The sequence below is a fragment of the Leptosomus discolor genome, chromosome 5 (genome assembly GCF_034619465.1).
Source record: "Leptosomus discolor isolate bLepDis1 chromosome 5, bLepDis1.hap2, whole genome shotgun sequence".
In the NCBI taxonomy this organism is placed as follows: Eukaryota; Metazoa; Chordata; class Aves; order Leptosomiformes; family Leptosomidae; genus Leptosomus; species Leptosomus discolor.
The window spans coordinates 69,631,861-69,694,659 of NC_141395.1; the positions used below are offsets into that span (position 1 = coordinate 69,631,861).

The 62,799-nt window shown below is 55.4% G+C and overlaps 2 protein-coding genes across 9 annotated transcripts; both read right to left on the minus strand.

The window, feature by feature from the left end:
* Positions 1 to 813: 813 nt before the first annotated feature.
* PUF60 (poly(U) binding splicing factor 60) lies at positions 814 to 27,933 on the minus strand. Of its 6 annotated transcripts, none has more exons than XM_086465066.1 (11): positions 27,874 to 27,933; positions 17,257 to 17,352; positions 15,416 to 15,505; positions 14,338 to 14,388; positions 10,100 to 10,261; positions 9,555 to 9,647; positions 8,411 to 8,624; positions 7,830 to 8,020; positions 3,833 to 3,968; positions 3,151 to 3,386; positions 814 to 1,248 (listed from the first exon to the last, which is right to left on the minus strand). In XM_086465066.1, the coding sequence occupies exons 1-11, from the start codon at positions 27,898 to 27,900 to the stop codon at positions 949 to 951; spliced, it is 1,596 nt and encodes a 531-aa protein (XP_086321192.1). In that variant the 5' UTR covers positions 27,901 to 27,933; the 3' UTR covers positions 814 to 948. The 6 variants fall into 6 exon arrangements, with proteins under 6 accessions (XP_086321192.1, XP_086321196.1, XP_086321191.1 ...); XM_086465070.1 differs by lacking the exon at positions 27,874 to 27,933 and adding an exon at positions 19,752 to 19,769; XM_086465065.1 differs by lacking the exon at positions 27,874 to 27,933 and adding an exon at positions 16,261 to 16,345 and having other exon boundaries at positions 17,257 to 17,347.
* Positions 27,934 to 30,796: 2,863 nt separating this feature from the next.
* On the minus strand, positions 30,797 to 57,668 carry NRBP2 (nuclear receptor binding protein 2). Of its 3 annotated transcripts, none has more exons than XM_086466182.1 (19): positions 57,552 to 57,668; positions 45,188 to 45,310; positions 44,780 to 44,881; positions 44,496 to 44,585; positions 43,606 to 43,646; positions 43,419 to 43,513; positions 43,137 to 43,160; positions 42,701 to 42,784; positions 42,001 to 42,056; positions 41,199 to 41,294; positions 39,385 to 39,517; positions 39,102 to 39,204; positions 38,897 to 38,947; positions 38,400 to 38,535; positions 35,293 to 35,346; positions 34,786 to 34,849; positions 33,815 to 33,870; positions 31,976 to 32,040; positions 30,797 to 31,462 (listed from the first exon to the last, which is right to left on the minus strand). In XM_086466182.1, exons 1-19 carry the CDS (start codon positions 57,666 to 57,668, stop codon positions 31,405 to 31,407), a joined length of 1,548 nt encoding a protein of 515 aa, XP_086322308.1. In that variant the 3' UTR covers positions 30,797 to 31,404. The 3 variants fall into 3 exon arrangements, with proteins under 3 accessions (XP_086322308.1, XP_086322307.1, XP_086322309.1); XM_086466181.1 differs by lacking the exon at positions 30,797 to 31,462 and adding an exon at positions 33,561 to 33,626 and having other exon boundaries at positions 31,941 to 32,040; XM_086466183.1 differs by lacking the exon at positions 30,797 to 31,462 and having other exon boundaries at positions 31,941 to 32,040.
* Positions 57,669 to 62,799: the final 5,131 nt, after the last annotated feature.

Sequence of the window (62,799 nt, forward strand, 5' to 3'; positions counted from 1 at the left end):
TAACGTGAGCTAATTCTGTACTTACTCATTAGCTAGACAGATTACTAAAATAAATTCATTTAAGCTTTGCAAATATTACTAAATCTTTGAGCTTTCAGCAAAAAAAAAAAAAAACACCCCAAAAAAACCCAACACCCCAACCCCAAACTTCCCCTTCAGGCGAGGCATGTGTTCCACGTCACCGTCTGCAGCACGAGGGCGAGATGTTTCTCTCATAAACGCACGTTGCTTCTCTCAAACGCACGTGAGGTGCCACCACAGACCAGCGCCGCGCACCCCCAGCCCGGCTGTGGCACCGCGGCCTGACTCGCTCCTCGTGTTTTCGCACATTAAGGGGGACCAGCCAGGCCAACGCGGACCCCGCAAGCCAACTGCGAGGTCCAAATGATGGTACCGGAACAGACAGCGATGTGAACGCTCCAAAAAGGCTCAGCTGGCTCCGACTCACATTCGGGTCCAAGCTGAACGCGCAGGTTCTCGGGAGGAGGGCGCCCTCCCAGCACCACCCAAGCCACCCTCCTCGTTGTTAATACGGCAGCACTCAACGCTGCTGCTGAGATACCTTACGAAGAGACCCCCTCCTCCACTCCAGCCATTTATGGCCCATCTCTGAAGAAAGCTGCTATTCCAGCCCCTAAAAGTGCAGCGGGCTCTTGACCCGGGTGCTTCTGAAGGGACCACCGCGTGAGGCGGGAGCCCAAGCAGCAATCCCTCTTCAGGCTCTGGCCCCGCTCTTCTGGGCGGACGGGGCCAGACCCAGGCCAGGCTGGGCTGACGAGGCGTCAGCCCCTTAACACACACACAGATGCACACTACTTTTCTTTGCGCTTTTATCCAAACTACAAGTACATCACAGAGATCCGTGCCCACCCTGGAGCGTTCTTTACACATGGCTAAAAAAACCCCAGACAAGCAGAGGAGGCAGGGGCAAAGTCTTTCGAGTAGAGTTCATGCTGACAGGTCGCTGTTATCAAATCTCTCCTGGTCATACACCTCTGCTACCACCTTTCTTCCTGCAAACCAGCGCCCATTCAGAGCCTGAATGGCCTTGTGAGTCTCTGAGGCCATGGAGAACTCCACAAAGATCTTGACGATGATCTCTGCATCCTCCTCTTCTCCTTGCTTCTCCTGGTAGATGATGACCCTGTTTACAGCCCCAAATTTGCCACATTCTTCTGTCACTTCTCCCTCCAGGTCGTCATCAATGTCCTTTGGATCCACCATGTTGCGAAGCACCATCACAGTGGACTGCGGAGAGAAGTGACAAGTGAATTAAAACACCCAAGAGACACCGAGATTAAATTTGCAAAGCCACGTCCAACTATGCAGCAGGCCCAAGTACCACCAGATATCCCAGTGCTGTGTCGCTACGAGCACATTCCATGAAACCAGTGATGTCCCAGGTTCTCAGGGATAAATGAGTAAATTTTCCTCCCAGGCACCCACAGCAGGAACAAACCCCATTTGCTGCCACCGATATTGTGGCTGGCCTCAGTCTGGAAAGCCGTGTGCCATCTCGGGCTTTTCTTAGGCACATCCTTGAAGCCAACTGACCTCGAGACCTCTCCAGTTTTTCTTGTGCTGTTGTTATCCAGTTATTTTTTGCTTTGTTACCTTCAACTACACCATTGTGGGGTTTGTTTGGGTTTTTTTTTTTGGTTTGTGGGGTTTTTACTTCCATTTTTCCTCATCTCTAAATAAAGTAGAAGGATTAACCAGGTCTTCTATACCTCTGACAACTGATTGTTGACTGGGTACTTTCATTTCAGGGGATAACAACACACGAGTCTGTCAGAGTGCCTGCAACACACCTCCCGTATGCATCCTCCCCACTGAGCCCCTCTCTGTGCCACGAATGGCGGGGCTGGAAGGGACCTATGGAGGTCACCTGGCCTGAGCTCCCCTGCTTAAGCAGGGCCACCCAGAGTTGCCAGGACCGTGTCCAGATGACTTCTGAGCATCTCCAAGGGCGGAGGCTCCACGACCTCTCTGGGCAGCCCCTGTTTTTGTGCACGACACCCAGCTCTACCACACGCCTCCCTCCACCTCTGGCCCTGCCCAGCCCCACAGCCAGCAGGGACGGCACTTCAGGCTCAGCGCAATGTTAAGATACTGGTTCCAGCTCTCGCTCGCAGTCTGTACAACCGCCTCCAAGGGCCTCCTGAAAGAGCAGCGGAAACAGAAGGGCACTTGCAGGCCGAGAACGCTAAGCAGCTTTGAGAAGGGTCTAGTTTAAGACTCCTTTCCAACGCCACTAAACTTTCTTCAAGCAAGTACGCCAAACAAATTGGACTCTTTGGGAAAGGTGGTTGTGACAGAGGAAAAGTGACTGCTAAGTCACAAGCTCCAAGATGCATTTAAATTGATGGACCCTCTGACAGCGAAGAGCGCTCACTAGCTAACTCATTTGCGTCCTCCCTTACGAAATGCATGTCAGCACTGTCCCTATTTGGCAAACAGAGAAGAAACACTATCAAATCAGTGATGAAGCCCCAGAAATCTGCCTGTCATCTAGGAAACCAAATCGCGCTCAGGAACAAACCTCTGGTCATGCTCAAACAAGAAGCCTGATGAGTTCATCAGTACAGACCCTTCGACACCTGCCCCCCCCCCCCCCCCCCCCCAAACGTATGAATCCATCATGCTGTTTAATGTTCTGACTTTTTCTATGCTTCATCCTTGCCCTTCCTCTCATGGTAACTTCTGTAAAATTTTGTTTTATGAACATCTCAGAACTTCATCCTACAGTAAAAGGTTGTGGGGAAAAGGTGGACTCAATAGTTTGGACCAGATTGCCCCCAACCACGTGCCAGTCTCACCTCTTTAATGACAAGCCAAAAGGCCACCATGGTTTGCTTTACTCACGCTAAGTAAACACACAGTTTAATCAGAGACACCTCCTAGCCAAGCCTCGTCTGGCCTAGTGACTGCTCTGAACCCTCAGAGAAACGCCGAGGCGGAGTGAGAACCATCACAAGCAGCGCACAAGCCTGCGCAGCCCCACACGAGCTCTGTGGGGTCCCTACGGCGCGCGCGGCAGGGAGCCCGTACCGCGCACAGCACCGCACAGCCACGCCACGCCAGGTCTAAACGTGGCGGTCTCGTCTGCTGACAGCTGGAACCAGCTCGGGGCGGTCAGGCCGCGCTCACCTCCTGCTTACGGAGCAACTTCTGCATCACCATATGACGGGCGCTGCTGCCAGATATGCTCATGTGCTCCTGTTCGCTCAGCATCTCTGGCCTCTCTGACTCCTGGAAGACCTCCTCTTCTTCCTTCTCCTTTTTGACCTCCATCAAGCCCAATGCTGGGGGACTGGCCAGGATCGGATTCACAACCCCCACTTGTGGAATGGTGACCGGAATGGGAGGTCGGGCGGGGGTTACACCTGCAAGTGTACAAACTCCTTAGCATGAAGAAAAGAACTGGCGCTCTGCAACATTTGGGCACACACCAGCCAGCGATAAAGAGGGTCACAGAACCCAGATGTTTTATTTGCTCTGCTCTGCCAACGGCCAGGGAGACGCAAGCAGCACCCCGGTGAGTACACAGGACAGCAGCGCTCAATACAGGCACCACGTACGCGCCCAGTGCAGGACTTTGCACGGAGTGACAATTACCCACATCTTCACTCAGTGCCGTGCATCCCTGCCGCGCAGTTCATGTCCCTGCCATACCTGTTATACACCACAACAAATTCCTGCTGTGCTGCACCAATAAAAACCGTTCTTGGCAAAGCAGGGCAGGGAGGAGGTTTCCAGCTTTAACCTCTCTTCAGTTGTGACCCCAGCTTTGCAGCAGGTACACAAGTGACAAAATGAAGAGCCAACGTACCTGTAATGACTCCAGGTGCTTGTGCTGCCATTACGGCCTGGGGCAATGCCCCTAAGGGCTGGGCCAGAGTCAGCGCTGGGGAGACCAGCCCAGGGGTTGCCAAGGTGCCAAGAACCGCGGCTCCTGCCACTGCTTCCTGCAAGAAAAAACAAACAACAACAAAAAAACCCTCAAGTGTCAATTCTGCATCAAGGGGTCATACTATGTGTGCGTTCAGCTGACGCTCCGCTTTTCCACACCTGAGAAATGCCCAATATATAGACCCTGAGGATGACAGCTCTCCAGGGCTACTGTAAACAAACAAAAAAAAAGTGCCACCCAGCCCACCAGAGACATGCAGAAACTACAAGACACCAAGCCTTGGAAGAAAGCGTTCTCTTGCAGCTCCAATTTCACCCACCCCTTCCAGCTGCTGGGTCAGTTACCGAAGGGAAGACACCAAGGGCTTCAATACGTGGTTTGACAGATGCAGGCAATTCCAGAGCAAGAGGAATCTCCACTTGTTTCCGCCTTCTACACAAATCAAGCTTTTAACTGATGGTAAGGAATGTGACCCATGTAAGGTGGCTGACGGGACCTCCCATCCCACCCCCTCTGGTGGCCAGGGCTCCGGGGCCATGTGGCAAACCAGGAGAGGGAACTCAAGGCTTCAGTTTTTCCTCCGTGATCTGGTGGAAGGTTAATCCTGGTCTGACTCAAGGCACACGGTAGTCAAACACACTACTGCAAGCAGAAGGGACACGGCCGGGGAGAGCACCGTACTGCTGTTTCCAAAAGCCGCACACTTTTAGATCAGTTTAAACCAAAAATTCTATCTGTCTCGTCTTCACCCTTTAGGCACAGACAGCACTGAAACTGGCCTTCATGATCACAGCCACGGCAAACAATTATCCCACCAGGACACTTCTTGACCAGAGAATCACAGAACTAACTTTTGCCACCACCATTTCTACTGCCAAGACCCCAGTGAACTTCACTGCTTTCAATGACTGAAAACTTTCTTCAAACTTCCAGCCTCGATAACTGAAACCTTTTATAACCACTTCCCATTGTCAGCATTGTCTGCGCCCCTTCTCCCATCCCGTTACCCACGTGCCTCTATACAGACTGTATCTGAGCAAAAGTCTGATGCACCTTTCAGTCCGCAGTTATACCAAGACAAACTTTTCTAGTTTCTTCCTGCATATCAGGTTTTCCAGTTCTCCCCATAACTGCACTACTGCTGTACACCTTCTATTAACCCAAACAAACATCCTGACTCTAGATGACCAGAATTCAAACAACATTTGAGATGTACACCTGGTTAAATGACAAAACACTTTCATAAAGCTAGTGAAAACAATGTGCCCAAAATACACCCTAGGATCTCAATTTATTTTTTTGTTGCCTTCCAAGCTGTTCTACTCATGATTTAGGTACCCAGATCCTTCTCTTCCTTGTTTTCATGGGGCTCCTACAAGCCCTGACACCACAGAGCAAAAAATCCTAAGGTTTAGCTCCTTAAACGCAGTATCTCGTACTCTACTAAACGCTGCATCTATTTCTTACTCCAGCCTGCTGCGATATGCCAGTTCTCCTCTCCATTAACAATGCATCTCATCTCTGTGTTGCCAACTAATTCCATCAGTACTCTCCTCCTAATGCCCAGAGCAAGGCCACTAACATTTTTACTGGAGATGGAGCAAGACCTGTCTGTAACTTCACCAGCAGAGCAAAGGGTCAGTCATTTCCAGCACAGCTCGACTCCACCTCCTCGCTCGCCTGCGCATCTCAAAATTCATTGTAACAGTGTTGGTCTTGTCTAACAGCTTCTCATGGGGGTCTCCACCAACTCCTGAACTGTTGATAGGATATCCTTCAATTTTTTTTCCTATCAAAGTGTAACAGTAACCTTATCGAAGAAAGTTATGTTCATCCACCAGGGGTATTTCCCCAAACACACAAACATTCTGCGTATCTGTTTCTTTTGGAAACGTTGTCCTTCCTTCAAAGCTCATTTTCTATCTTTCCCTACCACTGGGGCGAGGACCAAGCCTGCAGACGCCAGTTTTCCATGACACCTGAAATGCAAGGATCGTGTTTGCTGTTCTTCAGGCACACGGCAACAGCCCCGACACGACAGACTCATCACAAAACCCACAAACTATTAAGTGTACACCAGCACGTGACAAACTCCGAGCTTTACACCCACCTAGGATCAGTATGTGCATCATTAGCTCGTCTGCCCTGTGCTTCTAACGAAGGGGAAGAATACTTACGTAGGCATTCAGTGCTGGAACAGACCACCACAATTTTTGACCACACTGGTCATGAGCTGCCGCCACTTTTCACTTAAACGGCTGAAGAAACTTTCTGTAATTGCTTTAATTCCTTAACTTCTTTTGCAAGACTGACTTTTTTTTACTGTCACTGTCAAGACACTGTCTTTGCTACTCAGCACCTCTCTCTCTTCACAGTCTAAGTGCAGACACCCCTCCTCCGTCCTCGGCTGGCATGCTAATTCCAGGCTAAAGCTGCAGCTCTGATTTAGGATCCAAGTCACATCTCCAACTTAAGTTTCTCTCATGCCCATGACTTCTTTAGCTTCGCTGAGTTTACTGATTCACTTGTGTTTAAAAAATATTGTTAAATTAAGGCCCTCAGACTGCGACTGCCTATGTCCTTATTTAAAATAAGGGGTTCCACAGAAGAACTACTCCAGGAGTGCAAATGAGAGACACTGGCTTCTGCAGCTGTCCTCACTTTTCCTCAGTCGTCTACGACACGCGTGACAAATCAGACAGGTTACCCAGACCCGCGCCACGTCTAAGCAAAGGCAAGGAGACTGCCGAGTATCTCTGAGGTCTTTCGGAATCTTTTTTCTTTCTATCTTTGGGATTTTGAATTTTCCTCACAGTGACAAATCCTGCAGTACGTGGCAGAAACAGCAAGATTTATCCACGTCTGTAACAGATCTCTACCAGTTCGCTGAAGCAAACAGTTAGCAGTTCTTTCCCAAAGCAATTTTGATCCAAGTCATTCTTCTAGCCATGCCTCAACCTCCTCCCTTAGCTGACTGTGGAGGTTCCCAGACTTGCAGACTTTTTGGTGGGGACATGCAAACCACCTGAGAGTTTCACATTAGTGGCAGCTCCCCCAACTTCTGCCTTTACCTTGTGATTCAGAGAAGTATTTTCAAAAAAAAAAAAAAAAAAAAAAAAAAAAAAAAAAAAAAAGAGCTGTTCACAAGATTAAGGCCAGTCAGCTGATGAGCAGCACATCTAGGCTGCACACCTCAGCAATTTTTTTTGTTTTTGAGAGAATCCAAGAGCCAAACAGTGCTGGAACTTGCTTCTTTCATGGGCTACGGCAACGCAGAGGGAGATTCTGCTGCCCACGGCAAGGACGAGGGACACAGACACAGGGGCTTGCTTTGAAAGGCAATCCTCCTCCATCAGTGCCTACTGACCACAGCCAGGCGCTTCTGTCACTTCAAGCAAACTAAATTAGAGTACCCTCAGATGCCTGCACCAACACCCAATTCACTGCATTTCCCAGTTTCTGAACAGCCTACAGCCATTACAGCCCTCGTCTGCCTTACTGAACAGGCAGAGGCTTTCAACAGAGAGCACTGCTCACACGACTATCACCGCCCTCGTTAGCCCGCCCCTTTCATGTACTTTCATGCATTCTTTTAGCCTCCTCTATAAACTTTTCCCTAACCATTGGTTTGCCTATCCAGGCAAGGAATCCCCCACCCCGACCTTCCCCCACCATTTTTTCAAATAAAGTCCTGATCAGCTGCGCCAGGCTCCGTTCCAAAATGCTGGTGTCTCTGATCCTCACAAGCTTCCGCACGTGAAGGCCTGGGCACAGAGCATGACCTGGGCCAAAGGCTGTCATTCGAACCAGGGAACACGGCTGGCTGGAACAGTCTGCAAGGCTTGTTTCCAGCAGGGTCACAACAGTCATCCACACTCAATCATCCACGGTTGAGTCACACCAGCCCATGCCTCACCTGTGCTGTGATCTTTGCTGTAGCAGCCGCTGCAGCGACAGCCGCTGCTGGAGGTAATCCTCCCGGCGTCGCAGGCGTCAGGAGAGGCATTGGAGGAGTCACAGCTTTACCAACTCGGAGATACTGACCCCCAAGGTCGAAGAGGTTCATAGAGGAAACGGCGTCTTGGGAAGACTGTGCTTTCTCATATTCTGCATGGAGAAAGAGGAACGTTTATAAGTGATCCTTTTTACTCCTAAACCCAGCCACTCTCTCATCACACAATTGTGGTTTGTACTCGCAAAAACGGACTGCTTATCGTTCCAGTGAGAAGACCCTCAGTGCCTAGCTCACGCCTCATCCCACCCCTCTGATCACTCAAGCATTGTCGAGAGCAGTCAGCATAGCAAGATCTCTCAACCTATATAACAGTGAGTAAAAATAGCTGGCTATTAATTATATCTCTAAGTTCAGGCACAGATCTGCTCCAAATTTATTTCTATCCCATTGCTTAACACAGTTCTTCCACTCAAGTTAAAAAAGATGAGGCTGCTCCCGATCACACTCTCTACCCCACATCAAACACCAGACAGCCATTTTACCAATGAAACCATAGCCTTTGTGTTTTCCTGTCGTCGGATCCCTGGCTAGCGTGCAGGATTTAATCTTCCCAAAGGCCTCAAACACACTCTTGATGTCATCATCTGAAAGGTCCTGATGAACGGATGCCACATAGATGCGGTTGAACGCCCGCGCCTCTTCTGCTAGCTGGTCTATAATCGGTTGTGCCTGACCTATATTGCTGGGTCTCCCAACCTGCAGGGAACACAGCGAACAGTCCATTAAGCACTCTGAAGAACAGCAGCGTGACTCCCCAAGAGTGACAGCAGACAAGCACTCGGCCACCTGACTGCCTTTTCAGACCCAGTAACGCCTCATAAGGCCATAATTGGCAAAGGGCAACAGTTTGCTCTGCTCTGGGATACAACCTGCGCTACAGCGCCGAGAGCCGGGACAGACTCTGCCCCCTGCTCCACCATGTCTCCCCCATTAACATTCCCCGAGCTGCCAAAGACCAACTTCCAGGAACTGAAAACGATTCTGAAAGCGAAACACAATGCTTCTATGTGCCTTTGAGGGCTCCTAACCCCCCCCGGAACCCAGACACTGCAGATACGCAGAGCGTACCAGAGATATAAATGCAAGATATAAAACACTTTGCAGAAAATGCTTGTGTGTCCCCTCAGCTTCAATCCCCAGACTTTCACCGTTGCAAGGTCCCCTCTTACAGCCTGAACACACACAGCTCCAATTCTCTGTTCCTTTCTGTTTGTGCTGAATGCCTCCTTTTTCTATGGCAAGGGTGGACCTCTGTTTGAAGTCCCTTGCCCTACTGACAGGCACAAGAGTCTGATGCTACTTATCTACCATCCACACAGGTACAATATAAGAGGGACGTGTTAAAATATCAAGGATTGCCTTTGTTTTGTCCTCGAAGAACTTCAATTCTATGTGTGGGCAGAAGGAAATGAGCTTCTAGGTTTTGTCAGCATGCTGGGGGTTTCTCCTCTGAGAGGAAGGGACTCCGAGCCACCATGTACTCAATGGGTTGAATACCAACGTCTACCAGGGAACAGACTTTAGGTTATCTTCCACATTACAGTGCTGCGAGAAGCATTTCTGGGTACAAAACCATTATTCACAGTAAAGACAACCACGAATTTTCAGAGCATGCTGGTTACTCACCTTTATATTTCTTCCCCCCAGCATGACAGAATTCATCTGCTCCAAGGCCAGCTGAGCGGCTTCAGGCACCTCGTATTCCACAAAAGCAAAACCCTAGGACAGAAGGATACGCGCGTTGAATCACACCAGCTGCGTCTTGTCTTGAATGTAGTGCCCAGCTAACGCAGCCAAGACTTCCCACGTACCAGACTCCTACTGTTGTGGCCCCAGAAGATGTTCCCTTAAAGCAGCTTTTTATTAAAGCAGAAAATTGTATGCAGAAGTACTGACGCAAAGCTACCTGCTTCCAGAGCCTCGTACTTGGAGGCCTAACAGCAAAAGGCCACTGCGCACAGGACTGCCAGCTGCTCGGCACCTTCCGTGCACGCCTGGCTCCCACTGCAGAACCCTGCTCCGTAGAGCAGGCAGCTACACACGTTTGTCTCAGCGTGCTAAAAGCAGCCTGTTCTCTACAAGGATAAAGACTCCTTCCACTCCTGGATACGTTCGGGAAGGCCTTGGAGAGAAGAAAACCCACATCGCTCGAGGGCTGTTAACCAACCAACCTTGTGTTTCATCGTAACAGAGTCCCAGGACATATCAATGCTTTTTATGGGTCCAAAGGGGGCAAAGGCCTGGCGAATGGTATCTTCTCCAAGTTCATAGTATATGGAGCCCACATACACACGGCACATGATGGCCAGGGCGCGCTGCCTCTGAGCTGCCATCTGTATTGGAAAGAAGAACTGGCCGGTTAGATTGGGGGTGGTCATGGACGTCAGGACCTCTTTCCCTTCCTCCTTCCCTCCCAGGAGCTATGGCCCAACAGCAGGTCGCTCCTCACTGGGCTGCAGCACAGCCTGGCACACGTAGTGATAAAGAAGTCTTTTCCTGCTCAATGCACAGACTGCTGGAGCGGACAAGCAGTACAGCTCACTCCCAGGGACAGTCAAATCTTTGATGGGGTCTGCCACCTCAGGAGCCTTAGCTCCAACCCCACTGATAAGGTCTATCCCTCCCCAGCCTGATCACGTCTCCAGCAACGCCTGCAGGAGGAGGAAATAACTTCATTCTAGGACAGCTTCCCCCTCCAGGCAGCAAAGGTCTCCATTCTAGACACTATTAGCAATCCCTCCCATTCCCTCCCCAAGGGGCAGCAAGAGATCCAAAATCGGGCACCACCTAGTCACTCCCTCCCCCCGCCCCATCCTCCCAGGCAGCAAAGGATCTGGAATTGGGTACCTCCTCCCCACTCCCTCAAGCATCACACACCGCCCCCCGTCCCTCGCCCCAGGCAGTACGAGATCCAGTACTAGGCACCACTTCCACCGCACAGTTCAAAAGCAAAGCAAAAGAAATTAAACGGTTAAACGAAACGTCTTCGTTAAGTGTGTGGTGCTAGTACTTATCACTGCCTGTTGTTACTGGCTCATAGTGGTGCAGCCCCCAAAGACTCCGCCCTTATCAGTTTCGGTGCAGAGAAGGCCTCTGTGCTACTTTCTCCTAAGTATGCCTCAAAACCTGTTTGCAAGACAAATCCAAAAATTTCTTACAGCACGTATCCAAAAAAGCAGTATTTCCTTTAATTATTTTTCACCCTTATTGCAATTCTAGAATTGCTACTACTAATGAACGTTATTCTAGGAAGACGCTACCCACAAAAAAAAAAAAAAAATCACAGGTTTGGCCAGAATATGCTAGCAGCACGTCTTGGGACCGAGGCAGAAATTAGGTCTCTGTGGAGGCAGCTCCCTATGATCAGCAAGACTGAATTACAGTGCGTTGGAGATAAGCACAGGGCTTCATTCCTGTTCTGCGTGGAACAGACGGGACCAACGTAAAGCAGCAAGGGCTACGGGCTGTTGCAGAGTAGGCAAACGAAGCACTGAGCTTGATGCCTCTCCCCCTTCCCAGCACCACAGTGCTTGGCACCAAAGCAGGGAGCTCTGAACAACCACCTCTCCCCCCCCCCCCCCCCGCCCCGTTTGTGGTGGTCTTTAATCGAGGCCTTTACGAGAGGCCACTTCTGAATGCCGTAACAAGCACGAGCACAGGGAGCTCTGACGTGTCTGGGGGTGCTGCGACTCAAACGGCAAAACAGAAGGGACAGCGTTTCATCTGTGACAGTCACAGAAGCCCAGACACAAACTGTACCTGAAGAAATCCTTCTCCCTCATCATACCCGCATGTGATTGACATTGACTACAGGAGGAAACAAACTGTGAAGGTTCAACTCCTATTATTCAATACAGCAGGGATACTATAAACAGGAATGGTTCTCACCCCATACTGCTGCTCCTGAAGTGACATTAAGCTTGCCTCTTGACTGGGTTTAAGTATTTCACACAGTTAAAAACAAGCTGTTTTTCAATTTACTCTGCAGTGCTGTGACTAGGAGGACTATGGCACGTGTACACGCAGGACAGCTGATGTGTTGTCTCCCAGGTTCTCCAACACATTCCCAGATTTGGTGCAGGAAAGCCAGTGATCGGAAGCCCCTCAGTCTGTGCAGTGTGTCCACTTACAGGTTCAGAGCCATCACCATTGCAACCCCCAGTGTCCGAGTGAAGTGCCTCACCCGCGGTGCCACAGACCGTGACCAACATTTAGTGTTTTACTGGGAGAGCTTCTTGACAAGACACTGCAGCCTTGCAGGGGGCAGAGGGATCTGTCACCTTCCGAAGGGTCTACAGGCACAAAGGGGACACTCTTCTTTGCAGTTATCAACGCAACAGGTGCAAGGAAATGGCATTGGTCCCCTCCCGCGGCAGCAACCTTGGCGGGAGGAAATCCCCATCTTACCCTGCTGCAGGGATCCTAACAGAACAGCTGGGGCCGAGTCAGGAGGACTCTCTTACATCAGCAACGTCTTTGAAATCTGGACCTACAGCAGGCAGAGCTGAGGTGGACCACGACGACTACGGGCATACGTGGATCACTAACCAGCACCGGTAGCGCCAAGCTGGGGGAATGACTCAACGTACCCCTGTGGGCTGAGCCCATGACAGCGTCAGCTCGTGACTAGAAACCTCGCTGTTTTCACTGCCCACACTAAGGAAATATTAGTGGCCACTGGCCCTCTTTCTCCACCTCTAAAAGGGAGTTTAAAGTACCTGCAGCCTTCATAAAGGCAGCGACTCATAGTTGTATCTATGAAACGTGGCCGTTAAGTGCTTGTGAAGGTCATTTTAAGGACAAGCCAAAAACATCACCTTGGAGTGCTCCTTTCAACAAAGGAGGTGATGCAAAACCATCACCACTAGCTTCGATTTTAGTACAACAACGCCAGGGAATTGCGCTCATCTCGCTGAAGTGACACGGACATCTTGCGCTGCAGCACTTGGAGGGTTAAGTAGGTGGGAAGCTTTAACCTCGCACTAAGGTCCTTCCTGCTGCGCTTCCTTCAGGTAGGAACTGATGCATCTTGTCAGCAGTGTTGGACAGAGGTCTGTCTGCATTTTCTACATCCCTGATGGGCTTTGGGATAAGCACCGGCCGAGGACGAGGTACCCTAACTGCACTGAACGGTACCACGGCCGAACGATTCGGCGCAGGCTCCCGCTTCTCGGTTCTGCCCCATCAGCAGTAGTCTCTGCTCCCTAGAGGGAGGAATGTCTTGGGAAAAGGAGTCTCAATACTGACTGTGCCCTCGAGGCTGATGAGAAGCTAAACATTTCCTGTTACATGATCAGGACGTGCTTTTCATCTGTTGCCCAGCTGTGAATAATGAGCCAAACCAACTTTTTTAAGCAAAATTGATGGAGTTATGCTATCAAGTAAGCATCTACTTTAATTGGTAGAAGTTTCTCAGGCATGAGGGCTCAGAAACTGGCTATGCCAAATTCACATCGAGATGTATGCTTCTATTCCATTCCAAACTTACACATCCCCATAAAATTTATTTTGGCTCTCCTGCTGACACACTACTGGGGCAGTGTCAAAGGAGGGAAAACAGGTGATTTCAGTTTTAGTGCATCTCCCATTTTTGGAGTACAAGCCTCTGGTTGCATTGTACATCAAGCAGAAATACTATATTCCAACAAGATGGGAAAATATTTAAAAATTTACAAATGAATTTACAAATGAACCTTTGCAGAGCGGAGCTTACAGGACACCTTCTGCAGTGGCCACTGTCCCACGTGTGTAGGAAAACAGAGGGGACGCACAGTCCCAGGCAATTAAGCTCTCTGTGGCATCTGATTAGAAATTCCAGCACTAAAGGACTGCACGGGTTCTCTGAACAGTCCTGCAGTTTTGTTACTTCCATCCTGCTTTGACTTTACTTGAAACATGCCATATTCGCCTAGTCTGGAAACACGCACAGTAAAGAGCAGTCTTACATCTGGGCTACGACACATTCTGCAAACCTGTAGTGCCCCAGTCCTCCCCAGCACCTCAGCTGCCAGGTCTCCGGTGCTGTGAGTGTGTTTCATAAGAAATTGCCCATTTGTGAGTTACCTTGGCAGTTAGTTTTAGGTCAGGACCTCAGAACTGTAGCGTCCCTAGAAATGCAGCTCCCACAATTTCACGGGTGTGTTCAGAACTGTTCGAAATCTAACGCTTTCTTTGACAACTGACTCCAGGACCCCGACTGCCAGTGTCACAGCAGACTGCACCCAGCCTAGGGTCTTCCTCTGGGGAGTTTACACTTTGCCTCTGCTTGTTGTGCTTGTCCATAACAGGTGGGTATGTGGGAGGGTTGTGCTGGGTTGCATTAAGAGCATTGTATTACCACTACGTACTTCCCCACTCTAGGCCCTGACTAAGACAAAGTGCCCAAGAAGAAGTGAATATGTCTATTGACCGATTGTAAAGGTGAGAGAGGATCTCCAAAGCCCATTGTCACTGCTGCCATCTGAAAGACAGTAAAGACAGAGTTCAGTCTGTTGGAGCTGAGCATACTACGGCTGTTTGTAAAAACTCAAGCAGAGCGGCGGCACAGGGAACCTGCGAGAGAGGCCTCTCCTTCCTTGCCCCTCACTGCCTGGTCCCAAGGACTGTCCAGCGCTGGGACCCTGCAGATTCCAGTCCCACCAGGTCAGGGTGGAGTTGTGCTGCTGCCACTGCCTCAGGAAGCAGGGTCTTCTCCCAGGGGGGACTCAAGGCAATAGTAACCTCTGCAACCACTGTCGTTGACTCACCCCCAGCATTTAAAAAGGAGCCCCTCAACTAGATCACACACTCGGAAACATGCACAGCCCTGAAAGGCCAGAGCTGCCCAATGTGGCAAGCACATCCACAGTGATTCTTCATTAAAAAAAATCCAAATTCCCAAAGCCACTATTTTGGGCTTTCTAACTTCGAGTAGAAGGCATTGAGATGTGTTCAAGAAACCTCTGAAGGGAGGGAGATTTAAACACCAGTTACAGGTTCTCCCAGGACACAGGCATTCCAGCACCAGCAGGAACAGCCAATGGAATTTATCCGAAACTGAGAGAGCATCTGGGTGAGGGGGAAGGAAATGGAGCAGCACTGTCAATGGCACAGGAGAGACAGGCACCCTCCCCTCAAGCAGAAGAGATGGTGAAAGGATACTGTTCCCAGTAACCCTAGACACCACCTTAAATGTAAGTCAAAAGTGAAACCCACAGCAAATTCTTTGGCTTCTGGCATTTCCAGAAGCATCTGGAGAGCCAACAGGTGAGCAGCTTAAAAATTTACTCTTTGAATAAGTGAAATTTGGGGGCAATTCACGCAGGTGAATAAGGTGGGTTTCTTTAGTGGGCTGAAGACAGTATACTTCAGTTTCACTGTGGAAACATGAGCTCATGTACCTGGCTCCGGGCAGGCCTCAGGGCTGTGCTCTGGTTCTAAGTGCAAAAAGAACTCCACCTTGTGGGGGAGAGTAAGGCACAGAAGGAGCATCTCAGAGGGTCTCTCACCTGGAGGTTGGTGAGCTGCTGTTGCTGGTGGGCGATGGTTTGCTTCACCAGCACGCTCTTGATACTCTGCTCCATCGCATACTTCTTTGCCTAGAAAGAAATACAGACTCTGTAGTCACAGCACAGCACCGCAGAGCAGGGAACGGCGTTTGGTTTCTCACCACAGCTCCCCAGAACCACACAACTGGCTGCCAGTGGAACCTCTCGGCGCTCCAGCCCTAAGCACTAAGGCACTGTCCATCAGCCAGTGGCCAGCAGCTCGCTAACGTCCTGGTCTGCACCTCGGAGTCGTGAGCCCTGAGACACAGCGCAACGCTAGAGCGGAGGCCGGGCCGGGCTCGGTCTGCAGCAGGCGCCGTGTTCGGAAAGCAGCATGCACTAGACACTCGGCACTTCCCCTCTTCCGCCCTCTGCCCCTCGGATCCCACCAGAGCGCCTTACCTGCTGGGATGAGGGCAGGACAGATAGCCTCCTTCAACTCCTTTCCACTCAGAGAACATCTGGACAAAGAGTTTCTACAAAAGGGAAGGGCCTCCACATCCCCACGTCCAGTCTCTTGACTGGGCACTCCCCCTCTCTCTTCTAACCGCATTTGGCCTATTCTAGTTTGGAGGACCTGCTGCTTTTGCTCGCTAAAATGCTCCAGCTCTCCTCCTCTGGTTCGCAGCCTGCAGACACAAGACTGATTTGCCTTTTGCTTTCGGTTTTCTACAGATTTGACAAAGCCTGAGCTTTACACCCAGCGGTGCTGACATGGAGGCTCTTTGTCAAGGGAAACCTAAAACCCACATATGTGCCTATTCCCAGGGGACGGTACAAACACATTCAGCCAACCCCTCAGGCACCTGCTTTCCATGGCTGTACGTGTTTGGGAGGTGCCAGGGAACGGCAGGCTCTAAACCGTGGATTTGAGACGTGTGCTTCGGAAACCTGGAAACGGACAAGGGGATTTACATCTGTCAGCTATGGAGAAGCCAGAGGAAACGAGGCCGTTTCACACTGAGTGCCAAACACACACACAAGCAGCTTCAACATCACGGGAACATTCACACGAAGCCTACCTAGAACAATGCTTTACGTGCCTCACCAGAACACTGAAGACACCTAGCCCACAGTTCCCGCATTCCCTGGTTTTGTTTTCTTTCCCCTCTTTTTCCCAACTCTGCTTTCCTCTCAGTAAGCCAGGCATCACTCATTCCCATCAGGAAAGTGGGCAAGAAGTCAGCAGTAACCTCCCCACCAGCTGTATAAAACAGGACCAACAACCAGAAATCAGAGCTGGACCAAAATTTTATCCAGATTAAAACAGGTTGGCTCAAACAGGTTGAAAATGCTTGCTATTGGGTCTCTTTATAACAACATGGGAAAGAGCATAAGGGAAAAACAGCGACATTTTGTGACGTGTTCCTGTGTGGACAGAATAAAAGACCAGCTGGAGCACAGCAGAAACCTATTCCCTGTGGAGTACAGGCTGCTCCCCGCTGCTCCTCGCAGTAACACTGTGGCAGTTGTATATTGTCTTAGAACTACAATGTGATCTTGAAATGTCATTTACTTACTATTTTTATTTTTAATTAAAAACACTCTCCCCACCCCAACAGCAAATTCCACATCATGCTCCCCAAAAATCAGGTGTAACTCTAAACAAAAACAAAGAGTTCTCGGGCACAAATTTGAAAGTGTGAATCCACAGACTGCATGGCCATACACGTATTCTCAGTAGGCGAGTTCCCTTTTATAACATCAGTAACAGATGCTCATTTTAAAATAACAACAAACCAAAAAATCCCAAACAAACCAACCAGAGTGCTACGAAGCAAATTTACATCAAGTTTACTCACTTTCTGGAGAGCTTCCTGCTGTTCTGGTGTGAGGGGAGGAAGCCCCAGCTTAGCCGCCGTGCTTTGTCCATTTTCCATCTTAATGGACTCTGTACCCTGAGGAAACAAAGTACTCATGAAAAAAACTGTTCTCACAAAGGTGACCAACTTCTTCATTCCCAGAAACCCAAACCACTTCATGTCAGAACGTCACAGTTGGCTAAAAAGTCTTCCCAAACCTACTAGTAATTCATGAAAGCCGGTTAGCATTCCAGCCACGCCCTATGGGAGAGCTATCCCATCAACCGTACAAACAGATAAGCACGTTGGAAAAGCGTTCCCTAACCACCAGCTCTTCAGTTAAAAGAAGATTAAATAATCCCCAGTCTTCACTCACATCACCTCCACCCAGCCTCTCAACAGTCAAACTCTGTCAAATGTACCCATCTATTTTCCCCTTCCACCTCTTCCCGTACCAGTTTGCCACCCCCAGTTTCTCAAGCTCTCTTTCTAAGGCCTTCTCCGACGCTCTTCCAAGTCTCACGTGCTGCTCCAGGCACCGAGTCACAAAGAGGCACCATTCTCACACTTCGTACGAGACAAACGCTACCTGCCCACGCGGGTCCCCAAGCCCCACGGCAGAGCAGGTCTACAAAGCAGCTTCTGGGCCACTGAACCGACTTTTCATGTTTGCGAATACACATGCAGCTAATAAACGTTAGCCCTCTCTGTGTGTTAGGTATTCTACTGACTTCTCTACCTCATGCTCGTGTTTTACACTGAAGTCCGTCTCTGGGAAACAACTGGTCGATTACCCCCACCGCGTGAAGTACCCGTAGGTTTCTCTAAGGTGTTCCTGTCAATCTGGCTGCGGTCAGTGATTCAGCACTTGGGTCTTCCCAGTAAGCACTCACTAGCTTCTATCCTCAGGGTATCATGCTTTGGCATCCCAGAAGTGCCATCCCAGAAGTGCCATCACATAATTTCCAGTCAAAATAGGATTCATCATTAAAAACCTGTGAACAGACGCCCCAGTTCTCCAGAAAAAAAAACAGATAGATACAGGTAAGCCCTCTGTAACAAGCACAGTATAGAAAAATGGAGCAGACCCATTCAGATGGCAAACCAAAACCAGCTCTCCCAGCATAGGAGCAAAGCTGCCACTTGGAAAAGATACCATATCAAAGCAACTGGCATTTTACCAGAAGGAACAGCGAGTATTCCTGCCAATTTGGTTCCCATTCATTCAGAAGTCACTCACGACACTGGCTAACAACGTAGATGTTTCCTGTGGGCATAAGTGTCTCTCAAAGACCACCGATCTCCTCCAGAAAAAAAAAAACAAGCTTACAGGTACATCAAGATCCTACAAATGTAATACCAACATGCAGAACAGCAAAAAGCTATTTTTTGGCTCTGTCTGAAGCCTCAGAGAGACAAACGCATCTTTCAGAAGCAAGAGACCCTGCCTCACCAGTTGGCTGCACACCAACTGCGTGTTTCATTGCACCCTCTTTATCCTACCACAAGGCAAAGGGGAACAGACGCTCACCGAGCGAGAGACGAGCTGCTGCAGCAGCTCCCAACAGGACCCCACGGAGCTGCCAGGCACACTCAGCGATAGCAGAGCGGTTCCGGTAAAAGCACACGCGTGTTCCCACGAGGAGAGCCGTACGCCGCACGCCCGACTGCTCGAGAGAAGGCCAGCCCAGCTCCTGCACTGCCGCAGCGCTCCGCAGACAACAGACCAGCCACCCGTTGCCTCCAGAACCACAAGTTCCCTGACAGTCCAATTTTTCACTCACGGTATTTTCGGGTTTTTTTCTACATACTGATACGTACAATGTTCTGTTTGTGACAGGGAGGAAAAGAGCAAAATAGCTAAGATGCTTTAACCACGTGAATTCTTTCCACAGCAAATGACAGAAGCCACCGAAGCATGAATGATGCTCAAGCACATTCGCATGGTATTCTCAATTTAGGGTAAGAATTCGGATTTTAAAAATTACTATGGAAGTAACAGAAATTGTCAAGCTCAAGAAGTAAACAGCAGCAAAGAGGAGAGGAGCAGGAGCTTCTCAGAAGGCACCTTGGCCCAGGCCCGACATAACAATGCTCAAGTCCTCCTCCTGACGAGGAGTGGAACGCAGAGCACAAGAGCCCCAAACCTGCTTTATCTACAGGAATTGCAAGCTCTAGCTGTAAGAACAGCAGCTTCAGGGTGACAGCCCTTGCCCACCAACACCACTACGTGCTGCCTGAAGGCTGCCATCCCCAGCTGCTCTCACTGCTGGCCGCAGGACTCTGACATTGCGGGGTCCTGCACACTAAACCTCCCCAGCTGACCCCCCCTCCACGCTGCTACAGAGCGATGCTGAGGTGAAGTGTGGTCACCTGAGGCAAGCTGTGTCCATCTCCCAACAGAATTACGTCCGTTCCTTCTGAGGGTGCAGAGCAGGACTGGTCCGACCGATCCACACACTGCGCCACGGGGGAACCCTATTTTCCTACCAAACCAACGCCACAGAGGAAGAAGCGAGTGCGACGGTCCCGTTGCCAGAGCCATCCATCTCAACCTCGCTGCTTCCTCAGCCCAAAGCAGCAGGGGTGGACCTGCCCCTGTGGTTCATGTAAGCTCTGCCCACATCGCCCATCAAGAGCGGAACTCATTTCTTCTCCCGACTCAATGTTCACCACCAACCACTTACAGACTGGGACCCCTTTAAGGCTGGGACTTTCTTCGAGGAAGACGACCACCCTCTGTTACTCCAGTCTGTTCTCTACCACCAGAGAACCGAGACTACTGCTCCTGTCTCTCCTGGCACCGTAGGATAATACTGCTGCCAAGAAGAGGCTCAGTAGAGTTAGTCCACGTCTGCCAGGCAGTCACGTAACAGTACCTGCTGAAAAGCAGTGAGTGCCGTGTATGAAGGCTGGCCACCTGGAAAACTGCCTCGTTCAAGCACCCTGGAACAGTCATGAATGAGGAAATGAGAAAAACGGGAGCGCAGCTGACAATGGGAGCTTCTTTTAAAAGAGAAATAAACATAAACTGTATACCTGCTGCTACGAACACTGCTTCTGAGAGCTGCTTGGCCCTTTAAGGTGGTTTGAACTCCAAGAGTTCAGGCAGATTCCTTGGAAATCTATTACACGGCTGAGAATTTCTCTGAAGTATAAACACACACAAGAGACAGAAAAACACAGAATCTTGTTTATTTCAGGAATCACCACAAGCAAACACAGATTAGACAGACCCAGGTGGAAAAGGACAATGAAGTACCTGTCCAGTACACTCCGCTCAACCCCTGCTCTGCCGCCTGCATCCACGCTTGGGATCTGTACACGCCTGCGCATCTTCACGCTACAACGCCCCCCACCAGCTGCGCAGCTGGAAGAAGCACCCCCTGAATGCCTGGTCAAAAGGCAAGGTTTCTACTTGCAGATCAGGTTATTTTTCAGAAAAGGTCCTTCCCTGAGTCTATAAACACACTGAAGTATTTTGCCCCACGCACCACCTCAATCTGTGTGGGCCCAGCTGTGAACTCCGTAACCCCACAAGCCTTTGAGCACGACTATCTTTTACTACTCCTGAATCTCTTTCGCAACTGCTCTTTTCCACCCCCTAGAGAACACCTTTTTCCAAACAGGAACAGCAGTGCGAGCGAGTTATTTCCTCTGTCACTGCTAGCACGTGCAACCAAGGCACTGCCGACATCCAGAGCATGGGGCACGTCAAAGTTCTTTCACCACTCTACCAGAAATGTTCTACAGAGAATGGGCAGGGTTAAAACCTTCCAATACGCGCCGTTTTTCTAGCAACTCATGACCAAACTGTTTACATGACTGCGTATTTGGCCAGTAACATCTCTTCTGTTTAAACGAACAAGGAGATTCTATGACAAATCTCACACAGCACCAAATTCTACGCAAATCCAACATCTGAACACACCGAAAGTCTTATGTACATGAGCATAAGTGATCAATGTACCCCTGAAACAACTCCTTGTGATACACGTTCACTGCATTTGATAGAACTCCTCCCTGCTGGATCAGCGCTGGGAAACAAGAACATGTAGGTGCTACCCATGGGTGCAGCACGCTCTGCACTACCCTTTATCCGTCACGGAACCCCAAATGACCCGCATCCCAGTTTTCAGCTCTCAGAGAAAGAAAACGACTGTTCCCAACAAGCTACAATACAGTGCTAAAATAAATCAATATCCACATGTTCCTCTTTCTCTTGATCACAAACAGGGAAGTCAGACACAAGGAAACAAATTTCTGCCTCCCAAAAGGGATCACCACCTTCCCTGACCATCACCTCACCTTAGTGACAAACCCTTCAGCTAACCCTTCTTCACTGAACGCAGCTATAGACACCACCACAACCACCAGCAAGCACAGCAAGGGAGCTTGTGTGTAATTTCGACGTCCACACCGGATTCCTCCAAACCACCAGCTCTTTCCACACTCGCTCTTAGCAGAAGGTAGCTCTCTCGCTCTTACCTGACACTGTCAGGCTCCAAAATGACCTTTGCCGATGTGAAATACGATCAAAACTCTCGATGTTCCCAACACAGCTTATGTCTTAGGTAAAACAAGTTTACTGCCAGTAAAAAGCTCATGAAATCCAAGGAGGACAAACGCTACCTCCTGCACCTGGGCCGGACTAACCTCCTGCGATGGTCCAGGACGAGGAGTAGCCTGTGGAGGAGGAACAAGGGGTCCCAGGGCCAGCTGGTAGAACACGAGCCAGCCCTCCCTGCTGCCAGGGTGCACTACCAACCAGGACCGTGCAGCGATGCCCCTCCGCTCAGCTCTCCTTACACCACACCGAGACACTGCATTGCTCCTGGAGCCAGCACAACGCTCTGGTCAACCGGAGCAAGCCCAGCAAAGGGCCACCAAGACTGCGGAGGGGCTGAGGAGACCGGACTCTCTAAATAACGCTCAGGGTTGCCACAGTACCTGTGATGCTGCGTGCTAAAAGCCTGTTAAGCAGTATCCAGTAACCATCTCCACAACTGATCCTTTCAGGACAAGACCTCGTAAGTGGCGCTAAGTTAAAGCCTCACGAATGCTGGTCCTGAACCTGCCAGAAGCGAGGGCAGAGCCCCAGGGATGAGGGCCTGGAGGGGGCCTGAACCCGCAAGACAAGAGCCAAAGCAAGGAGCAGCCTCCTCGGGCCACTGACTGCGGCTGCTCCTCCCTCCAGCTCGCCCTCCAAGGGAAAGCCCCGGCGTCTGTCGCTGGCAGACCCTTCGCACACACACAATGTCCCCCCAAAATCACTTCTCAGCTCTGTTCAAAAAGTAACCACCCTGATAAGGAATATTCACAGCAATTTCACCTCTGCCTCATTCAAACGTGAACACACGCAGGACGCAGACAGCTCTTCCTACGTGAGTTAGAAGAGAGTCCTGCGTGACAGCAGCACCCCAGGACTGCGCAGAACAGCTACGTGAGCTCAACTCTGGTCGATAGAACTTGCTGTCACTGAAGTCCCTGACAGAGAACATGCATCCCTCCTGCAGAAAGGACAAATTCGCTAACTCAGCTGTGGTTTTAAGAACGCAAAAAGACAGACAGGCAAGCAATCGCACATGAGTACATTATGGGATGGCAAAAAGGGCTAAAAATACTACTGAATGCACAGAAACCACACTGTAGTGGTTTTATGCTTATAAAGGGAACTAGTGAGACAGAAAGACATACTGCATCCACATTGGGTGTTTATATTTAAAAGAACATCAGGAGTCTGGAAAGAGCGTGGGACAAACACAGAAGCGATGCAGAACAGTTCACCAGACCAAGAAATGGGGTAAACACCAAAACAAGCAGCCCCGCACGTCATTCTGAAGTACCGTCACCGAGGGCGAGGAGGTGACCGAGCACCAGAGCAGCCCGTACAACGGGTACGCCCAGGACCAGCGCCTCCCGCTCCAGTGACGACCCTGCCGCAGCACTGACACCAGAAGTGGCGGCACCAAACGTCTCCAACTACTTAAGTGTCTTTAGCAAGACACTAACGATTTAATCGGTTGAACAGGTGATTCCATTTCTAACACTAAAAGGTACCCACCAAGTTATTGAGAAATTTTGTTGGAACGACATTAATAGTTAACAACTCTGCTACAAGGGTTTTGCACTGCTGCCCACTGTCACCAGAAGCAGCCCACGTAAACAGTCCCCTGCACGTTACGAACACGACTTCCTGTGGCAGCAGTACGGGAGCTATGAACTACTGCAAACATCCCAAAGGGATGCAAGAACTACTTCAGGTCAAAGGAAAAGAAGAAATACAAGCAGTCTTGAGGTAACTTGTACTGGTCCTCATAAGCTTCACAGGGAATTGAACTACATATTCCAGGCTAAGAAAGTTTATCCCTTAAATACCCTAGTTGAACGTTATATCCCAAATCTACAGCTACATCCTGTGACACAGCTTCACAGCCAGCATTAAGAACGGTTAGTTGAACTTTCACAGTTAAAGGTATTTGAGGAGGACCTATGGCTACTGACATCTCTGCTGGAGCTGCCTGCTGCTGCCAGTTGCCTTCCTGCTGAACCACACATGTGTGCAGTAACGTTCTTCCAAAAAAAACTCCAAATTTGCATGCAAGTGGTGAGCTGCAAATATGTTAACCTGCAAAATGTTAAGTACTGGAAATATCTGTGCAGGACTGCCCTGCAGCGATGCTGATCGCTCTCAAAACAGTGGACTTACTACAGAAAACAATCCTGCAGATGTTTCAAACGGAAAGAGGGCAGATTTAGAGGAGATATCGGGAAGAAATTCTTCCCTGTGAGGGTGGTGAGGCACTGGCCGAGGCTGCCCAGAGAAGCTGTGGCTGCCCCCTCCCTGGCAGAGTTCAAGGCCAGGCTGCATGGGGTTTGGAGCAACCTGCTCTAGTGGAAGGTGTCCCTGCCCACGGCAGGGGGTTGGAACTAGATGAGCTTTGAGGTCCCTTCCCACCCAAACCGTGCTGTGATTCTAGGTCTCAATAAATTCCTTGCACTGCCTGCAGACTACATGTTCCTTATACCAAAGGCAAGAGCAATCCAACAAAGCAAAGTTGAAGTCATTTCAGTAACGTTAGGGAAAGGAAAAAAAGCTAAAGCTTAACTCCACCCCACTCAAATCTTTCCCCAGACACCCTCTAGCTTTCCTTAAAGCTTCCCTCAGCAACTAAACGGAACATCTGCTAGGTTTGTCCCAGAAGTACAATACCACTGTAACAGATGCCCACAGTTCCTGATGAGAACCAGGCACAATCTGTATTTGTTGGGAAGACAAAGGTTGCACCAGGAACAGGGCATGGCAGTCCTTTCCTTAACTGTGTCCCTCACAAGGACACAGGAGGGTGCTCCCTTCGCTCTGTGAGTTAACTCACACGCTCCCACTGACAACTGGGCAGTCCTGAGTGAGCGTCTGTAAATTAAACACAAAAAAGTACCCCATGAAATGAAACAAAACAAAGAAAAATTGAAATTATGGCATTTGTGTGAGTAGCTAGTGCCATGAAACAGCTCAGCAACTTGTTTCTCTCTCCCTCCTGTCCTTCCTTTAGGGAAACCAAACCTCTGAACGCTGCACCAGATGCACTGGGGGTGTCCAGGTTTGAAGAATACCTGGGAGGGGGACAGGAGGTACGGGGCAGCACACACCTTCCTCTCACACCCCCACGCTGTCCAGGCTGGCAGACCACACGGAGAGGGGAAAAACTTAAGAGCTCTGGCCTCGGAAGGAAGAGAGCTTGCCACAGGGGACATCTGCCTGCGCCGCAGGCCGAGGGCATGACCTGGGGGGACAGCAGCCTCGAGAGCAAGCGCTGAGAAAAACACACAGGCGAAAGGACGGCTACAGCCAGGAGAGCAAACCCAGGAGAGCAATGCAGCGTGCCACGGCAGCAACGCCCGGGGTAACAGCCCAGCAGCACAGACCTGTTATTGTCACCAACAGCACTCGGCACCACGTACAATTAGAGCTGCAAAACCATTTCGGCATCAAGTCGAATTCTACCTAAAATTCAAATGAGAAACGGGGACGCTTTTTCTCAGCAGCCCGAGCACTGGACAGGAAACAGGCCAGGTAAAGAAGTGACGATTCCCATCTTACACTAATCGAACCACGCGGCTTTCACACGAGACGCGGTCATAAATGTTTACCGAGGGGCTCAACGTAAGGCACGTTTCTGACATCTGACAAGCTTACACTATGCGTGAAAAGCATCAAACATTTTGGAACTTTGAGCTATAATTCACAAGACCCAACTGGGTCTCCTTACAAGACACACTCCTTTTGACAAACAAAAGCCCTCTGCTTTCTGTTTTAATCATTATTCCCAGTTAACTGTTTCCAGTACAACAGCAGGGATACTGAAAACCCACTTTCGGACAGCTAGCTGAAGGCAAATTGCAGAACTGAGCTCCTCTTAATTAAGGTTATTTTGTCCTTAATTCTCAAGCTTTTCTAGCCTGCCTTCGTGATTTAAATTGTCCCAGAACGAATTAAATGTTGCAGCTGATCTGGTGAGACTGCAGAAGCCCTGGGCTTTCTTTAGGACGGTTTCCTGGTCACATCACAGAGCAGTCAATTTCTTTCTAGCATGGAAAGGAGATTTAAAATAGAGAGGCGCACTCATGTTGGACTCAAAAAGGAAGAAGCCAGGGATCACACAAAAGGTATTTGTGGGAACATTTGAACCGGGTCTTCATTTGAAGGACCATTAACACTAAGATCACGTGTCAGTTTTTCAAGCACAGAAAAGTACAACACACAGTGGCAAAAATGCCCATGAATTAACACATGATATTGGATGGTCAGATTCGCCTTATTTCCAGCAAGGTGAGAATTAAACTCACAAAAGGAACACACAGTTAATGAGGAAAAAAAAAAGTGGTTTAACTTATTGTGTGAAGCTGGCAAGAATGAACGTGACAGTGAAGGAACTGGCTGAAGTGGTGTGCTGTGAAATAAAGGACACCACCCTTAGCTCTGAGGGCAAACAAAACCTGATGCCCTCACACATCCTAAGCAATAAAACATTCCTCTGGTTTTGATAGTCTTTGGAATTATATTTAACCTCACACACTAGGGACTTGAACGCTCATTCCCAGTTAACCTAGCAAAGATGAGACAGGAAACAAAGTGAGTTTATTTGTATTCGACCCCCACTGGGAGCACCAATATTTGCGAATCCAAAAAGGGAATACTGTGAAAGACAACTCCTTCAGGGTTCAAAGGCAGGCCCTCGAAGGAAAACAGAGCAGCTTTAGATTTTGACCTATTCAAGAGAGAAATGCAGTATCTCCTAGGAAAACAACGATAGTGAAAAAAAAAAAAAAAACCAACAAAAACCAAAAACAAACAGAAAAGCAGGAAACACCGAAACGTTGAGAAATACCCTGCCGTGTCACAGTAGTGATCTGTGCAACCCAGTACTCCACGTGCTGCCTCCGACTGTCGTCAGATGCTCACAGGCCTGGCCAGCCCCCCAGTTCCCCCGCACCCACAATTACATTAGAGGCTACCTTCCCTGAAGGCTTTTTACTTCCACTTTACACAACTGCATAGTCAGCCAAAAATAAAAGGAACGGTCCAGGAAGGCTGAAGAGCGCCCTAAGGCAGCCCTTCAATTTCTTCTATTCCAGGCTCGCTCACAAAGAAAACAAACGAGCCTCTGACACGAGAGGGTCCTTCTGCTTTCTTACAACAATAGCAGCGCACTCAGGAAAGCTCTACAGCACGTTCCCCAAAGCACAAAGAACTCTTATAAAAATCAACACCTTTGGGATCCTTCGATGAACGCATAAAAGGAGCAATAGGAAACACAGGGATAACGGCCACCCGCTGGGCGCCTCACCCCTTCTGCGGGAAGGTGACCCGCAGGCTACGAGGCTCCGGGACAGAGAAGCCTCTGCTGCGCTTCCATGAGAGAGCCCCGGCACGGCGCCACGGCTCTTGAACCAGCGGAAGGAGCAGAACCGGCCAACAAGCCCCAAGGAAGCACCGTGCGCGCCCCCCGGCGCGGCGACACGCGGGGCGGGCACGACGCGCACGCCAGGCCCCGGCGGCACCGGAGCAGCAGCGCCACCGCCGAGGGGAAGCGCCGGCGGCCGCCCCGGGGAGCCCCGCACCGCCCGTTCGGGCCCGCCGGTGACCTCGGGCCCGCCGGTGACCGACTGCAGGCGGTCACCGCCCCGCTGGCGGCGCGGAAGGGGACGGGGCGCCGGCCCGGCGGGGAACCGCCGCCGAGGCGTGGCAGAAGCCCGGTCCGCCGCGCCAGCGGGGCCTTCAGCGGCCCGGCAGCGGAAAGCCGCGATCCTCCCGCCCGCCGGCGCCGGGAACGGGCCGGCGCAGGCAGAAAGGCCGCCGGCGGACGATGGGGAACCCGCCATCGCCCCGCGGCAGCCGCGCCGGTCCCGCAGCCAGCGGAGCGGAGGCCCCGGCCGCCCCCCCCCCCCCCCGTCGACAGCCCACCGCCCCGGACCCAGCGGGGCCCAACGCACGTCGCGCCGCGGCCGAGGCGAGCAGCGCCCCCCACCCCGGCCCGGCCGACGCCGCGCTGAGCGGGCCGGCCCGAGCCCGCCGCCCCGGCTGGCCCGCGGGAGGGCGGCGGCCGCCCCGCTCACCAGGGAGATGGTCGTTGTAGCCGCCATCTTGTCCACCCCGTCGGCTGTCGGCGCGGGGCTCGCGAGAGCTCCTGGCGCGCGCGAAACGGGAAACTCTCGCGAGCGCGCCGGCGCCGGGGAGAGCGTCTCGCAAGAACTCCGGAGAGTCACGTGACGGGGGCGGGGCGGACGGGCTGCCGCCAGCCTGGCCACGCCCCCACCGGCGCCGGAACGGGGTGGGCCCGGGGCCCTGCGGGGGGCGGGGCATCGCGGTCTGGCCCAGTCAGCTCCGCCCAGTTCGGTTCGGCTCGGCCCGGCCCGGCTCGGCCCGGCCCGGCTCGGCTCGGCCCGGCTCGGCTCGGCTCGGCTCGGCTCGGCACGGCACGGCTCGGCACGGCACGGCACGGCACGGCTCGGCTCGGCTCGGCACGGCACGGCTCGGCTCGGCACGGCTCGGCTCGGCTCCGCACGGCACGGCTCGGCACGGCTCGGCTCGGCCCGGCCCGGCTCGGCTCGGCCCGGCCCGGCTCGGCACGGCTCGGCTCGGCACGGCACGGCACGGCACGGCACGGCTCGGCTCGGCTCGGCACGGCTCGGCTCGGCACGGCTCGGCTCGGCTCGGCTCGGCTCGGCTCGGCTCGGCTCGGCTCGGCACGGCTCGGCTCGGCCCGGCACGGCTCGGCTCGGCTCGGCTCGGCTCGGCTCGGCTCGGCACGGCTCGGCTCGGCACGGCTCGGCTCGGCTCGCCAGCTGCGGCGTTCATCGCCCGTGGGCCTGTCTGCCCCAGCCCCGGGGCATGGTGTGAGCCGCGGGGGGACCTGGACGGGCCGGGCCGGGCCGGGCCGGGCCGGGCCGTGCAGGAGGCGCCGCCCCCGCCCTTTGTCACGGAATGTCGGGGGGTTGGGAGGGACCTCGAAGGATCAGCCAGTCCGACCCCCTGCCGGAGCAGGACCACCCGGAGCAGGTCACCCCGGAACGCGTCCCGGCGGGTGTTGAATGTCCCCAGAGAAGGAGCCCCCACCACCTCCCTGGGCAGCCTGTTCCAGGGCTCTGCCACCCTCAGAGTGGAAAAGTTTCTCCTCATGTTCATGTGGAACCTCCTGCGCTCCAGCTTGCACCTGCTGCCCCTTGTCCTGTCACGGGCTGTCACCGGGAAGAGCCCGGCCCCATCCTCCTGACACTCGCCCTTTACACATCGATAAACACTGATGAGGTCACCCCTCAGCCTCCTCCAAGCTAAGGAGACCCAGCTCCCTCAGCCTTTCATCCTGAGGGAGATGTTCCACCCCCTGAACCACCTTCGTGACTCTGCGCCAGACTCTTTCCAGCAGTTCCCGTCCTTCCTGGACTGGGGGGCCTGGAACTGGACCCACTATTCCAGATGGGGTCTCACCAGGGCAGAGCAGAGGGGGAGGAGAACCTCCCTCAACCTGCTGACCATACCCCTTCCAATACACCCCGGGATGCCACTGGCCCTCATGTCCCTCACCCTTTTCCAGCGGGTGCTGGAGGTCGGTGTGGAGCCAGGCGTGCCCCAGGGCCCTGCCCCCAGGGCCGCGGTTCTGGCGGAGGAGTGCTGCCGGCAGGGGTGGGGGTACCGGCGGTGCCCCTTGCCCTCGGTTGAACCGGCATGAAAGTGGGGCCTCAGCGCTGCTGCAGAAGAGAGGCAGAACCTCGCTGAGGAGAACCCACGAGAGGTTTGCAGGTCCTGAAAGCCCGTTCCGTAAAGGGTTTAGGAGGTTCAGGCCAATCAAGCTTATCAAAAGCCGTTAAAAGATTTAATTACTGTTATGATGAGGGTCACTTGCATTGCACAAGTTCTTTTTGTCTGGGAGATAAAGGCACAGTGTCTGACCTGGAACATAACCCGCTGTGCCTCATTTCCAGCCCAAATCAAGTGACAGCAGTTAACTGCTGGAAAACCCGCACTGCGCGGTCTTTAAGACTAGATGCCTCGCAGCAGAGAAAGGCCACAGCACCTCAGGCTGTGCTGGGGAAAACACCGCTGGCTGCTGGAGGGAACCGATCCCTGCTCTGCCCGGCACCGGTGAGGCCACATCTGGAGTGCCGGACCCCTGGCTGGGCTCCCCGGTTCCAGGCAGACACGGGCCGACTGGCCACTAAGATGCTGAAGGGACCGAGCACCTGTCACAGGAGAGGCCGAGAGGGCTGGGGGCTCAGCCTGGGGGACAGAAGGCACAGGGGGGATCTCACCCGTGTGTGCAAATGCCTGGTGAGAGGGTAAAGATGGAGCCAGGCTCTCCTCAGGGGTACAATGGGCACAAATTAAAAACGGGAAATTCCATTTGAACGTAGGAAAACACCTTTTTTTTTTTCTGTGGGTGGTTGAACGGGGGAACGGGTTGTGCCCAGAGAGCCCCCGTCTGTGGAGGTGCTCAGACCTGACTGGACACGGTCCTGGGCCAGCTGCTGCAGCTGACCCTGCTGGCGCAGTGGGTTGGACTCGATGGCTGCAGAGGCTGGAAGGGACCTCCTGAAACCTTGCGTGGTCCCGTCCAGCCTCTACATTCCGCGCGGGCAGCCTGTCCCGAGCTGGAAACACCCTACAGCAGGTGGTGGAGGGACACCTCGATGCTGAATGCAGCACAGCCGGTAGCAAGGGAATCCCTCGGTCACTGCGCCGTGACAGGGCCCAATCAAACAACGAACTCGGCTGAAATGCGCTGAAGAAGAGCTCGCTGGCCCCGCAGTTGGTACACGAAGGAACGCCTCAGTTTGCAGAGGCAAGTGCAAACTTGTTCTGGAGAAAGAGTGGTTTCTGAATCAAGCAGCTGCACGATGGTTCTCTGCTGAACTCCTTCCTACCCAATTTGCCTGACTGTGGATGAGTCCCAGTAGCTGAACCCAGGGAAGCTACTTCACATCTCCGTGGTTTAACTAAGAGTGACTAAGAAATCACCAAGCCATATGCTGAGTGCAGTGCTCTGATGAGACAAGCAACTTTCAGCGGCTTTATTGATTTGTCAGTTTGTAACGTTGGCACAGCGCAGCACAACTGGGAAACACGGCACAAGCTGGCAGCTCACACAGCATCCTAGCACGGCAAACCCGGCCCGGCGCAACTGGCGCGGGCAGCGTAGCACAGGCAGCGCCACACGGCGCAGAACACCAGCACAGCGCAGCACGGTACGGCTGGTTCTCCACGGCACGACGTGAACAGCGCGGAGCAGCACGGCACGGCTTTTGTGACACGAATAATTCCTGTTTGCACTTTTCCCCAACTGAACCTGACGCACGCAGCAGCGAAGGCGGTTGCCCCTTTCTCCAGGCTGATGACTGAAGTTCCAAACACCACAGGAGGCATGGGAGGAAGAGACATCGGGGTTTTTCCCCTTAAGATGCCGTGAGATTTTGGAAGGCCATAAGACAAACTGGGGAATGACGAGGATTCTGTTCAGCACCAGTGAGGTTTCTGCTGGTCCACACGTTTGGATCCAGCTGGCAGGTCTGGACTTCTGGAACTTTTCATGCCCCGTCGAGTCCAGCTCACAAAGTCCTCTCTTCAGCTTACACGAAGGTGTGCGATTTGAATTACAAGGCATCACAGTGGTTCGCCTGTGCTGGGGAAACCTTAACAAAACAGGGGAAACTGGGTGTAAAGAACGGAATGTGGCAGACTGGAAACGGCGCCCGAGCTTTCCAAGCCTGCTCCAAATAGCTTTGGGACCTGCGGTGAAAAAAGCTTATCATTCCAGAGGGAAGCTGATCCGTTTGGGGGATTCTTGCAGCAGCTCTGCACCTTCACAAACACCATTGGGAAAGGGACGCGTGGGGTGCCCCACGCCTCACAACTCCCTTGGGTTTGCTGCTTCAGGAGTGGGGGCCAGAGCGTGTACTCCGGCTTGGCCCGGACTTCTCATGATGCACATGTAATTCCTCCGGTTTGCTGATTACTCCTCCGCTCGCTGTTGCCTTTTCACACGACGGCTCAGCCATACACCTCTCACGGACGGCAAAGGTTCAGTCGGGAGCGGGTGGCCCGGTCGGTCCCGCTGGAGGAAGGTCGGCCAGGAGCCCCCCCGGTTCCTTCCAGTCTGGCACGCTTCCCGTCCCCTGGGGCACAGCGGGACCGCTCCGTCCCAGACTGCGGGAGGTGACTCACAAGGGAGGAGACCGGTATTTGTGGAAGGCGTTTTCCAGGAAGTTAGCCAGCTTTTCACAGTCGTCCTGAAGTGAAAGAAAAAACACGCCAACGGGTCAATTTGGCTCGGCTACCTTGGACATCTCCTTCCTTACGTGGTTCCATCCCAAGCCACCGACTTCACATCTGAGTTTTGACACAGGACGAGAAAAACTCGCAAGTGCATCTGGAACTTACTACTAATAATGATGACATTTACTGAGTAATACATAATGATCCATCAAGAATGGAGCCTTTTTGTGTCAGGTGCAACATAACGGCAAAAGATCAGACAGTTCTTTAGAGCTTCCGATCTGGAAGAACATAACAGGTCCAGCTTCTTTTGTTTAGTTTAATTTCCACTTAATTAACTGACCACTGGATCTAAAGTTATTTTCTATGTCCATCTGTTTTATAATGTCCTTACTGGTAACAAAAATATTATTAATGTCACACTTTGTTGGTCTGGCAACTATTTTGTGCAGAAATCTCTTTTCTGACACATTCAAGAGTGGGTGGTTTCTAACAGAATGTTTATTCTTTAAGAAAGAAATTACTGAAATACACAATGATACATAAAGGATGCAAAACACCCCCACCTTGTATCATACAGGGGGTTTGGACCTGCCAGAAAAAAACCTCAAAATTCTCACTCAAACGAAAAATGCAGAATTAGTTGTTTTCTTGCTGCTTAGAGGCACCCTTTGGTCACCACTGCTGCTAAATTACCACTTTTAAGAAAAACCTTGCATTTTGAAGACAAGATTTGCAAGGCATAGGTGGTATCTGCTGTTAGACCAACCACTGCCGCTGGAAAACCAGACGAGCACTGGGGTGCACAAGGCCAAGCAGGACCTGTCTAAGCTAAACACAGGCTCGGGACATTTGCTCAGCGTTTAGCAAGGTGTGAATCAGTCAAACCTTCTGAGGGAAAATGCAGCTGTGGAGTAGGAAAGATGTTAGAGAGGGGAAGACGTGTTAAAAGGAGGTGAACTCCTAGGAGAAAGAAAGAGAAAGGTAATGTGCAGCCCGTGGGACACGGACCTGGGTGAGGTGTATTCTACAGCTGCCCTAAAGGCCATGTGTCTTCCAGAGCACAGGAGAAAGCACCACAGCACGTCAGTGCCAAGCTGCACAGTCACCGTGCTCAGGTGAAGAAAGGAAGAAAATCTAAATGTACCTTTTTCCAGATGTACTCAGGTAAATTTTTCACTCAGTGAAGCTGACCCTTGTCTAACGTCAGCATCCAGAACAAGGAATTGTCCAAAACTTTGCCTACAGCCCTAGAATTCCCAACTTGTGCAAAATGAAAATAAATATATTTCCAATTCTCTCCATGCTGCCTTTCCCTGGGGCTATGCTGCTAAGCAGTCTGAATGACTGGGCTGCTCTGGATTCTTTCTCCGGACTGTCCACAACACCTCAGGGAGAGCCTGGGAGCTCGATGTCGGGGTACGCCGTCTCTTCTGGAGGCAGCAACCTGCCAGGTGAAGGCAGAGCAGCTGCCCAGGCAACCCCGGGACAGCTGGCCTCGGCTGCCTTCCCCTGGCCCTCCTCCGGGTCTCACCTTCAGAATCACTGCGGGGCTGATGTAGTCACAGTACGACTGTCCCCTCAAAGCAGCGACCTGGAGCTAGGCGTGAGCAAGGCGCGGAGAAAAAAACCCAACCAAGAGAACAAGGAAGCGTCACTCACTGCGACCGTTCCCTGGCTGCTAGGTGGGGAACAGGGGAGCAATTACTGCTCTGAGGCACGAAGCGTCCCTGGGTTTGGGGACTGCGGGAGCGCGGTGCACGCACGACGAGTGGCGAGGGGGCTTACCTCGTGGATGAACCCATAATGCACCAGCTCGGTGGCCAAGTCCTTGGAGTTGTCAGCTGCAGAGACAAGGGACAGTGAGAACGTGAAAGTTCAAGCACCTCCTGGTTCCTCCTGTGCCAGTACAGTGCCCCTATCCCAACCCGCAGCACACACGCATCACGCTTCATCACGCTTCAGGGGGGCACGCCGCGTGCTCTTGGCTGGCTACGTGACTGCAAGTGGTCCTGCGGCAAACAGAGCACAGAGGTGGGCACCGAGCTGGGGCTGAACAAGGTACCGGGCAGGGACGAGCTCCAGCCCCAGATCACACAAAGCATAACAGTCTTGGCAATGTGTCACTTTGAGACTTTTTTTCCATGTTTCAGCTCAGCAAGAAGAGCAGGCAGGCCACTACCTGTAGGCAGAGGAACACGCGGAGCTGGTGAAGCAGCAGCTCCCAAGCTTTACGCTTTCGTTCCGGCTGTGAGGCAGCCCAGGGGCTCCAGCTGCACGCTCTGCAGAAGGCTCCCGCACGTTTCAAGAAGAAGCCTGCTGGGCTGGACCTACTCTGAGGAGCAGCACCCTTCCCCGGAGCCACAGGGTTCCCTCGGAGGAGAGCCCACCTTCTCCTTTCAGAGGAATTGCGGAGACCGCACCAGTGTTGGGCACGAGGGAAGAATTCACTAGCGTTACCCCAAGAACTGCACACCACGAAATGCAGGGTCTTGGTGGCCACTCACTGGACTCCCAACATTCACTTTAGAGTGCAGGTTACTACCACATGCCAGAGGCTGCAAGATCAGGCTCTGAGCGGACAGAAACTGCTACCATGCAGCTCTTAGGGTTTAGTCCGCTCTCCCAGCACGGGAAGCGAAGAGAAGCTGGCTGTAAACACAATCTGCGTCTAACGCAATCTGAGCCTAAACCTGGCCAGGGCCAGCAGGCAATGCTTCCACATTCATGCACAACAATTGGGTTGCAAGTAAACCTACTGGGCAGCAAGTCGTAGCTCAACTGTCGATGCAATTTGTCCTCCAGGATCAGCAGAAGAGTAAGCTGCGGAAAGAAGAGAGTGCTCTTTACAAACAGCGGTTTCTCCGTAAGAGGGAAAGGTGCTGACTCTTCCATCAGCGCTAGAAAGTGCCGGCAGTGGTGAGCAGGGGGGATGCTGGAAGCTGCCGAGATGCGGGATGTCTTTGGCTGGGCAGCTGGAGTGTCTTAAAGGAATGTTCTCTCAACGGCTACTGCTCACCTGCGGCTGTTAAACTAGAAAGAAGTGGAGTTAAAAGACATCAAAGTCTTTCTGTCCTGCAGCCAGAGGGGGCTGGTGGCTTTGTTTTTATTTGGGCTTCTTTTATTACAAAGGGACAAGAGTAAGTCCTTTGGGTACTGCAGGAAACTACCCAAGACCAAACTTTTTCCTGGTCAGATGCCAGAGATGGGTGCAGAGAGCAGGTCTTGCCCCAGTGCCTCACGCAGAATAGGAGCGGAATACTCACGTGCCACTGGGTCTTGTCTTCATTCAGCTCCATGTTGCATTGCATTTGCACCACCTAGAAGAGGCCAAAATCAGCATCAGCTTGGACACAGTCCCTCTGGCTCCCCCAGGCCTGCTTTACTTCTGCTCTCCAAGCACGACTTTCAAATTCCTGCTTAAACCCCTGAATTCCAGCTGCCAGCCTGACCTTCCACTTCTTCCCACGTTCCTAGGAATTGTCCGGGTGGGGCAGCCGAGAGTTAATTTAGTCCCGTATCCAGCTACAAACCATGGCCATCGCCAGCTGATTGAGAGGGGGGTCAGGGAGCCCTGCGCAAGGTGCGGTTCTGGGCAAACTTTACAACCAGGAGGAACTCTTCTGCTCCATTTGCCAGGGGTCGGCTTCCCCCTAAAGTGCTGCCCAAACTCTTGGTTACGTTTTAATATTGTGCTTGTTCACATCCTTATGGGATGACCAATCCTTAAATCAGACAACAGAGCAAAACCAAAATCTGCAATATTATTAAACTGACATATAGGTTTTCTTTTGGGAACCCTGCATTGCACCGCAGAATAGTCAAATGTTTTAGACAAATACGGCATTTTATTAATATGTCAGCTTCCAGTTCCTTCACAGGAACAGGGCAGCTTCAATCTGGGGCAGCTTCAAGCTTCAACACGTCAGCTTCACGTTCCTGTGAAAACGGTTCACACTAGAAAGTCATGTTGTCCAGGCAAAGCAAAGCCAGAGGGAGCGTGTAATCCATCAGCCCAAACACAGGAAACCCAGCAAGGAATGAACATCCCTGCTCCCCGCAGCATTTAACAGGGTTTCATTTACATTCCCCGAGTTCAAGCTTGTGCTCAGAGGCGAGTTACGTGCTTGTTCCTTCCTCTGACCCCGCACGCCCCTGCTGCAGCTCCTCCTCGCACCGACGGCGCCAGCGCGCTGCCTGGCTAAGTGCCCCCTGACACACTGAATCACGCTGAACTGCGCAGCGTCTTGCAGACATTGCTCAAGAGGAGGCTGGTGACGCCCGAGTGCATCGCTGCCACCTGCTCCCCACCTCTCCCCACCCGATGCCCGGGCTCAGAGAATCACTGAGGTGGGAAGGGACATGAGGAGGTCTCCAGTCCAAGCCCCTGCTCAGGACAAGACAGTGAATTCAGACCAGGCTGTTTAGAGCTCTGCCCCGTTGCATTTTGAAAACCTCCAAGGACATCCCATAACCTCTCTTAGCCCCCGGTCCACTGTTTAACTATCCTCACCATGAAAAAAACCTTTGAATCCATCCAGCACCCACATTCCGGTGCCTCCCAGAACAGACAAAGAATCTGCATTGTAGCTACACTCATTTGGGACTTGCAGCTTTGTCCAGCTGCAAGTCTTCATGAATTCTGCAGAAACTCAGTGCTTCTGCGATGACTAGTCCTTTGTCAAATGGGGTAAAAACTAGTTGAGCACATTGGTCAGACAGACAATGCATGGGCAGAACCTTCCTCGGGGCACCAGGTGAGAAAGCAGCATGTAACAGATGCAAAGAGGGGAAAAGCCGTCACCGCGCGGGTTTACATTTACATTCCTCTAACGTATGTGATTGATCAGCACAGCACTCTCACTAAAAATAACCACTGAGCTCTATGAATAAAGCATAAGTTAAGTGCTCCGAAAGCCGACGCTCAGACAGCTCTGAAGAAACCACTGCTGAGGTACGTTTCGAAGGCAGGCATTTCACGGGTCTTGCAGGAATAAGAATCAGGTTGAGCCCTACATAGTGCTCTTAACAGTAATCCCGTGCAAGTATGAAAATGCATCCGTAGCATCCACGGTAACACAAAGGCAGTGCCATAGGGGGTTACTGATGAACGACGACAAGTGTCATTACAGGGAGCTGCCCGCACAGGGAAACAACAGGTGCCAAATGGGTTTTTAAGAAAGAGAGGTGCACAGAGACCGATGGGTTCCTCTGACCGCCCTCAGCGATGGCCAGCAGTTCAGGAGACAGAAGGCATTGTAAGAAGTGCTGTGCCTGAGCCATGCCCTGATGACGGTGGCCAACAACCTTGTCTCCCCACATGCACGTCAGCAAAGGACAAATGCCAACTCCTGCCCCTGGGAAGGAATAATTCCTGGCAAGGACACAGGCTGGGATGGCCTGGCTGGCAGGACAGCTTTACTGGCTCTGCTGGAAAGGCTCTGGGGTCACGGTGGGCAGGACATGAACTGCAATGTGCCCTGGCACCAGGGAAGGCCAACAGTGTCCCAGGGCACAGCCAGGATATTGAGGGAAATAATTATTCCCCTCTGCTCCGCACTTGTTAAACTCCATCCAAGTACTGCATCTAATTTTGGGCCCGAAAAACAAGAAAGACATTGATAAACTGGAGCAGGTTCAATGGAGAGCCATCTAAAGGAGTGCTTGCCCTCTGAAAAGAGGCTGAGGGAACTGGGCTTGTTCAGCCTGGAGAAGGGGAGGCTTCGGGGGGACGTAACGGCAGCCCGCCCATGCCCACGAGGGGGTTACGCTGCAGCCATGAACTGCTCTGTTCAGCGACGGATGACACCGTGGTTTTGGAAGGCTTCACTTCTGCTCAAACACCCTCGCATTGTGTCGGTCCTTCCCTGCCTGGCACCCCTTCCACTCCCCTTAGGGGTCCATAAACCCACTCACAATGACCTTTCTGCCCGTGGCTTTGGCGTCGGGGTGTGCAGTCTCGCCTGTGCAGTGCCAGGCAGGACAGGGCCTGGGCTCAGCTGGCCCCTCCACATGCCACTGCCGTGTCAGCATCGAACAATGATGGATTTCAAACCTGCACCCCAGCAGCGAGGCACAGAATATGCCGTGCCACAGAGCTGCTGGTGGATGTGAGAGCAGGGAAGGCAGGGCTGAAGAATCAGAGGCAACGAGGCTGCTCCAGAGGGTCTCAGGTGAGATGGACCTCACCAGCTCCAGCCAGAGGGACTGTCGCAGTCCTGGGGCAGCCAATGCAGCGAGGAGAACAGCTCTCACCCAGCTGGAGTTCAGTGCATGGCTAAAGCGAGAGGTGTTCCTGCAGCAGGGTGTCGGGAACGGAGACCATCCACCTACTCCTGGTGGAGAATCTGTCCCCACCTGGATCTGACCTTACCTTCCTGGTCTCCACATCAAAGGGCTCTGGGGTGGGAGTCTTGGCTTTCTGAGGGTCCTCCTGGGGCTGGGAGAGTGCACGTGGGAGGGCGTGGGGTCTGGAAACAGCGAAGTTCATCAGGGGATAAATCCCATTCCTGGTACAGACACAGAGGGAGGACAAAGAGCTGAGCCCTGTCCTCTTACAGCCCTGGCTCAGGTCAGCTGTGGAAGGCCGCGGCCCAGACCAGGGATCCACACCACGGAGCGGCAGTGCTGCCGGCGAGGAGGTGGCAGGCCACAGAGCCCCCTCGCCCTGGCACTGCAGCCCGGGTCTGCTCGCCCCGGGGGGAAGCGCAGAGGGGATCAGACATGACCCAGTACTGCTGTGCGAACGGACGCTCTATGCACAGTGCCCTGGCCCTGGCTCCGCGCTGCCCAGGGAGCAGAGGGCAGAGAGACGCTGGGGACCAGAGATGGGTGAACACAGAGATGGTCAGCCTGCAAACTCCAACCCACCTGACGTCTTCTAAGAATTTGTCAAGTTCAAGGAAGGAGACCTCTGAGTACCTGGGAGAGAAAGAGAACAGGAAGATTACTGGGGGAGGCAGGAGAGAAGAGCGGTGTGAAGGACTACGGTGCCATGACACCAGGACCACCAGGCTGGATGCAAGTCCTGGCTCATGGCTATGGCTGCTCTGAAATCTCTCCCGCTCATCCTCACCTCCACTGTGCTCCAGGACGACCCTCCCTCCGGATCTCTGCCATCACCATGTTCAGGTCCAGTTCCTTTATCTTCTCCTCCACCACATTCTCTGGCATCAAATCTAGGGCAAAGGCAGAACGGGGCTGTCAGCTGGGAGGTCCTGTAACATGGGCTCTGCAGCAGAGACCCTGGGGAAGGGCTACAAGTCGCTGCCTTTCTCCCCAGGCTCCTCCACAGCCCCAGCTCTGGCAGGGCAGCAACGCAAGCTCAAACGGGGCAGGGTGGTCTCATGGTGACTCACACTGGTTGTTGATGAAGCAGTGTGCTGCCAGCAGCTTGAGGGAATGGACCTCAAAGAGCACCCGGTGGAAGAGCAGGTTATTAGCTGTTGGTCGCTTGTCAGGGTTGAGGGTCAAGCACGACAGAATGAACTCCTGAGGGTCAAAGCAAAGGCATAAACCGGAGGCAAAGCAGGACTTTCCCCTCCCTCATCCCCGCTGCGGCCAGCCCCGGCTCCTCTCACGCTTGCGCTTCCCAGGGAGCGGGTTTGAGCGGCTGCTCCTGCCTGCGGGCAGCCCCAGGGCAGGTCAGCAGCACCGAGCGCCCGAGCAGCAGCAGTGCTCTGGGCGGGCAGCGTGCTGCTGGGTGCCCCCCGACAGCCTGGCCGTGGGACCTCTGCTCCCTGTGGGCTCTCGTCCAGGGAGGAGGCTGCAGTGCAAGCCCAGCAACAGGCTGTCAGGAGAACAGGCAGGGTGTACCCCAGAGCCAGCAGCCAAGATCACTGCCGAGAGCAGCAACCCACCAGGAAGGACAGGGGTGGGACTGCAGAAAGGGCAGACTGAGCCAGCGGGAGGGACCCCTGACCGCAGCAGGACGGGAGGGACGCACTGGCCGTTTCTGCTAACACTGACGGCAGAAAAGCAAGATCCTCTGCCTCTTCTGCACGCCTCAGCCTGGGGCCTGACCTCCTGAACTGCTCTGTACAGGCATCTGGCTCGGGCTATTCAGAGTGGAGGCAAAAACCAAAAAAAGGGCCAGAGGAAGGATGACGGGGTGGGCACCCACACAACCGAATCAGCTGCCCATCGGGGGGAACAGTGACACCGTCTGCCCCGGCGCTGAAGACTCAACAGCAGAAACTCTCCCTGGGACACCATGCAAACAAGGGGACTGCTGCATCAAAGGGGGCAGGATTTACTATGGGATGCCCGGGGGAATTCTGAGACCAAACAAGAGAATGTGGGGAGTGTACAAACATTATGGGATTGTTGGGGGGATCGGCCAAAGGAAGAGGAAGGGAGAGGTTGAGGTGGGTCAGGGAGGAAAATGGAGGGGGACAGAAGGTGCCAGCAGCCTGTAAGCACTCTGCTGGTCAATACACGTGTCTGGCTGAGCTCTGCCTTGGTCTAGCCCATCTTTTTATTAAACTCTACTCCTAACTATTTACAGTGTAAGTTTGTTCTCTGTTCCCTGGGAGCACGTGTGGCCCTCTGGCAAACGTCAAGCTGGACTAGCTATAAGTGAGGTGAAAGCTTGGGGAGGGGGCGCAGATATCGGGCAGACCACGGGTCGGATCGGTAACAGTGAGGCTGGTGGGATGGGGCCAGGTACCAGTGACCTGTGAAAGGGATTGCCCTGAGCATCAACGCTCAGAAGCAGGATCTGGCTGTTCACGCTGTCTGCGCCCGTGGATGTGGCACTGCCCTGTCTGTGCTGGATGATTTGCGGTTGGACACATCTCTACGGAGCGTGTGTGTGTGTGTGTGTGCGTGTGCACGTCTGTGCGCACGTGCACCTACCGGGAATTCATACTCGGCCTTACTACTGGTACGCCTGGGAAACAGGGGTGAGGTCCAGCCTCTCGCCTCGACCAGCCCAGGAGGGAGGGAATCCCCGGGTTCCTGAGCCCACCAGATCTGGCTGCCCTTAGGTTTGCAGTAGATCGTCGTCCCCGTTCCCCTTTCCCAGCACTGGTGTGACCTGGAGCGTGCAGCAATGCCAGGCTGCCCGACGTTCCAGATACCAGCCGAAGGGAAGGACGCTCATGGGGAGATTTGCACCCCAGGAGGGATGCCTGACCCCGAGGCGGGTCCCGGAGGCTCAGCCAGCACTCACCCGCATGTTGGGATCGTCCAGAGAATGCCGTGCCCGCATGATGGCCTCCTCTGAGACCCGCGTGTCCCCGTTAGTCTGGATTTCCAGCACTGCCATCTGGGGAAGAAGGAGCGCAGCCGTGTCTGCACGCAGCCAAGCCTTGGGTCAGTCCTTGAGGGCTGCCCAAAGGGACATCCCCTGGCAGGTGGCAGCTGTGGGGCTTCTCAGCAGGACGCATAGCCTGGCCAAGCTCCAGATCTCCTGGCTTCCCCCCAGTGCTCCCTGGCCGCTGCGTCCCTGCCCTGGGGGCCAGTTTCTCGCCTCCCACAGCACTCCAGGCTGCTCCCAGGTTCCCAGCAGGGCAGACACAGGAGGATGCTCCCTGGGCACTGTGCAGACTGGGGGACAACGCAGACAGCACCCACAGCCCCACAGTCTGCCTGGGCAAGCTGTGCTTGGTGGTGCACATCCTCTTGGAGCAGCACGGTCTGTCCCTGCTCCCTGTGCCCTCCCTTCCCAGGGCTGTCACAGCCTGAGGAAGAAGAGGAGGCACCAGCCGAGCACAGAAGAGGTGAGCTAAGCCTGTTGCTGCACCCAGGGCAGGGTGGGCCATGGCAGCAGAAAATGTTCTGCTGATGCCAGCAGTGATGTCTCCATCACCGCAAGGGATCCCCAGCTCAGTGAGATTTGGAAAAGGGCAAGGAGACTCCTTGGGAAGCTCCCCAGGCCACCGCAGTCCCCAGGAGGCTCAGCAAGAACAACCCTGCCCTGTAACCGGGGGTTCCCGCAGGTTCTCAGGCACTGCAGCCATCCTGCTCCGTACCTCCAGCGCACACATCCCGAAGGAGAAGATGTCCACAGCGGTCCCGTCAGCCTTTTCTGCAAAACCAAGCCAGAATCACATCAGGCCAGAGGTACAGGCCAGCACCTGCTTGCTCTGGGAACAGCCCCCTGCACCCTGCCTCATCCCTACAGACACTTCTCCCCGCACACCCCTGCTCTCACCCCTGCTTCCCCCACCCCAGCACACATTTTCTCACAGTTCCCTGCACAAACCTTTCCCATTTATTCCCCTCAAACCTGCCTCAAAAGATCCAAGGTGGGGACCATGACATGAGTTATCACATGGCACAAAGATCCTTTACTCCTTTTTCCCTGACCCTTGTAACATTCTATATGCTTTCAAGCATTCCTGAGCTGTAAGCTGAGTTTTTCAGAGCCATCCGTGGCCATGCCGAGACCTCGTTCCTAACCAGCAATTGCTAACGCCCGGTCCACTCCCGTGTAGGCGCAGCTGCTTTTCCCACGTGCTCTGCACTCATCAACACCACGTTTTACCTACAGCGTTAGCACCCTGTTGTTCATTACCACATGATCTTCCGTGACTCATGGCCAAAGCTTTAGCTACGAGTGCACTGAATAATCCCGTACTGCTGCACACATACCGCGCCCAGGACCCCCCTCCACGTCCCTCCGGGCACCCACGCTGCCTGCGACCCCCCGCAGACAGACCCCGCACTCACGGCCGTACTCCGGGGGGAAGAAGTGCAGGTTGCGCAGCTCTTCCCTCTCGATCCTGATGGGGCTCCGCAGGTCGTCCGGGAGGGCTGCGCCGGGGAACGAGAAATGTTCTGCGTCACGAACGAGAAACATTCTGCAGCACAACCCTCCCAAGCTGCTTCCCCGGGGCTGCAAGCGCAGGCGGGTGCTCTGAGGTAGCCGGGATTTCTGTGGGCGCTCCTGCCCACGCAGACCCCCCGTGGGGCGCTTGCTCCCCCAGGAGACCCCTCTGCTCCCACGACAGGAGCAGCAACTCCTCAAGGTCCCCCCCTGCCTGCAGAGCCCCGGACGGCTCCTCCGTGCCGCAGTGCCCCACCGGTGAGAGGCACCCAGGGCCCGCAGGAGGGGAGGGTCGACCCGGGGACAGGACTGAAGTGCTGGCAGCAGAGGGACACTCACCATTTGCAAACACCCTGTGCCAGACTGCGGGTCAGCGCCGATCCCGAAGTAGACGAGCGAGAAGGCATGGAGCAGAGGACACAAGAGAAGAGAAGGTAACGCCAAGCCTTGCACAGGGGATCCCGAGGGACCCCACAGCTCTCCCCAACGCTGCCCAGGTGGAATCCCCACGGCACGCCACCCCGCACAACCCCACCACGTCCCTGGGCGGGCAGCTTCCTCCTGCTGACTCTTCTCATCAGCACGTGGAGCCACAGGCCTGCGAGGGGGGCAGCTGCCTACCTGAACCGATCTTTATGAGCCCGTTGTGCTGGATGAAGATGGTGTCACTGGTGAGGTTGCCGTGGATGATGGGAGGCTCGCAGGAGTGCAGGAAGCTGGGGAAGCACGAAGCTGCCCTGAGCACATCACCTGTGCCCGGCCCAGCGAGAAGCAGGACGGCTGACAGCGCAAGCGATGGCAAGCTTACCTGAGAGCGGACAGGATCTGAGTGCACCAGCGCTTCCAGGCCTAGAGCAGAGACCAGAGCTCTCATCAGACGGGACACCCACTGGAGCCCAGCAGCAGATCAGGCCATCCCTGCCCATTACCCAGCGACTGGGGCAACCTGCCTTCCACTAGCCCTGCAGGGACCGTTACCCAAAGATGAGCCATGCAAGAGTGAGAACAATCTCCTTTCTGACCCCTGCTCAAAGAACACCATCGAAGCTGAGAACTTGTCTGTACCGGCAGGCAGAGCTCCCCTGAGCCCCAAAACCCCGGTGGAAGCATGGACAGAGGCAAAACCTATGGTTGTGGGGTCCATGTGTACGGTTTTCTCTGTACACACCAACAGTGAGTCTCAGCTCTGGGAGCGCCTAACCGCACTGGTGTGACACTGAGCTCAAACTTCACGGCAGGGCTTGCAAGGTGACCCCAGAACAGTCACCCAGCTCCCCAGTCACAGTCAGCTGAGACCTGCCTGCAAAACTGTCAGTCAGACCCACACTGAGTGTGTTTGCAGGTGAAACTGGTCCCTCCAACCCAAGTAATAACCTAGCCACAAGCCCGCTGTCCCTCCCGGAGCACACTGCAGCCCCAGGAGCGGGCAGCATCACGCAGCTGAACCTCACCGCAGCAGCTTCCAGCAGGTTCCCACCCTCGGGGTCAGATCCTGACAGCAGGATCCGTTTCTGCACTGTCCTGGGGGAGTTCTGCTCACCAAGATGCCATCTCCCTACAGGAGAGTCCCTGGGCAACTCAGGGAGCAATGACATGCTCTTGCTCTGCCTTAGAAGAGACCAGAGACCCTCTCCGTGCCAGCGGACACAGCTACCCCCTTCACCTGGGACCCCCTGCATGTCCTCCCAGGGAACCTACCCTGGCATTCATGGCCTTGTGGTTTTTCTTGGTTTTCTTCAGGAACTGTTTCAGGCTCCCTGAGGACACGTATTCTGTGATGAAGATGACCTGGCAGGGAAGAGAGACATCAGCTTCCCCACCTCCACGCATGGGTGAGAGCGGGCTGCTGGCAGCAGTGTCCTGGGGAAGGGAGGGGAGTCTGGGGCGAGGAGCAGGGCTGGGGTCCCCACCTGGCTCCTGCTGGCATCCCTCCCCCAGCCTGGGGACCCCATGGACACTTTGCCTCCCTGAGTCCTCCCTACCCGTGCCTTCAAGTCTTTCACGTCCAGCCAGTATTTGTGAAGCTTTACGATGTTGGGGTGATCCACAAGCACCAGCTGCTCAAACATGGTCTTGATCTTCTCCTGTGGGCCAAAAGAGGGCTGGTGAGGTGGCAGGTCCTGGGACGTGGCAGGACATGTCTGAGAGCAAGGGAACCTGGGGCTGGGGAGGAGGCTGTGCCCCCGGTCAATGAGAAAGCTGGTTTTGGGGTCCAGAGGACACACAGGGAAAGCACAATGCCACAAAGGCAGGAGCACAGCAGGGCTGTGATCAGCAGAGCTGGCCGAGGCGTGCCCACGAACACAGGGACCGGCGCTGCCGCCCAGGAAGGTGCAGCGGGTGGTCTCAGGGGAGGTGGGCACCGTCCTCGCTGGGGAGGGATGGCTCACCTCGTGTGCTTTAAAGGCCTTCTTGTCGGTGAAGAGCAGCTCGTTCCACACCACCTCCACGCCCTCCTCTGTGTCCATGGCAAGGAAGGTGCTCTGGATGCCCGGCATGTTCCCCTGATTCACCTGCGAGGGACGGCAAGGTGTGAGACAGCTCGGCTGCAGCCCCGACATGGCTCCCATCCCCACCGGAGGAACGTGCTGCGTGGGCGTGGGTGGTCTCTGCTGCTGCCCCTGCAGAGGACCCCGGCCCGCAGGAGGCTCTGGGCAGGACACGGCAAGCGGAGCAAACCCCCTGTGCTGCCCTGCCTCGGGACCTGCCTGCTTGGGAGGGCAGGATCGCAGCAGCCGGCACCGTTTCTCCAGGACGTGAGGGCACAGGAGAGAGCCGGCAACTTGGAGCAGTTCCCACGCCAGCCCCGCTCGACCCTTCTAGCCCAGCGAGAAGCCAGCGGTGGCAGTCACCTGCCAGCCCCACTCCTGCACACAGACAGGGACCCCCATGGTGACCCCACTTCCCAGCAGCTGTGGGCAAGCAACCCACACCCACAGCTGGTGGTCACGCTCACGTTGGACAGGGCACGTTAGAAGGTCAAGACAAACCAAAGCCATAAGATCATCAAGGAGACTGGTGGCAACTCCCCATGCCCCAGGGTCTGTCTGATGAGTTCCCATCCCCAGAGGTCACAGAGCTGCATCCCAGGACGCCGTGGAGAGCAGCTCTGCGGACACCGGCTCCACAAGCCATGTCCAGCATGGACCCAGTGGCGGCAGCCCCGACCCTGCGCCGGGCCTCTGCCGATCCTGCCTTCAAGGCAGCGTCAGATCGCTGGTCCCCAGCCCAGCCCGGACCACTGGCTCCTGGCTCCAGCCCAGGTAAAACCTGCTCAAAAGGCACCTGATTCCGACAGGAGGCTCAGCAGCACAGGGACATCCCTGCCCCAGGACCAGGGGGTCCTGCACCCCAAACCGCTGGCTGCTGCACCCCAAATTGCCAGCTGCTGCACCCCAAACTGCCGGCTGCTGCACCCCAAATGGCCAGCTGCACTGGGCTCTGCGCAGTCGCTGCCCTGGCTCTCCCCTCACAAAAGCACCCCTGCACCGGAGCAGCCCTGCAGCCCCCAACCTGCCCCTTCCCCCCTCCAGCGGGAGCCTCCTCCCCACACCTCAGCCCGGGCAGCTGGGGCAGAGGCAGCGCTGCCCGCTCCTGTCTGCCATGGGGCAGGGGCAGCACGGAGCTGCCGGCACCCAGAGGAAAAGGGGGATTGTTCTGCCAGGGGCCGGGGTGCAGCGTCCCGCCGCCCGGGCTTGGGCCGCTGCGGCGCGGGGCAGCTGTGGGCGCAGGCGCTGGCACCCCCGGCTCATTAGCAGGGGCCGGACAGGCAGCTCATGGCCCAGTTCCTGCTGCGGCCGCACAAAGCACCTCTGTTACTTGTTCTCCCCGCTCACAGGCTCCACGTGCTTTGCACAAAGCCCAGCACGGACGGCCAGCGATGCGGCCAGCTGGCCTCGCTGACCACAGCCCTCCCAGCAAGCCCCATCAGCCTCTCGTGGCTCCCAGTGCAAGGGCGGCCAGCACCGGAGCGCCCAGCAAGGGCACTGCTGGGGGAGCCGCTGCTGGGGGCCGGTGGGGAGACGGCTCAGCCCTCCCCTCGATGCCCCCACAGCAGGGCCGTCACACCAGCCGCTGTGAACCCCAAGCCGTGGTCCTTCTGGAGAGGCTGGTGCCGATGCTGCTGGTGGAAAGCAAGGGTCCGTGCGGCAGGAGGGACCGCCTGGCCGAGGGCGATCAAAGAGCCTCGCAGGAGCTCTTGGCAGCCGGTGCCAAGCTGAGTCAGGTCGCAGCGGAGGCTGTGCCGGGAGGGTGGGCACCATGAGGGTCTGCTGGCCACAGAGCACTCTGTGAAGCTGCTGTTCCACCTCGCCCCAAAAATGCCACTGGAAAATCAGCTCACATGCTTGAGAAAATTCCTGTCCTGAAACCAGCGGGTGGCCTCAAGGCCGAGAACAAGGAGCCAAATGGAGAGCACAGACCCAAACAGCCTTTCGATTGCCACAAGGACACGCGGGAGCAGCAGAGCTCGGCACGGAGGTTACCAATGCCCGGCTCGCAGGCGCAGCCGGCTCTGAAAACCCCAGGTGCCACCTCCTCATCCGCCTCGTCACGGGGCCACAACGCTCCTGTGTGCAGATACTGAGCCTACAGAAGGACCCAACCTGCAGGGCCACCGCATCCCGTGCCTCCCGTCCCCATGCATGGATGAACCGGGTCCCTGCCAGCCCCCTCCCCTCCCTGGGCGGGCAATGCCAGCTCCTGCCTGCTCAGAGCTCGGCCTGAGAACAGCCGGGCTGAATCGGACCGGTCGCCTGTCTGAGGGTGACCCACAGCAGAAGTCTGGAGCCGTCCCTCTGCCGCAGCCGCCCACCTTTGAACAACCTGCTCTCAGAGCCCAAAGAGGTATCCTGGTGCTTAAGGCTCCGGTCAGTGGATCTGTTGGTACCTGGGAAGCTCTGGATGTGGTGGGGAGCATCAGACAGGCCTACAGGGGATGAAACATCCCTTGTTCCATGCAGAGATGCGAACGTGCTCAGTCTTGTGCTGACAATAAAACTGATACAGAGCAGCTGCCTTGTGCGCTGAGCTCCGAGACTGCATAAATAAATAAATGCTGCACTATAATTGCAGAGGTGACTGGGGACCAAAGGAACTGGCCACAGGTCACCTTGATTATCTCACGCCATGCCTTTCAGGGGCTCCCGGCAGCTCCACGTGCTGCTAATGGTGGGCACCACGTGGAACAGGCAAAACCCCAGAGCCGGACTGGGCAAACTCCCTGCTCAGCCCGCTTCCAGAAAGCCCTTGGCAGCAGCTGAAGTCAGCCTGGAGAGAGATCGCTGGGGACAAGTAAGCGAAGGTTTACAGAAGATCAGATTGCATCTTACAATAAATCGCTCCCTTTTGAGCTTTTCACGTCAACAAGGACTGAAGCGGTCCACAGAAAAAGGCTTAGCGATACGCTTCTGGGGCCTTGGGAGAGCAGCCAAGGAAGGCATGGGGCTGGGAGCAACGGACGGGCATTTCTGCTGCCGCTGGCATTTAGAACTGACTTGGAGAAGAAAATAAGGACAAGGCGGGTTGTTACCTTTCTTGGGTCGCTCTAGGAGACTGGGGAAAGGCATGGCCACGGTGCCTGGAGGAGAGGGCACTGTGACAGTCCTCTGCTTCTCCGCAGACACCCACACTCGTGTTCTCAGGACAGGCATGTGCTGGCCCCATCCCTCAGCAGGGACATCCCGCTGCCTTCCTGTGCCCCCCAGGGCACCCCTCCACGCCGTTTGGACCAGCACACCCCGGCCACCCACGGGACACTGAGGACAGAGCCGTCCCAGAGGCTTCCTCCGCTGGTGGCCCTGCTCCCAGGACCTTGGCACGGGAGCAGGACCAGGGCAGACACCTTCTGGGCGAGGGAAGCGGTCCCGCCCCCAGCGCAGCCGTGGGGACCGACCACCAGAGCCATCAACCCCCATGCAGCTCTGTCCGGGGAGCCGTGCCAGTCCTGCTCTGCCACGGAGCAGGAACCCTTGGCTGCTGGTAACGAGAGGAGGGCTAGCAGGACACGAAGATGGCGATGCTCACTGCCTGCATGGTTTACCTGACGCCTCGTGACACCGCGACGTTATCCCTTTTGGCGCTGGGAACCGGCAGGATTTGCCAGGGCCGCAAGGCTGAGCAGGGAACACAATGTGCCTGCGAAAGCGCTTTTGCAGAGCAAATCCCAGCCTGGCCCTCCTCCGCTCCAGGATCTCATAAGCCTGGGTGACAGTAAAGGCTGTGCCTGGGCTTCTCGAGGGGCTCGTGTTCAGGTTACGGTTAGCAAGGAGGTGCTGCTAAGGCGCCGGGACACACCTTGGGCAGCAGAGACTGCCCTCGAGCAACGTGAGCAAGCAGCAGAGGCGGAGGGCTGCGTCTCTGCAGGGACTCCCTTTCCAGCCCGCTGGGCTCCCCTTGCCTTCTCCAAGCCATGTGTTCCCTGGCCCCGAGAGGCTGCACTCCTCTCTCCGCCACCCCATGCCATGCAACATGCAGGGCAGGGGTGACTGTTCCAACGCGGAAACAATTTTTTTAAAACATGTAAAAGAAAAAAAAATGAGCTAAGAGGGGTGAGGCCCTGCTCTGACACCTGCGCTGCCTCCTGCAGCTTCCCCGGGGACAGGGACACCCACAGCCCTGGCGGGCAGAGCCTGCCTGATCACCGCTGTGCCGAGGAGCAGAAGCTGGAGCAGGTCCCATGGGAGTGGTGGTGGGTGGTGGGCCCCCAGGGGGGGCTCATCCGTGGTCCTGCTGTGCACGTGTGAAGAGCCGAGACACCCCCTCTGCCGAGCTGGGAGCTCTCTGCCCAGGGTCTGAGACTCAGCAGCGTGGCTCCCAGCTCTCTGCTTCCAGGGCCCCGTCTCAAGCACCAGACCTGCGCCAACAGTCCCCTTGTCCCCAGGGAGGAGCTGGGACCAGCAGCAGCCCCGAGTGATTATGGAGCAATCTGCTCCTGAGCCTGGCTGGCCGCTGGCTGGATCTCACCTCGTGGCAGGTACACCAAAGGCTGTGGCACAAGAGCTAGCTGGGGGACGTCTGTCCGTGCTGCTGTCCACAGCGCACAGCAAAACAACAGATCAAGCCTACAGCGCCCTGCGGCTCTGCGGGAGCAGGACGAGGGCTCTGCCGTGACAGATAAACCTGTTCTCTCTGTGTGATCGTGTTACACAATTGGCAGGTGAAGGGAACACATGAGACGGAAAATATTTTGATTCCAGTGAAGCATTTCATCCTACCTCTCACGAAAACATACGCTCAGCACTAACTTGGACGAGCACGGATACAGGGCTAACACAACCCCAGCTGGGGAGACCTGGCCAAGCAGGGATGGCGGCGTGCCGCTGGCAGAGCCGGGAGGCAACGGCACGGGTAAGGGCGAGCTCCGCTGCGGTTCAGCATCAGTGCCATCCCGGAGAGAAGAGAGGCGGGTGAACGGCACTCGTCTTGGGCAACGCTGGAGGAGCGGCGAGCCTCCAAGGGGAGAGAAGGAGCAGAGCCACGGGCAGAAAGCAGAAGTGGCATCCAGCCAATCAGCCAGGAAAAATAACCGGGCGCCCGGCTGCGCTGCAGGCAGAGGAGACCGAGGGAGGGAAACACTCACAGGAGGATGCGCAGCAGCAGAGCTCTCCCACCCCAGGGCATGCAGGGCACCCGCTCCATCCAGCCCTTCTCCATGAACTCTCCCCACCCATCCCCGCCAGATCCCCTGCCTGTCAGCGACAGCAGGCAGGTCACTGTTGAATGCCTCTAGACTGGGGGAGGAACCCACTCCCCCAGGACCTGGAGCAGGCCTCCCCAGAACTGCAGCCGCTGGCCAGCCTGTCCCCCTGCCGCGGGAGGGAGGGCTGGCAGTCCTTCCTTTCTCTCCGCGCCTGCGGCTGCCCTTCCCTCCTGCCCAGCAGCTGCCGGAGCGAACACTGCGATCCCTGTTCTCCTTCCACTGCCGAGAAACAGGGACAGAAGCGTATTTTTCCACCATCCCAGACAAGAGCCAGGAGAGACCCTGCACGCCAAAGGCAACACAAGGGATGGGTGTTTCCCGGGCAGAAGACGAACCACTGCGTGCACGCCTGGCCTGCGGCCGGGGCTGCTCAGGGATCGGCCCTGCACGAGGCCGGACACCGGGGAGCCGATTGCTTCACGCCCGTGGCACCGCAGGCCCCTGGGAAGGAGCCGAGCCTGCGGCCGCCCGGAGCCAAGCACCGCTTTGCTCCGCACCTCGGAAACGCCGGGGCGGCGTGGCCGAGCCCCAGGCACAGGCTGCCCCACGGCCCCAGCCCGGCAGGTTTGCGTCAGGCGTCGGGTCAGGCTCTGCAGAACACGGCAGGAGAGGGAAAGGGTCCCCGCCACCAGCCCGCACCCAGGCACCGGGTGGGCGAGCAGAGCCCGGGTGGGCTGAGGTGGGAGCAAGAGGTGCCCAAATACGGGCTGGGCGTGCGGCTCCCTATCCCAGTGCTGCAGGCCCCCAGCGCCCACCACTTTGAACTGGGGACCAATGCCCAGGGATGGGCTTTGCAGCGCTCGTCCAGAAAGCAACGGATGGCATCGGACGGTCAACCCAGCCTGGCTGGAAAGCGCCGAGCAGCAGCCCTTTATGAGTCAGGCAGGAGACCGGTGACCAGTACAAATTATCCCAGTTTACAGGAATTTGGTGTGATTTACCCTGTTGACCGAGCCGGGAAGGGGATTTGCCCTCCTGCTGCGCTGGCACCGAGCGAGCCCAGGCTGAACAGTTCAGCTGTCAGCGGTGCAGTTTCAATGAAAGCCAGCAAAACCACCTTGCTGACCAGCGTCTGGTCGCTACGGGGGAATGCTAAACCGCTGCCTCTCACGTGCTCGCTGTCACATGCTAACTTGTCAAATGGAGAGGCCAACCATGAGCGTTTGATCATCCCTTACTCCGTTCTGTAACACGACCATGGGACACCTCCCTTGTCCCAGAAGTAAAATAGAAAAGCCTCTGGGACCGCGCATGTTCTCTGGTTACATCAGAGATAAAGGAGAACGGAGACAAGGGACACAAAAGCCGTACAGGCCTGCAAGACTCTGGCCACTGTAAACAAAAACACCTGCACGGGAAAACCAATGAAACGGCAAAAAATGCTTGGTAAAAACAGGAAAGGGAACAAAACACGGAGAGTGCCAGTAATGGTCGTCCTTCTCTTCCGTGTCTGGTCTGGAGGGAGCCCTGAAGGAGCAGCCTGGGAACTGCTGAGCTGCGTGCACTCGGGACACGGCGGAGAGGCTCCTGCAGACAGGTAGTGCCTTAGGAGCACAGCAAGCAGCCCAGAAGCAACGAGCTGCAAACAGAAAGGCATTCTTGTGGAGAATATGAATGGAAATAAAAGAGCGTGTTACTGCATGAAAAAGGACAAGTTTCGGCACCAACCTTTACCACTCGGCTGACGTCACCTCCCTCCCCAGCAGCGAGAACAAGGCAGAGGATTGTTATGATCGGGTAAGACCGTGAAGGATTAAAGGATCCTTGAAATGGAGAAAGTGGCACAGGGAAAGGGGACCTGAAGCGAAAGGCAGAACAGTCCCCGCGCATCGCCCACGCGAACCAGAAGGGCGACGAGGAGGACAGTGAATCCAGCACGCATAGCAGGTTCGTGGGCAGACCCACAGAGCCCACGCTGAGAGAAGGACTTCACCACCTGCCCCCAGCAAAGGCTGTCTCTCCGGGCGTTACGCCACCTTAGCTCAAACCACGCATTCGCAAACACCCTGGGGTGCCCCACCTCTTATTTGCGGCGCAGAGCAAAGCCTTATGACATTAACCTGTCCGATCAGGTCAGCAGGTTCATCCTGGAAAGTTAAACAACAGCAAAGCAAAGCTGTAAAACCAGTAAGGGGCAGAAAAAAATAGATGGCACGAAAAGAGAGAGCTAAGTCTTTCAGCTGATCCACTCGGCTCTGGAAAAGCATTTCACAACAAAACACCCTTCAAGTCCAGTCTCCTGGGAGGGCTGGCAAGAAAGCAGCTTTTAAAAATAACTCTGGTGGCAAATATTAAATAGTTGGACGCTTTCCAGATAATCTGTCACAGAACTGGTTATCCTCACAGCAAACTGCGAACATAATTAATACCTAAAAAAAGGCTCCAGAGCCCCCTTACACCTCAGTGTATTCACCTGTGCAGATTATTTATTCTGTATTCTGTTTTCATTTCCTGACCTGTGGGAACCTACGGCAACACTTCCAAATCTCCCCCTCTTGCGGATTTTTAAATATAACTTTGTTATATTAAATGCTTCAGCATCTATTCTCTTTCTTTCTACTATTGTTTCCCTTTTTCCTTTCTTTCATCCTGCTGGTTTTAGAAGTTGAAGCTCATGGTTCAAGGGCTCTGTATCACTACACATTCAGCCATCAACGCTTCTAGTAAACAAGGTGACCAAAAGGAGAGCAATGGACTATTCCAAGCAAAAACACGACCAGCACGGTTCCAGCCATCGGCAGCGGTGCTGGAGCTGCCGGCACCACGGAGCGGAGCGCCACGTCAGAGGCGATGGCAGCGCTGCAAGCGGAGAGGCAGCTCTAAAGCCCGGTGCCATGAACCCCAGCTGAGCCTCCCGCAGCAGGCGGGCGCCGTCCGAGGGGAAAGGCCCCGCGGAGCACCGCGGGCCACCCAGGGCATGCTCGGTCCAGGCCGTTCCTGCAGGAGCACAGCGGGCAGAGCCGACCCCCCGAGATGGACGGGAGGGATGCTGGAGGGGTTGTTGAACTCGTGGCCCCAACCCTGGTCTATGCTACAGGTCAGCGCGGTGCCGGTGAACAGGGCTCACCCGCGCTCACCCGCGCTTGTGAACAGCAGAGTCAACAACTACCTACTGGTTGCAACAGCCCCCTTTCCAAGTGCCCGCAAAAGCAGAGCAGCATGGACAAAACCAGCCTGTTCTGAGCAGCAAGGTGCTAGGGTTCATTCAGGAAGCAACAAAGAAAGTTGCAAAACTTTTAACTCAAGCAGTAAACCAAGTTCCTTCTTCCTTGTTACTCTTCGTCCACAGGGTGGGTGGGAAAAGTAAATGAAGTCAGCAAACCAATGCTGAAAAAACCAAATCTTCCTAAATGGGAAAGCAGCAGCATTCCTCTGCTGCCCTGTCACGCTCGGAGCAGGGGGAGAAGTGAAAGAGGCAGAACACGGGTTGTGCTGACACCGAATGTGGAGACACCGAAGGACTCACACGACTGTTTCTCCACGTACGTTGCAGAGATATCGTAAGTGCTTTTATTTCCTGAACTGTTCATGGAAATCTGTGACGTCGTATCCACCGCGAATACACGCACCATAATCAGGCAAAGGAAACCGTGACGGGAAATGCCGTCCTCTGTGGAGCCATGGCCAGACCCACGTCAGCGTTGCGAGCACGGCACAGCTTAGCTCTGGTGTCTGCGCCCGAACCGCGGTGTAACGGTGCACAGCGGGGTCGTGAGCCGCTGCTCCACGTTCTCCCAGCGGAGCACGGCTGCAGCGGCCACGTGTGAAAACCAAGGTGCGGTCCTCGTGTACGTGCAATTAACGCACTAACGCGTTGGCCATTTGCCCTGTCCCGCTTCCCAGCCCGCACCGCGGCGCATCACGGTTTCAGCGCCACAACGCGGCACGGAGTGCTCTCCTCTGCCCACCCCAGCCCTCCGGGCACCGGACGCTGCTCCAGCGCTGGGCTCTGCCAGCCGCAGAGGCGGCAGCTCACGGGCAGCTCACCCACCCTCCAGCCCCGTTCTCCGAACAGCGAGGCCTCAGATCAAGCACGGCACTGTGGATCCCGCCCAGGACTCGCCTGTTCCAGCAAAAGCAAATTGAGGAGAATAAATAATTATAATAAATCATCAGGACACTGAGGGAAAATCCCTATTGGTAAAAACACCTGAAGTGCTTACAGCAACGAGAACGCGTGTTGAACAGAACGGCTGTTCATCAACGTCAGAGGGTACCACACCGACAGCACAGGGTGTTTTTTCTTCCTGGTACGTAACTCAGCGTCTACGGATTTGCAACAAACGAGCCTCTTGCACAGAGCTTCCTTCGCGTTGCAATTTTGGCAGTGCTGCCACTTCCCCGTTCTAGTTCATGTGCGTTCTGTCACGGCAGCTTTGCAGGTCCTGGACACCGACACCTGCGCTTGCTGGACAGGCCACCCGCCCTCGGCGCCGTCACCAGAACGCTCGCTTCCCAGGGACACGCAGCCCTGCCCCGGCACAGTGACCCGGGCCCGGTGAGCAGCCGGCAGCCTCTGGTGTCGCCAAAGACGCGACCGCGGCGCTGCAACTCCTCGCTGTGGTGTGCAGCCGCACCACGCACCACCGAGACCCACGAGCCACCGAGACCCACGCGCCTTCCTGCCACCGCCCGCTGCCCTGCAACACCCAGGGAAGGCCAACCCACCCCTCCCACCTCTCCGGCAAGAGACCCTTCCTGCAGACGCGTAGCGGGGCACAGCGACCCGTTCCCAAAGCGTCTGGCTGGAGATGCCACCGGCGGGGCCGCGCTCCGCAGCTGTTCCCACTTCTCCCACGCGCTGCACAGGAGGGACAAATCTCCAGGGGCCAGTTCCAGCCATCGCAGCGCCGCTCCAGAAAGCTCCCTCGTTGAAACGTAACGATATAATACACATCATTAAACATCACCATTCGGTCAAAATAAACGGAGATTGTTCAATTGAGAAATGACTTCCGAGCCATTTCTTTGCCCAGGGGAGCTGGGGGTTTTGGTGAGAGCTGGGGCTTTCGGGAGGGTCTGGTGGGTCACGGACTAACACGCATCACCCAAGCACTGTGTGAAAAGCATAATGCAGCTGCAGGTCAGATGTGATTAAGTTATAGGGCTTTACCCGTACCTACACCACACATGTCCACCCTGATGCCTGTTTCCAGCACACAGCTAGGGTCATTTTAAGTCTGTAGATCAAAATACAGGAGCACCGGGGTATTCTCAGCTAAAAAACTAGTTTCCATGCAGCTTTCCTCACCTCTTCAGAGCCACCCCGGCAGAGAGTCGAAGGGAGAGGCAGGGGTCTGTCTGTCAGCTGCGTCTGTGCCGTTCCCCCACACCTGACTGGTGGCATGGAGGGCACACAGAGACGCCTGCACCGGCATGTGAACCTCAGCCAGACACAGGACGCAGACAGAGGGACGGCTGATGATGGGCACCAGCAAAGCCCATCCCAAAAAAGATAAAGGAACCACCACCAAAGATACAGCTGGTTCCGACACCTCGGAGCTGCCACACAGGTAGGAGCTGATACCCCAGCAGTACCAAGGACAAGCAGGGGAAGAAGCCACAGGGTTTTGAAGGTGGTGTCAGGTCCTGGCACTCGCCACGTAGTATGCACACCACTGCAAGCACACCGTGGGACCAGGCTCAGGTACCATCCAGGCGGCATGTACACCCTGACGCAAGGCCCTGATGTAAAGGAGATGTGTGGCAGAGGTGGTAAGGCTGTAGGAAGGGAGATTGAAGGGTGATGTGTGGGTGTGGAAGCACCAGAAAGCACAGGGGGACAGAAGCAGCGCAGGTGCTCATGGCACCGACATTAGCAGGTTGTCAAGATCCCAGCAAAGCCCAGACTGGGAAAACAGCCTAAAACTAGGCAGCCTGCAGCCAGGCTAGAGCAGCTGAGGACTAAGGCAGGTTATTAACAGGTGATGGTGGGAAGACAAAGAATAGGATTGGCCTTGGATGGGCCTTTTTACCCTTCAGGAGCCGACAGAGCCTGCCATGTCTGTCTCCCAGTGCTGTCCCACCCCTGCCTGGGCTCAGGATTCACCCACTGACTTTGGTGCCTGTCCCTCGGAGCCCTGACAGAGTCAGGGAGACTCAGGCTCCACTTTCAGGGGAGAAGGTCACTACACCGCCAATACGGGGGACAGGTCTGGAAGAGAGAGGGCAGGGGCTGGTGATGGGAGCGCTGCAAAACCCCGGTGGACACGCTGCAGGGGGGCTGCGCCGAGCCCCTGGGCTGGGGAGATAAGCTGAAATGGTGCAAAGCCCTTGTCTGGAGAGGAGGAACCGGGTTCTCCAGCCCTGGAGGCAGGCGTGCAGGGACAGCCACCGCCGTGCCCTGCGGTTTACCCGGCAAGTCCTCATTCCCGCAGGAGCTGCCCGGCCACCTGTCGTTACCGGCTGCCACTCGCACCGCTGCCACCGGGCACAGCTCAAGGACCGAGCCCAGCAGAAGCCTCCAGGATCGGGCTCAGCGCTGGCTCCGACAGCACCCGGTCTCCTTCCCGCAAGGCCCGCGAACGGTGCCCTCCGCTGCGGGCTGCACGACCGGCACTGCCCGGCTCCCTAGGGGCACGACCCGGCTCCCCGCACCGGGGCACCCCACACAGGGAGCCCAGCTCCCCGCACCGGGATACCCCGCACCGGGGCACAGCCCGGCTCCCCGCACCAGGACATCCCGCACCGGGACACCCCGCGCCTCCGGCCGCCCGCAGCGGCTCGCCGCCGCCCCCCCCCCCCCCCCCTCCGGAGCAGCTCTCCGCATCGGCCTCCGGGCTCGGCCATCGCTCTCGCTCCGGGCACCCGCGGGCGCCGAGCTGGTCTCGGCGCGGCTGCCCGTGCCCGGGGGATGCGGCCGCCCCGGTCCCGGCCCCAGCCCCGTCCCCGGTCGGCGGGACGCGGTCCGGCGGCGCCGGCTGCCCCCGAGCGGGCTCCCGCGGGGCGGCGGCGGGCGAGGGGCAGCGCTCGGAGCCCCGCACAGCCCGGGGCCCCGCAGGGCCCGGCGGCGACGACATCCTCCTCCTCCTCCTCCTCCTCCCCGCAGCGCCCACCTGCTCGCGGCGCTTCTGCCAGCGCCCGCAGGGGCTCTCCTCCAGGATCTCGCTCTCCTCCTCGCTCTCCTCCTCCTTCTCCTGCGCCAGACGCGCGTCCGGCTCCGGCACCGCCATCCCCGCGCCGAGCCGAGCCGCGCCGAGCCGCGCCGCGCCGCGGGCTGACAGCGCCGCCGGGGCCGGCCCGGTCTCAGCCCGCCCCGCTCCGGACGTGCGGCCGCGCACGGCCCGCCCCGCCCCGCCGGGAGGGGCCCCGCACCCCCGGCCCGGGGATGCGCCGCCGGGACACCCCGCCCCGCACCGCCGTCGGGTCCGGCCGGCGCCCCCGCAGCCCCGCAGGAGCCGGCGCCGCCACCCCGCACGGACCCCGGCCCGGGGAGGCCCCGCGGCTTGTCCCGGCCGCCTCGGAGCCCCCGTTCCCAGGCCGGACCCACCCGTCGCAGCGCCTGTCCCACCCCGGCCACCCCCTCCCTGTCCCGGCCTCCCTCCCGGCGCCCACCGCCCTCCCGGTCCTCTCCCCGGTCCCCTCCCCGGTCCCCCGCAGCCCTTCTCTCTGCTCTTGTGGGGCCCGAGCGCCGGCACCGGCCGCTGCTGGGTGCTGGGTGCCCCGGGGGGCTGCACCCCAGACGGGGCAGCGAGGTGGGTCCCCACGCCCACCCAGGCACTGCGCACTCAGAAACCACCAGCTCCGAGCAAGAAGCCATACTGGTATTTTCATTCCTCTGGCGAGCTGCTGGCGCCGCTGATGTTTTCCTTCTCATTCTGGCCCTCTCCGGTTTCTTTCAGCGCGTTCACTGCTTGTTCCACCCTGCTTCCCTGTAAGCACCGGTGCCTGCCTGATATCTGGGGAGACACTCTCCCTCCAGCCCGTTACTCCTTTTAGCCGGTGCGGTTCACCGAGAGGGACCACGGCGAGGCTGTGGTGGTGCACACCAGCTGCCGTACACAAAATCCCATTCCCTGAAACACAGCATAAACAAACACAAGGCAGTTCCTTGTGTGGGCCACCACCGGGTCCTGCCTGGCAGCCGACCGGGCTGATCCGACAGTGGCACCGGGGTGACCAGTGCCACCAGCTACAGCCCCGTGGCACTGCCACCAGCACCCTGGCAGGCCCTGATCTGCTGCTGCCAGCTCCTCGAGGCATACCTGTGTCTGGGTAAAAGTCCCTGCTGGAGGGCTGCTGGCTGCCGGTGCGAGCCCCGTGCTGGCCCTGCAGACCCTGTCACCATCCCAGACTGCAAAAGCAGGTCCCAGGTCACGGCCACCTCCAGGCACCCCACCACACCACGGTGCTGCCGGCCTGTAAGCCAGGTGCCGCGGGCTCCCATGGTGACCTTGTCCTGCGCCTACCAGACAGGACTCGTAGGAAAGTAAACCACCGGTTCTTATCGAAGTGGAAGGCAAAAGTTCAGCAGGGAATGGGCACAAGGACAGGGAATAAAAAGGTTCGAAGCAAACACGCAGCTCGCCCCAGGAGCCTTTCCTGCCTGCCTGTGTCTCCGCAGGCCCCCGTGGCACTGGGACAGCTTCCCACCTTCGGCGGGCCCCGGTTCCCCATTGCAGCTCTGGAACTGTCTGCCAGTTCAGCTGCACTGGATGGGGGGACAGCCAGTGCTGGGGGTGACCTGCCAGTTCTAACCAACAGCCTCTGCAGGTAGAAGCCCTGTCCAAAGAGGGAAGGTGGACCAAACGTACACCGAAAGAGACTTTGACAAATAACTGACCAAAAAGTAAAAAGCAGTACTCAAAAGCACGGAAGGGAAGAACCTGAGTGGGAGGTACCTAGAGCCCAAGGATGATGAGGGTCTAAGCGGGGTCACCAGAGAGGCAGGACTGAAGTAAAAAAGCAAATTTTGTCCTCTGCTGTAGCACTTGCTCTGTAGGAAGCCTTTCTTTACGGGATGGGCAGAGGAATTGCCTCCAAATGAGGTGACAAAAGAGTCGATTTATATGACAAAACAATAATAAGAATGGTGACAAATGGCCAGGCTGAGACATTCGCCCAAGAGGGCTGGAGGAACGCAAACGTCAAGGGCCAGCGAGCGCAGTGTGGTACCTAAGGCAGGCGCAGTACCAGGCACCGCTTTTCAACACGTCCACAAACAATCCAGAAAAGGGATGAACGACGAGCTGGCAGCGTTTGCTGATGACACCAAACTATTCAGGACGGTCAGCTCTAAAGCTGGCTGCGAAGAGCTGCAGAGACTCTTGTGGCACAGGAAGGGGCATCAGAAGCGCGGACGAGCTTTCGCGTGAAACTGCTCAGCTTGGAGAGCGACGGCTGAGCCAGGGACAGGCTGACTGCGAGCGCCACGAACGGCGTGGGGAGAGCACGTAGGGGTGGTTATTCACCACGTCACACAGAGCGGTGGCTGCGATGCCCGGTGGAAAGGCTCGGCAAGAGCTGTACAGCACACGAATGGGAGTAATGTTTTACTGAGTGTTTCTTGGGGTAAACTGTCCGTGGGTGACACATGGTGGAATTCATCCCTGTGGGGGGTTCACAGCGGCCAAAGCAGAAAAGGATTTAAAAAGCCATTAGGCAAATCTGCGGGAGAAAAATTGATTGAGGGCTATTAAACGCAGAGACGCAGATGTAGCCTCTGGGTCGGGAGGGCTCTGAGCTGCGGATTGTCAGAAGCTGAGAGTCTGCGGCGGATGAAATATTGCTCAGCCCCTGCTCTGGTTCCTCTGCTCTTCCTCTTGGGATCTGCTGTTAGCAGCTTGCAAAAATAGGATGTAGGGGGATGCGGGGCTTAGATCTGACCCAGAGGAGTTGCTCCCACGCTGTCTGCTGCTCCACGCTTTCTGGGGAGGAAACACTTTTGGCCTTCACACATTCTTTGCGGACCTCTGCTGTTTTCGTTTCACGTGTGCTGGACGTGTCCTTAGCTGGATGTTGCTGTGTCCCTGGACTGGCCATAGGCAGCTCATACACAAATCTTTAAGGTCCTTTGAGGTGTATAAATTGCATCCAGCAGCATGAACTGGCTGGGTCCTAGATCTCTGCTCAAGCTCGGTCACTTTGAGTGCGGCGCTCTCAGCATGTGACACCCTCGACTTCTTTGGACACATTACGGGAATGACAGGAGGCAGAGGTGATGCAAGACCAGCGGGTATTCCCGCAGCAGTGGTCATCCTCCGTATCAGTGCTGGTACTGCTGCACCCCCTGGTCCTCAATGCCTCCTCCACATAGAATCACTCAGGTTGGAAAAGACCTTTAAGATGATCGAGTCCAACCGTTAAGCAGCGCTGCTAAGGCCACCACTAAACCATGTCCCGCAGCAACACGTCTGCACATCTTTTAAACACCTCCAGGCATGGGGAGGCCACCGCTTCCCTGGGCAGCCTGTTCCGTTGCCTGACAACCCTTCTGGTGAAGGAATTTTTCCTAATGTCCGATCTAAACCTCCCCTGGCACAACTTGAGGCCATTTCCTCCTGTTTTATCAGAGTAAACTCCTTTACCTCCCTTGTATGACTTCGTTTTTCTTTTCTGGGTAATACATAGTACAGCCCATTTGTCCTGCCTGCTCATTTTCAGGCATAAGTCACACGGTCTTGCATTCGCTGGTTGTCCTGACTGTCACATAACCGATGAGCAGGGTAAGCCTGCTCCATCCTGGTGGCCTCCACGCTTTTGTACTGACCACAACCTCCTGAAACAGCCACCTGCCCTCGGCTGTGCTCCAGGCTTCAGGCTGTCAGCCGTTCAGCTGTGAAGTCCGACACTCGCCGGCGGGCAGGGCAGTGCAGACACCCTGCGTTGCCCTCGACCTCCACCCTGGGGTGGCTTTCCTGGGGAGATTCAGCAGGACAGGCTCTGCACCTCCCAGCCTGCCGGGGCCCAGGGAGGAGCGGGCTCGTGCCCATAATTCGTCTCCTGTGCGGTGAGGACAGAGCTCTGCTGTCCCACTTGGGCTCGGACGAGCGGGCTGTGGCAAAGCAAGGGCCCAGACCCGGGTTTCTGCTGCCGCGCGCTGCCCACGGGACGCGGCCGAAGGGCACTGCCGGCCCTCGTCTCCACCAGACCAGGCAGGGCTCTGCTCCGTGGTGCATCTGGGGCGCGGGTCTCGGCCCGCAGCCCTGCCCTTCTCCTGCCCCCAGAGCTGGCTGCCCTCTCCTTCGCCAGCCCCTGAGAGGCAGCTTCCATCGGGGATCTCCCGGTGTGTGGCATGCTGCAGAGACCTTTTGTCACGGTCTCTGTCCTGCCCACCTGCCAGGCCTCTCTCAGGCTGGCCCGCTGCTTCGTCTCGCCTCGTCCTACCAAAGTTTGCAGTCATGGGCCCTGGGGAAGGTCTGTGTGCAGGACAGCTCATGTGGCTTGCTGCTGCCTTTAACCCCTCCTTGGCTGTCCTGAGCAAAGGGACACATCCAGAGTGCTTCCATTTGGGCTGGGGCTCCTGGCTAAGGAGGCTGGGGACCCCAGGCAGTGAGATAACGGGTCTAAAGGTACAGGCTTTGGTTTCCATTCAGCATCCCTGCATGTGGGAGGTGAGGCAGGATGGATTTGCTGCTTGGGGCGAGTGCCCCTTTTCTCCTGTCTGGAAGAGTGAACAGACCAGCTCTGCCCTGCAGTCCCTGGGCAAGGTGGCACTCAGGGACGTGGAGCTGGGGCTCCTTTCCCGTTTCACCGGGTGACCTGGGCACTGGCGCCTCAAGGACTGTGGCTTGAACTGCACTGCTGTGCCTCGAGGCATGGTATGACTGGGGGAGTGCGGGGGATCTGAAAGCTGCTTTGCAGCACAGGCAGCCCCAAGGGGTCTGTCTTGCAGTGAGGTGCAGCTCGCCAGGAGCTCCTGCTTTTATTTAATGTGGGTCCCAGGTGTTCGGCATTTTGAGTGCACTCCCACTTTAAATTGCTGCAATCTGAGGGGATTTTTGAACCCCTTTCAGGGTTAGTTTGCCTTTATTCCTTTCCAGAATGCTCCGCAGGACCTGGGGTTTGCAGGAAAGACAGGTATGCAGTGGAGCTGGGACCATCTGAAGGCAGGGCACCCATGCGGTGCTGCCCAGCAAGCCTGCTCCAGGGCTGGGACGGCTGGTGTTGATGGCACCGAGAGCTGGGCTGAAGCTCCCTGCCTCCCTTCCTCCCCTCTCCTCCCTGCGGGGAGGCCCCTCTTGGCTTGCTGTCTATTTTTATCCGCATTTGATGGATAGGGCTGGGATGTGGTGACATCATGTGTTTTTGCACAACTTGCACTTTGTTACGGTTTAAGGTTCAGTCTAGGTGCCAGACTGACTC

Bases quoted from the DNA above. Each gene is read 5' to 3' on its own strand.
- PUF60 (XM_086465065.1), bottom strand. From the start codon at position 17,327: ATGGACAAAGCACGGCGGCTAAGCTGGGGCTTCCTCCCCTCACACCAG. The intron at 15,506-16,260 runs GTGCCTGAGGGG...ATTTCTTTCTAG, and splicing joins CGTACAGCCATGGAAAGCAG to GCAAAGAAGTATGCGATGGA. The intron at 3,387-3,832 runs GTACGTTGGCTC...GTACACTTGCAG, and splicing joins AGCACCTGGAGTCATTACAG to GTGTAACCCCCGCCCGACCT.
- NRBP2 (XM_086466181.1), bottom strand. From the start codon at position 57,668: ATGGCGGTGCCGGAGCCGGACGCGCGTCTGGCGCAGGAGAAGGAGGAG. The intron at 39,205-39,384 runs GTGAGTCACCAT...CCTTTGCCCTAG, and splicing joins CTGCTTCATCAACAACCAGT to ATTTGATGCCAGAGAATGTG. The intron at 33,871-34,785 runs GTAGGTTTACTT...TTGTCTCTGCAG, and splicing joins GAGCTACGACTTGCTGCCCA to CTGACAACTCCAAGGACTTG.